At 46.2% G+C, this 72089-nt stretch overlaps 1 protein-coding gene across 1 annotated transcript; it reads right to left on the bottom strand.

Annotated features, from left to right (window-relative positions):
• Positions 1–15692: 15692 nt before the first annotated feature.
• PLPP3 (phospholipid phosphatase 3) lies at positions 15693–61432 on the bottom strand. The gene is made up of 6 exons (XM_080623268.1): positions 60764–61432; positions 36402–36559; positions 31111–31394; positions 30291–30348; positions 22384–22560; positions 15693–17396 (listed from the first exon to the last, which is right to left on the bottom strand). The coding sequence occupies exons 1-6, from the start codon at positions 60900–60902 to the stop codon at positions 17271–17273; spliced, it is 942 nt and encodes a 313-aa protein (XP_080479394.1). The 5' UTR covers positions 60903–61432; the 3' UTR covers positions 15693–17270.
• Between the last annotated feature and the right edge of the window lie 10657 nt (positions 61433–72089).

Below are 72089 nucleotides of genomic sequence, written 5' to 3'. Positions count from 1 at the left end.
AGATCCCGCGCGCTTTGTTATTTCAGTGTTCAAACCCAGATGAGGCCAAGTCACGTTCAGATTTTAGACATGGCAGTTGGGTCTGGGTCCTCGCTGTTCTGGACTGTATTTCTGGCTACCGGGTACCCTACAAAATATAAGGAGGTGGCCAAGGTGATGAGCAGGTTTTATCGCTGGAGTAAACTTTACCGGTGCTCTGAGCCTGGCGTCCCTGTGCAGCGCACTGATTTCTTTGCTGGATCTCCTTTGTCTAGAAACCTACAGATTAAAACAGTCAGAACAAATAACAGTGAGGAATAAGGCCTGTTATCCTATATATATGTATATTCTATATTACATATCATGCATGCAGTATTATGATAAACACTTGTCTTTTTGACGGTAATGAGACATGAAAAATAATCTAAAAGCCCCAATAGTTCCCCAACTTCTCTGCATCTCCTTCTGCTTCTTCCTCTTTTTCTACTCTTGCTCATGAAAACGTGCAAAACTGACAGGCTGAGACTCCAGTTTGGGGGTTGCCATCGTCTAAAAAACCATTTATTTCCCCCTTTCTCCAGGCTGCTTGTCACAAGCACTATTTCCCAGTGTCCCCCCACCTTTGCAACAGAAACTACCGCTTGCTGCTGTGGTTCTTGTGTGAGACCCTGCACTTCTGAGAGCAAACAAAAAAACACCAAAGTTGCTGTCTCTGGATCCGAGCTCTTCCCCATCAGCTCCCTGGCTCCGCAGAGAGCACTCCCATTTCAGCCCTCGCTGGAGCTCCTCGGGGTAAGATTGCAAGCGCCAGGGAAAGACACATGTTTCCCATTATACGCCTAAGTCTTCGCAGAGCCCTGGTGACAAGAGATCTTACAAAAGAGCACTGGGTGGAAAGGGGCCGCAGGTGGGGGAGGGACTCATTAGAGGGGCAGATTCACAGGAGGGAACCCCATTATTAATAAAATAGGGGGGGGGGGATAGAAAGAGAATAGAAAAGCTTGTAGTCGTTGATTTTAGCAGAAACAAACAGGAACCATTCACCTTAAGAAATGCTCTCCCAGCCTGGCCAAGTCTGGGAATATGTGGTTCATGGTGTGTATCAAAATGTATGCTGTATCATACGAAGCTGCTGCAAGAAAAAACCACTCATGCAACTCTTGTGTTTATGTAAATTACTTGATTTAACCCAAGAATAATTCCCACCACTGCTCTCACACACTGTTGTCCTTTTTCCTCACCCTGCTTGGAAGCATTCCCTTGTTTCCAGGGTTGTGTTACAATCCCATTTGTTTCTCACTGTAAAACCAGCTCATTACGTGGCTCTTCCCATCCCTGCTGTTACAATACAGTATGCAATTTTGCATTTGCTTATGACACACCATGATCCGAGCAATATAAATATCATGGCTGATCTGGTGTTAATCATCTTGGTCCTGTCTGACGGGAGGGCAATTGAAACTACACTATGGCTCTGCAGGTTATTCATAGCATCAGCTCACTAATTTTTACTGGAATACATTCGCATTTGAATGACATGTTTATTGGAACTTCTTTTGCAGTCAAAGAGAGTTATTGTGGGCATGGGCTAAATGCATTCAGCCATTATATTCTGCAAGCCGCAGTTAAATGCCAGACTAGGGTTGAACTGGGTTTGAACAGCCTATCTATAAAATCTCCCTCATGTGTCACCAAAAAAGACTGCCTAAAGAACCTACAGCCTACCAGCTTAATATATTAGCCTAATACATTAGCTCTTAGCTTAATATTAAAATAACAGTAATTGTCAGAGGTACAAATGTTGCGGCCAAGCAGAGAGCACTTGGAAAACGCAGCCCTGGAAGGGAGCGGATCGTCAGCCAAGAGAAATAAATTACCTTCAGCTCCCAGCACACCAGCTGTATCTAAATCAGATTAAACGTACGGTGTCCGCAGACTGGTTTTATCTCCTTGGAAGAGAAGGAGGGTTTGTGGTGCCACTCGATGGCAGGCGGCTATCGAAGGCGCTTCACTTTGCAGAATCCTCTGGGGATGGCAACCACCTGCCAGGCCAGAAACCAAGATCTCCTGGTCCTATCTCCCAAGGAAAACCATCTCTTCTTCCATTTTCTGTCTCCATATCACATTCTCACATTCTAAAGTGGTGGTTGCTTTGCATGACAATATGCCATCCTTCCGCTCTGGTACTGTCTCTCTGAGCAGCCGCTGATGCTCCTGAGGCACCCCGAAGGTCAACCATGGAGGATATCCATTTGGGAAGTGAATTCAATGCAAAGATCCTTTTCTTTGATAGTTTTTATAGCCCAAAACACGTGCTGTCATGGAGGACTGGTATTTAGATGGGCTCCATTGAAAAAGAGACTCCTGACACTTTCCCACCGTGATGGCTTTATTAGGCACATTAACACCTCCATGCCAGATCCTCCTTCACTGAGGGCAAACGGCCCCACTCGGGATGGGTTTAATTCCTCTCTCTGCCCTTGGGAGCTGTGTAAAACAGAAAACAACACACATTTCAGGTTCGCTGGGGACATGAAACTTGGCCAGTCTTGCACAAAACTCAGTGGAGACACAAATCTGTCCTGGGAGCTGCCAGCAAGCACAGCCCTGGCCCCCAAATAATCACTGTTACTCCTCGCAATAAAATGCTCTGTTGCTTCTGCAGGACACGAGGGATTTTAGCCTCCAGTTCAGGAGTCTGTGAGCCTGCAACCGTTTGCCTTGTAGTAGCCCAGCTATTTTGATTGGAAAAAGGGAAAAACCAAACCAGCACAAAGCAGGGAGATCAGCAGAGCTGATAATGTGGCTTTTGTTGTGAGCCTGCCCCTCCTCAAATGCAAAATGGAATGAATAGAAACCAACCTAAAGTAATCAGAGTCGCAAAGTGCACCTTTGGATTTAAAAGAACCTGGGAGCCAGTCTTCCTTTTGTCCCCCGTTTGCAAACTCAGTAAGGAATAGCCTGTTCTAATGAAGGAGGACAGGACAATAATAGCAATAAAAGCTTTCATGGAGTTGATTCAGACAGCTATTAAATGAAGTGTAGACTTGCAAAATGGTGGGAAATAACATCTCGAAGACTTCAGTTTCTTGCTGACACCAAACTGTGTATCAAAAACTGAAATAACTCCCACTGGGTTATTTTTGCTCAGACTTTCCACAACTACAGGCAAAAGCCCAAAGCATTGCTGAATGCAAAACACAAATGACTTTATGCATTATGAACAACTCCAAGTATTGAAAACTGCTCAGAAAGAACCAAGAGGAGGCTTTTTTTGTTTCTTTTTTTTCGCTGTGTTTGTTTAGTGGTTTTATTTCCAAGAAGGCAACATTTCTTATTAAAAAATGAATTTATATTTTTCCCAGACCTCAATTTTGGAATGAATCGGGAATCTGATTAAAAGTGATGTGAAAATGTACAATTGGATAATACAATATTAATGTCTGTCTTAAGAATATAAAGCGGAGGACATGTTTACAGGCTCATCTTTTTTGGTTCTGCTCTCTTGAACTCTCTTTTTGTTTTGCAAGTCTCTTGCTAGAGGCACTGACAGCGAAAAGGCTCCATGCAAGGTTTAAATATGGGCAGGAAACTTCCCACATAAGGACAGGCAGATGAAATTGCTGAAGCATCAAAACTTAGCCCTGCTTGCCAGGAAGTGGATGTGAGACCAACACCTTTCAAAGCTGTTAAAGATAGGAAGACAGCTCGTGTCTTGTCCCACAACTGGTCACAGTCCAGACGTTGAGGGATGTAAGCATTTTAAACCCTTTTTGGAGAAGCGGTTAGAGTCTTCTGGCATGCAAGATGGCTGGATCAGCCATGTGTTTGTGAGCAGCTTGGACCAGCTGCACCATGACCATCAGGAACGGGGAGATTTGGCCATGAACTCTGATACACATCTGGGGTTCCCACATCTCCATCAAAGGAACTTTGTTTCTAAATGCACTCACTTTCAGACCACAAAGTGCCTTATGATGTCAAGCAACCTTTCTTCAGGAGAGCTTTGTTAGAAAAAGCTTGTTCCCATGAAATGCTTCTTTTTGAAGAATACAAAGAAAAGAGAAATAAAGCAGGAGTAGTTCACCCAAAACTTCCCAGCTGTCTCCTCTGCATTAGGTTTTGGGCAACCTCATGCTAATCCGTTTAGAAGAGTAGGTAGGTAGCTATGGCTCCTCCTTTGAATAAGGTCCCATGGGGTTCCTAATTCCTGCCACCCCCCTCAGCTGACCCTTACTTTGGGACAAAAAAAGATGTTTACCTTCCCTGCACCTCATTTTCTCTGCTGGTAATAATGGGAAGTGATGATTGCTGCCTGCTTTGATGAAGTCTCCTGTGATCTACAAATGAAAAATGCAGTGCAAATGCAAGGAATATAATTATTATTATCACCAAAGAAGCTGCCTGGTGACCTCGGAGCTGGTTTATAGATTCGTAATTGCTTTAGATTGAAATGACGATGAGGCAGCATGTTGAAACACGCCATCACATTCTCAGTAAACCCAATCCGGTCTTGGGGGACAGTAAATATTGCAAGCGTGGTTAACCCGTGTTTCAGGACATGGCAATATCTTTGCCTTTGATAATCTTCTGAGCTCCAGCTGCCCCAGTGATGCTGGGATTTGGAAACTCCTAGTCAATACTCATTCTGGCATACAAGTCAGGTTAGTTTTCAGCCTGTGTTTCGCTACAACAAATTGTCTGCAGGCCTCAGGAATGAGAACCAAATACTATTTGACATATACAGAGAGTATTTAATTTCAGAAAGAGCCTTTGTGTATAGCAGAATCACACAGCAATGAGGAGCCCCTTCCAGCCTGAAGAACAGCTGCTATTTAATACTATATGATCCCTTTATGCTGCCTTTGAAAATAGAGGGTGAGGATTCAAATGCTGCATCCTGTTAAAATTACAGGAGAAGCCCCTATAGACTGAAAGCCATTTTCCAAATGGGAGTTTAGCTGTAATTACGGGTCAAACAACTCCTCTTAAGTAAAAAGTCCCCTTATTTAATGATGTGACACAGCATCGCTGTAGGGGCTTTGCTTTTCAGCAGTTTTTTCCTACCTCTCATTTATTAAACTAATCTGGCCAGAAGGACAAAACAACACAACCATAGGGAGGGCTATAAATCTTCGTGCTTTTGAGTAGAACTCAAGCCCTAAGTAAAGAGAGGTTGGGAAGCCACTTCCTCCATCAACAGGTTATTCCATAATTATCCTTTCCTGGGCTTTCTCCACCTTCCCCTGCAGCCTGTACCGAGAGTCAGAGCCAAGATCCCTGTACAGACTGGACACACCACCAGGTCCCCTGTTTCCCAGCGTTGTGCAATGCAGGCTCTGTTATCAGTGTCCTCAGGATCTTCCCACAGCTGAGACAAAAGGTCTGGGGTTATTTGCAGATGTCTATAATTTGCAGGGTCCTCCCTTAGTGTGATTTGCTCTTAAATATAGGACTGGCAACTCCTGTGCAGAGTTGTCCCTCTTATTGCTTGATGTTTCCTGTGTGCAGAGTGTGCTGTCAAAACAAATATTCCCCTATCCTTGTTTACCATGTTCAAGTCTTTGGCTTCTCATACATCAGGCCCAGCTTCCTCCCAGCTCCTTATAATCCTGATTGCCTGAATAGAACCTCAAAGGCTTTTAGCTGTTCTTTTCCCCCCAAGAAAATGAACCTGATCTCTAGGATGTGACATTCAGCTTCTTTTCAGGAAAACAGTGGTTAGAAATCCACTTAGCCAATTGGTAATATCAGGATCGTCTATCATTAGCTTCCACCCCATCCCCCTGTAGACAAACTGGCTCCTGGCTGGTTTCCTCCATGGATATTTCAAGACTATCGTAGTATTTATCTCTTTTTCCTTTGCTATTTGTGTGCTAGATCCTCAGGCTTGTGTTTCATCACTGTTTTCATTGCTCTTCCCATGTTTCAGCAATAGACACTACTTGCTCCCAAGGTTGTGGCTAAAGAAGCGGACCCATGTGCATGGCAGGACTGGGACTGTTGCGTCCTGTGACTGCTCCCAAGGTCCCATGTGAGGTGGGGCTGAGGTTTACATTCCACACCAGATCACAAGCTCTGTGATGGAAACTATTGAGCTTAGGCTGAGTTTTCTCTCCTTTAGGACCACAGGCTATTCTGGACTTGTGAGCTGCAAGGGGACAAACCTGATGATTTATCCACTAAGCCACATAGGCCCGTCAAACAGCTCCTTAATGTGAAACATGTGCTGCTGAGCCCCGGCAGTTAGTTCTCACTTTAACTTAGCCTCTGTTTGCTCAAATGCTGAGCGCATTTGGACAATAGAGGTTTTTTGGTAAGGAAAGCAACATTCCTGGAAATCCAGTTGCTGTAAGAATATGCTCTGTCTGGAGCACTTATTTTGACTCTGGCCTTAGTTATTTACAGAAGGCAAAGGATGTTTCACTAGACTTTTATCTAATTATGATGGACTTATGCAGATTAAGCATTATATGACTTACGCTACTTATGGCAAGCACTATGTCTTGGTAGCAGAGCATGGGAGTGTGCAGGGCTCATGCTCAGGACATGGGGCCCTTGCATAAAGGGTTATTTAGACCTTGTGCTCCTGGTTAGCACCAGCTCCTGTTAAAATCTGCAGGAACAGAGCATCTACATAACCTCACAGAGCAACACTGAGGTTCCCAGTCCTTTAGGTACTTGGCAGGTGCCACAGAACAAACTGCATTGGAAACCAGAGCTGGGTGACTTGTATCACTGGAGTAATTTTAATCCCCATACTTCATTATTGTTGGCATATTAACTCCCACTTCACCTCTCTCCATTGCTTTAGAGACAGGATATGGGTCGTTACAACAAATATCACCTTCTTCTGAGGTTTTAGCACAGGACGGCTGCATCAACTCTAGCACCCTCTAAGCCCTTAGGGAAGATTAGCTCCGGGTGTCTGCACAGCTTGGGGCAAGGAAGGAGACAGGTAAGCTCTGGTAAGGAGCCTGGCAGCTATGCCAAGAGGACCAGTTTTTCTGAGCTCAGGAGCAAGGCTCCAGGCAATATCTCACAGATTGGGAAGCAAATGCACTCGAATAGATGCTGCCTGGGTGAACACAAGCTTGGCTCACCATACTTCTCCATCTACCCAAGCTGGTGGGCTGGCCAAGAGCAAGCCTGGCCACTATGCTTGCCTAAGAATAATAAATCTCCTTTTGCTGTTTGTACTGTGTCTTGAAGTACTAAAGAAAATAAAAATATGCTCCTTGAATGCTCTGACATTGTAAGTGATGGAGTCAAGGACACTTCTTCTGTGCTTAGTGCCTACAACTATGTAGGGCTGCACTCTCGATGGGCAAATAGATTTGCACAAAAATGTTCAACATTTCCTAATGGGGCTTGTTTGGAATTTTCCATTCCAGAGGGGAAAAAAAAATAAAAAATTAAGAAGTTAATATTTTGATTTTCTGTCTCAATTCAGAAGGAAAATACACAGTAAAATATTGGAATTTCTCAAGGGAAACCCCAAACTCAAAACTGCCTTAAGAAAGCGAGGAATGGCTAGGAGAAACCCCAAACACTTTCGATAACTAGAAGTACCAGCAAATTAGCTTCCTTTGCATAAGGTTACCTACCTTGGCTGATAGTGTAGATAAGGGGAAATACCATACTAATGTCCCTTGAGGATACACTTCCCTTCTCTGTATCCTTGAGGATACACACTTGACACCCTCCCCAAATTCCTGGAGTACCTAAACCCAGCCATGAAAGGTTTTTCCATGGGCAGAGAAGAGTGACTGCTTCAGAACCAAACCCATCTCCATGCCCCAACCTCACCCCACTCCTGTACACATTGGCATCGTACAATTAGTTTACCTCTCTGTGTTCTTAAGCTATCTTCTGTTTCATAAACCCCTTGATTGCCCGGCTTTTATCTGCAAAAATGTATGTATTTTCCTTCATAACTAAACATAAAGCACAGCAGCTGATGTATCCTTGTGAACCACACCAAAAGGTCTCCCCTTCCCCATTGCAGCAGTGAGTGCAGGGTCAAGTGGAGCTCGATCCAAGCAATTTTTCCCCCTTTCTGTACTTAAGCAAAACTGGCTGCTCATAAATATAACCAAATTGGGAGAAAACGTCCTGAGGCAAAGTGAAAGCTCATTACAGGTCCTGCGCTGGAAATGTTTTTGTTAGGTCCCCATTAAAGCACAATGTGTATTTTGGGAGGCTGGCTACAGGCAGCCTGTTCTCTCCCGACCCCTCTGGCTCCTTGCAGAGGTGCCAGCCTGTCGAAGGCTGTACCGCTATGTGCTAATATCTTCTCCTGGAGAGGTCTGACGGGTAGTTCATCAGCTTAAGCACTAATCCATGCTGCCCAGTACTTAACTTGTATGGAGACCTGCTCTGCAAGAAAGCTACTTTCCATGCTCTTTCCTCTGAACAGTTAATCCACCTGCTCAGTGCCCAGCTTGGCCCACTTCCGTGGGGAACAGCTCCCTTCATTGCAAGATAAGACATGCATGGATTTATGCCTCCATTAAGCTTTCCTTCTTTATTCAGATCTTCCTGCTGGAGCTTAGACAGGCAGTTGCCTTCCTGTTTTCAGTGCCAGTTCAGACAAGGAGCAGGCACACAGTTATTTGAATATTCTGTCCTTAATAAATAGGACTGAAGATGTAATCCTCTGCAGAGCATCCCTTCTCTTACCTATTAGCATACTGTGGGTGGAAAGTCTTCTGCAGCCTTTTGTTCAGCTCACGTTCGCTAGTGTCTGTGCAGTTATTCGTTATCAACTGCTGTCTGCCTTCAGCAAGGTCAAATCTGCATTTGGCTTTGCTCTGGCTCTACTGGTATGTCAGCTGCAGTGCAAAAATTTAGCATAGTAACTTCTAGTTCCTTTGCAGCTCCTTTGGAAAGCTGGAATGATTATAGATAGTTGTGCTGTGTGAATTTTAAGGTACATGTCAATCCACAATGAAATCTTTCCAAGACTTCTTAACCCTCCAGCTTCACCCCAAGAAGTCATCTTCAAACCTCTAAGACTTTTGCCATACGTTCTCTAGCCCGTGGTGGCCCACTTCAAAGGCCTAACAGTATCATACCTGATTTATACCAGGTATCAGGCCACTTACCTCTCATCTCTAAGCTTGGAAATGCTGCCTACCCATCAACTTTCCTTGAAGAAATGCATCTTACACATCGTTACGGAAGTCATTAACGTTCATTTTGAAAAGAGGCCTCTTCTGCAGCTACAGACAACCCCTTGAGAGAGGGTTATCTGTTTTTCAGAAGTACCCTGAGGTCTAGCAGATAAGATGCCAGACTGAAGAAGGCATGACAGAGGGCGAATGCTATCAAGCTGCTATGCTCCCGGGGCCTGGAAGGTGCAGGGGTTAAGGCCTGATAAGGAATCTCTCCTCTTCGAGAGCATCAGATTAAATCTGACCTACAAGCAGAAGGTGCTCCTATCTAATTGCTTGTACAAAGCAAAATTGGTCCCCAGCTAGTCCCTTCCCCACTGATTTTGTGTTAACTTTCAGCTTTTATGTTCTTGTAAGGGAAGCAAAACCTGAGCAAAAAATGAGCAAGCTTTAAACTTAGAAGCATTATTTATGAGGAAACCCCATGGAAAGTTAACCAGGGGATTCAGCTATGGGAAAACAGCATTGATTTAATAAGAAAAAGCTTTTTTTGATAAATAAAAGTAAAGGGATATGGGGCATGGGAACACAGAAGCAGTAATGAAAAACAAGGGAAGCATTAACACAATATTTTTAACAGTGAGGCCAATGAGCCAATGGAATAGCTGGCCAAGGGATATGGCAAATCCAATATAATTTGGCACCTTTACATCAAGCCTGGATGTCTTTCTAAAGGACTTGTAGTACCTTAGCCACAGGCTATAAGGCTACATGTAAAAGCTGCTGGATTGTTTCTGAGTGAGGGATGGAGCATCCTACACCCTGCTGGACTTGGCATTGATTCGTTTGTTTATGGGCAGTGTTGGTGACTCTTAGAAATGGGTAAGTTGGAAGTGCCATGTCCCACACCACATCCATTCAAGGAGATGCTTGAGCTGGCTTTGCCAGAAAGAGCCACCTCTCCTGAATTAAGTCGTACATTTTCAGCTGCAATCAGCTCATTATTTCCAAGCAGAAGTTTCATAGACTTCTTCTAGTTTTTATTGTTTTCCCATGGAAAGAACAAAAAGCTTCAGTGGTCTTTTCCCCTCATCTAAGCCTTGGTAGCTATTCTTCCTTTAATTTAAGCAGGGCTTATATCAGTTGGAGTTATACTTGTGCTTACTTGACTTGAGGTGAACAGGACTAATCCTGCTTAAAACCGAACTAAGAATATCTACACAGTTTAATGAAATGGATTACAATTTTACTTCATATTAAACATTAACTTTTCTTGTTCAGACAAGCTCCGTGAGGCTGGAGCAATGGTATTAATTTGCCTTCAACAGCACTAAAATTTTGTTGAGAATAAGCAAATTATGCACTTGTGCAGCAGACAGGTCCTTTTGAAACAATGGTGCTCATGGGAGATCTGGCTCCCTTCCTCCTTTGGATAAAAAAGGGTTTATTTTATTTTAGATATTGTTATATTTTCTATATTTTATTTCTGAGTTCTGTATTAAACCAGCACAGTTCTTCCTGTTCCATTCCTCATGTTTCTCCGGGGGAAAAATCAGCCTAGCATGAATTAAACACTCCTTTAGTTAATTTATATCTCAGGCTGACCTTCGCTAGCATGCACTCACACCACACACCTGGAAACGGAGATGTCAAAGCATGGCTGGAAAGCCAAGTTTTCACACCAGTTTCTGTACAAACTAAGTGATGGCTTTGTTTCATATTGGTCATTTTTCGGATGGGAAAAAGAAGCCCCATTATTTCAAGCTTTGCTATAATTTGAATCCCTTCAAAGACTTCTGGAGCAGGCTGAATTCCCCATAGCTTCCATTTCTCCCATCTGTAGATGTGTGTGTACGCACATATTTTGGTGTTTTGGTGGTTCTTTTCCTCAGCTTTCTGCTGACACGTGGAAACACTAAAAGGTGTTTTTCTTAAAGAATAGCCCATTGTTCCTGCCGGTTATGAACCCTGAGCATGAACTGAGATCAAACCCTGTAGAGTTCATGCCTTCAAACACTGCAGATGCTGATGCCTTTGCCACCAGCAGTGAATAAGCTGGCAGCCTCACACTTCACGTGCCTCAAAACACAGGAGAGTCACCTGATGAGAGATAAACCAGCAAGAAACAAAGACCCGAGACGGTTATTTTCTGGATTAAAGACAAAAAGTAAATGCTACACAAGGCTGTGCCACTATGTATTAAAAGCAGCGTTGCCTGCGAGCTACAGCCGCGGTAGCAGTCGGCGGCTCTAGAGCAAGGCAGGAACCGGCAGAACAAGACTTTCTAAGGAAACCAGGTGAGCTTCCCGGTGACTTCGCTCCCTTCTAGCTACAGATAGGATGGGGCAGGGACTCATCACAACCAGTCTGATCACCACTACCCAAACACATACATAGGTGTAGTCTGTGCCCCGAGGAAATTGTAACGCAAGACAAGCTAACGCAGGCACTCCCGCGCCGGCTGGTGCCAGTGGGGGTGGCGTGCAAAGGTGATAATTGAAAGTTGTTGGGGTTTGGGGTTTGTTTGTGTGTTCCTTCACCACCCCCCACCCCCCTTCTCTGAGTCAACAGGAGGTTGTTTTCTACCTCCTGCTTCCTTCTGTGAAGGTGGCAGTTTCTGTTTAACTTTGATGGAGGCTGGTAAGACAAGCAGTTGGCCATTGGGGTTGTGCCAACTTGTGACCATCACTTGGCACCCAGAGAACAAGGATGGGAAAGTCTGGAGGAGACGGGCAGTAGCTCGTGTCTGTGGGCAGGTATATGGACCATGTTTACAGAAGCCAGGAGGCAAGTGATTCACTTCATTCATAAAACCTGAACCTCTGATCTGGTCTCTAGAAGTAAACACAAGGTAGGAATCACTTGCCTTTTGGGAGGAGAATGGTGGATGAATGCAGAGGGTGTGTCAAGAGAAAGGGGAGGAATGCAGCTGACATTGGGTGATGGTTCCAAGGATGGCTGTGCTGTATCCTAACCATGGACGTGGCTTTGACATCAGCCCTCTGGTGCTGCGGGACCTCAGCCCAAGATGTCCTCTGGCTCCAGGACTGAATGCTAGTTATCTTTACAGCCAGCTGGATGAAAACTTTGGACACCAAAAACAAGGCAGGCTTGGAGCATAAGAAAAACAGGTCTCTGCTTGCGGGAAGAATCTCCTCCCTCCCCCTCCCTTGATTGAGACCTTCATATCCAAAAATCATTGAGCAGAAGTACAACAGCTTCAGCCTCTGAAGGCTGCCAAGCATTCTTGCTGAGTGAAGCTATTTAGGTACACCGAAACACTGCCGAACCTGGGCCTTGCGTAAACCTTTCTTACCCTGGAACAAAAGACCTGCTCCCATGGCAGTCAGGTGCACACACGAATCCCTGCCTGTGAAAACACGCTGAACCGGTCTCTGTGCAAAAAAAGACAGGTTTGACCAGAACATCCCCTTGTACAGAAAGGATATGCCAGCCAGGCCCGAGCATCAAAGGCAGACGGGTGCTCCACAGCCTCCGATTAGCATCGCATGAGCAGAGCCCCGAGTTTGCAGCACTAAAGGCCACAACTAGCATCCAGCAACAGCAACACACTTTGTTTGCATCTGAGTTTGTCCATCCATCTCCTTCTCTGGGATAGCTGCAGAGAGCTGCAACGTGCACAGCAGCATGTAAACCTCCAGCCCCAAAGTCTCCCGGCCCTTCAGCATCTCTGCTGATGTACGTTTATGTGAAGAACCGAACATCACAGCCGTGCAAGGGGCAAGCTTCAGCTGCATACACAGGCAATGCTCAGGCACCGCCTACAGAAGTGGTTGCTTCGTATCCTGGTGCTCATACGGGTTTGGGTTTGGCTTCTTTTCCATTTCACCCGTTTCTCTTTCACTTCCTTCCTGCCCCGCAGGAAGCAATGGCAATAGGTACACTCCGTCACCATCCTCACGGCTTGTGGACCTCTGCTCCTTTGGCTTTCACTTCTCTATGAAGCCTCATTGAAATGATCATTTAATATCAGTGCTCATTCTTCCTGTAACACCAAAACATGTACTCTGTGCCTGGCTAACACAGAAAGACCTCTGTGGACCATGCCACCGTGTATTGCCTTCTTCCATCCATGCCTTGAGAAATAATCATTCCCCTTTATTTCCCAAGCAATCACCAGGGGTGAGCCCTGGCAAAGCTGCATCCCCCTGGGCACAGGCTGCCATGCGAAGCTGTCCTTACCCTCCCAGCATGAGCGTGTAGATGAGACTGGACAGCACTGGGGCGGTGGACGGGAAGCAGAGGAGGAAACGCCACTGCTCAGCCAGAAATAGGACTTGGCACTGGTGATACACAGCCCCGCACTGTAATGTTTCTTTACATTTATATTCTACAGATTTATCCATGGCCTTTTCTCCCTCCCCCCAACCTGACCCACACATCCTGAGTGAGGTCCCATGACTTGCCATCCCCACAGCCACTGGCTGTGCCCTGGCTCTTATCGCCTCCTGTACCATTTCCCCTCTGACACTTCTCCAAGCCCTCCTCTTTCACCCAGACATCTGTATTCCTGTTTTCTTCCAAGTAGCTGGGAGTTAAGGTGCAAGCAAACATTTTTCTCAACCCAGCACTTGCTGCATCAGAGCCAGCCTCGCACGTGAAAGGGTCCATGAGGATCCTCTCTTCATGAGGGTTTCCTCCTCCCACCATAGACCTGGGCAGTATATTTTGAAGATAATCATAGAATCATAGAACAGAATTATAGAATCAACTTGGTTGGAAAAGCCCTTTAAGCTCATCAAGTCCAACCATTCCCCCAGCACTGCCAAGGCCACCACTAACCCATGGCACTGATGGCCTCGTCTACACAGTTTGTGAACACTTCCAGGGATGGTGACTCTAGCACTGCCCTGGGCAGCCTTTGGGGAAGGAATTGTTCCTAACATCCAGTCTAAACCTCCCCTGATGCAACCTGAGGTCGTTTCCTCTTGTCCTATTACTTGTTCTTTGGGAGCAGCGACCAGCCACCTCCTGGTTCCATCCCCTTTCAGGCAGTTGTAGAGAGCAATAAGGTCTCCCGTGGGCCTTCTCCAGATTAAACAGCAGATTAAGAGTCTGTCCCCACAGCCATTGCCCTGAAGCTAAAGCCTCACCTCCATAACACACTCAACCCCTAAATGCTTCCAAATCACATGCAGCACCATGAAAAATCCTTTTGCATTTAGGACAGGTGCAGGTCTACAAAGTTCTTCCACGTGTAATGAAACATTGCTAGTAATTAGGATAATAATAGCAAGTGCGAGCTGAGTTCTGCTTCCTTCATTTCCACCAGCTATTTATTTGCAGTTTGATGTGGTATTCGCTTCCTGTCATGCATTCTTGCAAATTACTTCTGTGCCACCTTATCTCGCCGATGTGGTTCATCCAAGGAGTGGCCGAAACGCAGCCCTGACCATGTGTCACCACCGAGAAGCTGCTTTTCGTCTGTAGGAGGAAGAAAGAAATGACTTAAAAAATCAAGGCCGCCTCATAACTGTGTGCGGTGCACATGTGTGGATCTCAGCACATGTTGCTGTGGGCTTATTTCCCCTCTTTTCGCCCTTCCACCCACATCTTTGCAAACCAGCGAGCTGCAAGCTTGCTGTTCAGCTGCAAAGTGCCTGCTTTTCATGGAACATGTGTTTGTGCAGAGCATAGTTCGTAGTTCTGTTAGGCAGGGGCTGTCCAGGACTCCCGGCAGTTGGGCTGTGGCTCGTCAGATTCTATTTTATTTCAGTAATATTTCTTGAAAGCTTATAATATTGCTAATGAAAAAGGGATGCCCTCAATAAAAAGGGATTTGCTCAAAGATTGGGCATAGCCAAGAGCAGCCCAATGCAAAGCCACAAGTGTTCCCATCGCATCCTCTCCAGCAGGGAGGGGGTGGGACCTTTCTGTATGACCATCAAAAGTGGCATTGGGTATTTCATCTAGATGCCCTCATAGAATCCCAGGCTGGTTTAGGTTGGAAGGGACCTTAAAGCTCAGCCAGTCCCCAACCCCTGACATGGGCAGGGACACTTTGCACTAGAGCAGCTTGCTCCAAGCCCCTGTGTCCAACCTGGCCTTGAACACTGCCAGGGATGGGGCAGCCACAGCTTCTCTGGGCACCCTGTGCCAGCGCCTCAGCACCCTCACAGGGAAGAGCTTCTGCCTAAGAGCTCATCTCAGTCTCCCCTCTGGCAGGTTAAAGCCATTCCCTTGTCCTGTCCCTACAGGCCCTTGTCCCAAGCCCCTCTCCAGGTTTCCTGCAGCCCCTTTAGGCACTGGAGCTGCTCTAAGGTCTCCCCTTAAGGAGCCTTCTCTTCTCAAGGCTGAACAACCTCAGCTCTCTCAGCCTGTCAAGCATCATCAAATCCCAAAGGGTCACCCCCAATCATCCCACTGGGGAAGGGTCCTATTCCTTTAGCAGGGGAAGGTCAACTCAAAGGCAGAACACAACTCCCACTGGGATGTTTAGTTGTGTTATGAGCTTTTATTTAAAAAGCACATTTATACAGCAATAATTTCGCAGATACAAACTTCAATTTTGTATTCTACAAAAGTCTTTGAATATTCTTCTCTTTACAAAATGGAACATTACAAAAATACAGACAATTTAATATGAATTTTTTTATACAAATGTCTCTAATTGCAGTTATTTTCATTAAAATATTACTACCACAGAACTACAATATTTTAGTCGACTATAAAAAAATTAATTCAAACGCTTTTTTAAGCAGCAAAATGTAAATAACACAGGTCAGGACACAGTTTATAGTCATAGTGGATATATCTAAAATTGTTTCAGAAATAATATTTTACATAGTTAATTTTTAAGGTTTTATACATTATTTATATAATATTTATATATAAAAAAAAATCATAGCTTGCTATAGTTGAAATGATAGGACGGATTCTGTGAGAAGGATGTGCAAATGGCCATTCTGCATGCTTTGCGGGATCCCTTTGCAAACACACTTTGTGAAAGGGCTGCAAACCAAGAACCTGTGGCTTCTGGGCAAGAAAAATAAACTTCAAAGTTGGGAAAAAGGAGGAAAAGGAATCACGCTCCATATAGGCACGACAGATTCACCACCGGAGTCACCGAGCGCAACACAGGACCTGGTACCTGCCGTGGCGCGTGCCGGGGTGCCCAAGGAATGAGGAGGAGGAGGAGGAGGAGGAGGAAGGAGGGATGCACAAACCAACTGACACCCAGGCTGGGACGTGCCGCCCAGCAGCCCGTCCCGAAACTGCAGAATCAAAGTTACCCCAGGACTCAGCCCCGAGGTCGTAGTGCGAATGCGTCTCCGGCAGAGCCGCCACTACCCACTTGCCAGCTCCTGTGGGCACACAAAACCTGCTGGGATTTGAGGGAGGGATGACTGGGGATGCTCTTTTCATGAAGGGCCATTTGTGGGTGCTGCACATGCCTGGGGGCTCAGGCAGGATGAACCCTCATGAGTGAGTAGAGAGGAAGAAATGTGGCTTCTCTAGACAGAGTTATTCAGTCTCACTGCATGTCTCAGGACTGCTGGTTAAATGTAGTGTGAACAGAGACCCTTCGGAGATCTTGGACCGGGCAAGCTTCTTCTAAACTAAGTCACAGTATGGAATAGAGGAGGCAAAAATACACTAGTATCAAAAGAAGAGAAAAAAAGGCAACTCTTACAAACCAATCCCAGATCTTTACTCAGTGCTGTTTCTCGCATGTAGTGCTACACAATTTACTTGTGAGTTGTTTTTTTTCTCGCAGGCATTGGAAATCTTCATAGTAAAAAAATACCCCTAAGATGGCCAGCTTTCCAAAAATCCCTTAGCGTTCATTAGGCTATGAACAATTTGGCGTTCACTACAACATGAACACTCAAACCAATTGCACATCCAGAACTCCGGCACCTCTCTTTGTTCAGCTTTTGTGGTTTGTGTGTTTTTATTCCTTTCCCATTGTCGCTTTGACTCAGTTGACCACCAACCCCTTTCAATCCAAATGTCGCAAGTTGTAAAGACCACAGAGTAAGACTTTACTGGTCGGGCAAGAAAGTCTCTCCCTACATTCTACTGTCTGATGAGATTTGAGAGCAGCAGGTAGTTGCTGTCAGCAGTCATTTTTTTTTTTTGCAAAAAAAGAAAAAAAAAAGAAAAAGAAAAAAATTAAAATAAAATACAACACCCATCCAATTTCTCAAAGGTCTACACCATGTTGTGATGGTTATTCCGTTCAATGATGTCCACAGGTGAAAGGATCTCCTTCCGGATGGGTGGTGGAGGCAGGCAAGTCTTTGTCTTGGGCTTGAAGAGATCTGAGACGTAAAAGACCTATAGAGATAAAAGGAAAAGGCAAATTTAGCCACATTGGGGGATGTTTTCTTTATAAATTTGGTGTAGAGAAGATATTAATATCTTTAAGCTGCAAAAACAGCACTACTTGTGCTATTGAACGCCTGTCCATAACACTGATAGCAGTGAAATCCCAGCGCCTGCTACCACCATAATAAGAAAGAAGACTCAGACCTCACAAAACACAGCCTAAAACCATTACAGCACAATTTCATTTCTCATCGTATAATCACCAAGTGAAATGCCCAAACCTCTGGCTGAATGGGTTGAAAAGCCAGGAAACAGATACATGGCCCCACGCTCCAATAAAATAACAAAGGTCTCCAAAGGGCTGGCCTGACTCACTGGTGAGTGGCTGTAGGGATGGAGTTGTCATGAAACAATTCATTCAGTCAGAAATCAGGTAGGCAATTAAAAGCTTTCAAATCAAAGCTGTGTGAAAAGTTATCAGCAGTGAGTCAATGGTGAGTGATGCTCTCCTCGTGCCCCACCAAGGTACTGGTATAGAGCCAGGGTCTGATCCTGAGACTAAAACCTAAGGAGAGGAGAAACTATTCCTGACTAGTTCTTCCTAAATATCCCATGATGTAACCCCTCACCCGGATGTGAAAAAGTCAGTGCTTGGCAATTCAGGAGGTAGCAACACAATAAGAAACAAAATGCTGGGAGGAAACTTCCACATCCTCCCTTGGCAGCCACTGCACAAAGCTTATCAGTCCTCCAGAACCGGGACACTTTCTCCCCTGCCAAACTTCAGCCCAAGCACCAGAAGGGAAAATTCAGCCCAAGCACCAGAAGGGAAAAGAGTCAGACAGCATGGACCCTTTGGATGGAGCAAGAAGTGGTGAGGAGTCATCATTTCATTAGCTGGCACTAAAGCCCCAAACTTTGGTCCTGCTGCCTCTACCAGCCCTAATTTCCCAGCTCATCTCAGACATCCTTAAGCACCAATAATCTGGGCCAAGCTGTGGGTTTGCTGAGCCAAAGCCCCAGAAGGAGCAGCATGTGGTTGTAGGAATTAGCAGCACATTTGAGTTTTCTCCCACAATACTTGAATACAAGACAAATCAGGTTAAAAAAAGCAACAAACCAAGTCCGTGGTGCTCAAAAGGAATTATATCAGATGAGTGCACCCAGGCTGGATAACACAGCAAAGGAGGAGCAAAGGTTTTGCCCATCTGCATCTCCACATTTTCTAAATGCCCACAGCCCAACTCAGCAGGTCGAGTCATCCTTGGAAACAACTTTTGCAAGTCCCTATCAGCACAGGCAGATAAGGAGCTGAGCTGAACATAGCAAACCTGCTGTAAGTGGCAATTTACTCGTACAATTATAATCAGGGATGCAGGAAACTGAGCTGCTGTTGCTTGACTTTTGTTGCTTCATGGAAAAGCAGAGAAGGAGCTGACATATAAACCAGCTCTTTTTTTCCATGTATATGCCGGTGTCTGGCTGCCTAGTTGTATAACAAAGCCATTGAAGTTGTTTACAGAGCATCCAAGTGGCAGCACTGGTACCTTTGGTTAAGTAACAGGATTCAACTGATCCCACTAAAGATCACAAGCTGGAGTCTGACCTCTCGCTGCAGCACTGCAGTGTAAAAGCATCTTGGATTGCTCTGGCAATGATTTTCTTTTGGTTGTTAACAACTGTAAAACCCCTGCTCGGCTCACTCGGCGCATTTCTGATGCCATCTCACTCGCTTGTCCACCTCAGAGAGCTGGATTCAATCAAAAAGATGTCCAATTTTTGCCCCAAGATAGCCATGACAAATCAATTTATGGGAGAAGATTGCAGAGCGCAAGAAGCATATGGGGGTTACACCGAGTCTAGTCCTTAGTTTGGACAGGAATGAGTTATGGTGGAGTGTCATCCTGCGCAGTTTAGCTTTTACTGTGCTGCTCACTGCTTTTCAGGGTTTAATGCAGAGGTTGGGTAAGAGTTTTCATTTCTCTTTAAACTGTATTTCACTTTAACATGGCTGGAGGTTATATAAACACTTATAGGAATCATGAAACGTGATCTTTGGGGGTTAAACAGTGTGTTAAATCCTCCTAATGCTTGAACTGTTTAACACAAAAAAGGACTAATAAACGTGCAGTTTTTCACTTGGATTAGCTCCATTTCCTGTAGAAGGTGCTCTCCACCCATAAAGAAAACTTGACAGCAGAACACTGAGTGTGTATTGTACAAAGTAAGCCAATATCTTACATTGCCACTTAACAATTCCTATTCCGTTTCATTATATTGAAGAAATATTTAATCAAATACGAAGAGGTTAAAACAACTCATTTAAGCTAACCAGAGTAACACCAGGAGCGAGTCCTTCCACAATCTCCCCTCTTCTCTCTCACCAGACAAGACAAACTACAAACACAGAGCAGGCTGCCTACAACACGCATAAAGATTATTTCCATTTAATAAATCCTCATCATATTTCACCCTGGATCAGGGTCCAAATGTTTCATCAGCTGGAAGCGCTTGACACTAATGTCTTCAGCTTGTTATTTCAGGCACTGAAGGACAAATGTGTCTGCGGCAGCACAACCTGGATTTAAGCTCTGTCAGCCCTTGGAGATGAAACTTCCAGTTGGTTCCTACTGGAAATTGCACTTTGGAAACTATGGTATTTTAATGGCCCTTGACTATCAGAGTGGACACTTGAAGACTTTGCTGCAGGAAGGGGTGTCTGGGAGCTCACATGGTGAATTAGAGGTGATGAGTTTCCAGGTACCTCCCTCTGCTTCAGAGCATCCCATGCACAAGACCTGGATCCCAGAGGTGAGCAACAACCCCCAGGACATTGCAGCATAAAGCTGCTAAACTATACATTCAATGCAAACTCCAGGGAGTCTTGGGGTGACTCTTCTTCTTGTCCCTTGCTGCAACCTCCCAAAAGGAAAGAGTCTGTTGGTACCTCATACCAGCAAAGAGCTTACTGATGGTTCTTTGCAAGCTGATGAAATGGGACAAGGGTTGGGTTTAAACCCTGCTCTGAGTCCTAAGCTGCTGCCTGAGAAGTCCCCAGCTACCAAGCCATGCCTGCAAAGGGTTTGGATACAACAGCCAGCTGGGAAGAGAAGCATGGGTTGCCCCAGGCTTGCAAGCAAACCTGAGCCTGCCTGTGAAACTCAGGCAGCTGCTTCCTATGTCAGTTTACCTCGACACAGGAAAACAGCCTAACGCTGCCACAGCCTCCCCTTCCCAGCACAGCTCCCAGCTGCTGGAGGGCCGGGAGAGGACAGCCAGACCTGCTGCTTGTCCTGGCCAGGAAGCATCCGGACACCCATCTGGAGCATCCGGAGAGCTATTGTCTTTCTGAAACCGCTGCTGGGATCCAGGGATGGATTGCCTGATCCCTATTCCTCTTACATATTGCCATTATCCCACCTCTCAAGCAGAAAGGCATGTGGAGAGGCAAATATCCCCTTGTAAAACTGCCTGGTGATGTGCGTTTGGTCTCAACAAACCACATCATACAAATGGCAGCATTTGGACTGGGACAAGCTGCTTCATTGTTCCCCATGTGGCCCAGGGTCTTTTCTCCCAGGACTGCCAGCTGACTGCTGGGATAGGAAAATACTACCAGGGTCTGGAGAAGCACCCTGATAATATTGGAATGAAGGACATGACTGTAGCATGCATTAGAGCAGCAGCAGCATGCATCAGAGCACGGACGCTTCTCTAGTTCCTCCCTGTGAATTTGCCATCTCCACATGGGATAGCGGCATCAGGCTAAACCCAACAACTACTGCTCAGCGAGTTAATAATACTTCATGAAAACTTCCCAGCAATGACATTTTTGTTTTAGCTTTGGATTTCGTTTTGTCAATGAGTGGGAAGTACATAAATAAACCTATTTTTCTCCTTGCATACTATAACATTAGCAAACTCAATTCCTTGCTTCCAAGGCTGCTTTACTTTTACATCAGTTAATAAAAAAAAAGGGGAAAAAAAACCTCCAACCCCAACCAAATGAAGCAAGTGGTGTGCTGCTCAAATCCTGCTTTCAGGAATTTGGACAGACAAAGGAACAACCATAACCCCCAGCTCCTTTGTTTCTATGGGAGGCAGCCACCCGACCCAGTGCCCCCCTGCCCTGCCACCTTTAAGCATGTACATGTGTCACTTCGAGTTACAGGGCTGCGCAATCAGGCCGCTCTTTGGAAAGCAAATTGCATGAGAACAAGCCTGGCAGCTGAAGACACGCGGGCATGGCTTTTGTTCACCGTGTTCTCATGAGCCCTTTTGCTGTGTTAAAACCCCACCACTGAAAGAGGCAGCCTGTCTCCCCTTGCTGGGCAGACACCAGCTCCCACTCCCAGGGGATGGCTTTCGGCTAAATTGTGTAGGGAAGAGCCATAATCCCAACCACCCCAGACTTCCCGCTTGGTGGAAAGCCTTGCAAATGAGCCAGCACTCGTTACCAAGAGCAGCTGGAGGAGCAAACGCTGCTGGATGAAAGGGAAATACTCTCCCTTGTCTGAATGTCTTTTTATCACCCTGAGCTGTCTGGGTGAAGAGGCCTTTGCCCAGGAGCTCAAGGCTGATGGGGAAAAACCCTAAATGCGGTATTTTGTGCTGACTATGCAGTTTGTTTGAGGAGGGAGAAGAGAAATTGCTTCACCCTTCCAGCACAACAGTGGTGTTTCCTCATGGGGAGGGGAAGTGCTGGTGGGTGCACCCTCCTTTGCTAGGTCCCCATTGGAACACCCACCATCATGCTGGTAGGATGCTCTGCTCTTGAGCCATGTTCCACCTGCAGATGAGGCTTGCACACGCTGCCACATGAGGATAACACCAGACCAAGCTCCTGGAGTACACTGCCTCCTGCCACATCCTGGCCGTAACAGGGGGTTCCAAGAGCTGCTGGGTAGGGGAGATGCCTGCTATTCCCCTGGGACCCCCACCAACATCCCCCACCAGCATCGTCCCTGCTGTTCCATGCAGGGTTGGCCATACTCACCACGCAGTAAGCCACCAGGGCTCCCTGTGCAAAGCCTGCCAGCACGTCGGTGGGGTGATGCTTGTGGTCTGACACACGGGACAGGCCGGTGTAAAATGCCATCATGATGAGGGTGAACTGGAGGAGGGGACGGAGCAGGCGGGCTCCCTTCCACGTGAATCTGGCCTGCAGATAAAACTGTGGGGAAGAAAGGGAAAAAGAAAGGTTGAGTTATTTTGAGGGCAGCAAAGGAGAAGTCTTGCCCTAAATGTGCACACATGGCAGCAAGCACTCTGTGGGGCTGGTCACTAGGCACCTGCACCCCTGTGGCTCAAAGGAGGAAGGAGTTATCAAAGGAAGATGCTCTTTGCAAATGTGTGGCCCCCAACATGCAGAGAGGAGTGGAGCTGGAGGGGTTTTAACCCATGGAGGGGATGTAGACAGAGGCGGATGGGTACAACCCATCCTTAGCGAGCCCAGGTCAAGGGCTTGGGACTCCCTGCATTCCAGCTCACACCACAGCCCTGCTTCAGCCTCCGCATGACATCCCATTGGGCCAAGTAAGGAAATTCTTCCCTATGGCTATTTAGTGTGTAACAGAAGCAAGGTCTCAAATCTGAGATGAGCAGAACCCACAGCATCTCTCAGGCGAAAAACAGGAGTCAGTGCAGCAAGCCACACCGCCAGAGCTAGCCCCAAGGATCCTCAGATGCAGCCACAACCTGTGACAACTGCAAAATACAATCCTCTAACATTGCCATCATGTTTCCCAGCCTGAGCCCTGGGGTTTGCATGGATGTAGGGAGCAGCCACTGCGTCACATGGCATGGGAAGTCATTCCTATCCAGCGAGGGGAAAGCAAGTTCCTGGCTCGACCCAGAAAGACGAAGCTGACATGACCTCAGCTGGACATTGTCCCTTTGCCGTGACTATCTCAGGCCCCTTTCCGTTTCAACCAGTGGGCACGGCCAGTTCCTGTGGGAACCGGGAAGCTGGGTGGGAAGAGAGGACAGGAAAACGGCAACCCACTGCCCACAGATGAGCGGGGAGGAAGGCTGCGGAAAGGGAGGGGACACTACATCAGCCTTCATGCTTGCAGAGCAGAGAGGCATTCAATAGCTCCAGGAGTGTAAAAGCACCTGGAAAACACTGCTTGGCTCCTGCCACTCAGACCTACTGCCCGTGGGCTCATCCGCAGCATGTATGTTCTGCCTGCTCCTAAATGAAGCACTGGAAGTCAGACCCAGTATGCTTTATGGGACTCTGCAACATCAGAGGGACGGAAAGGGGTTTAATACTCATTTACAATCCCTTTTACACAGCCAGAGCAGTTTACACTGCGTTGATATAAAAGGGAATGAAGCTCTTGTTGGGTTCCCACAAATAACTTAATGACTCCATTTACCTATAAAAGCAGAATTAATTGGAAAGCTGATAAGGGGGAAGCATCATTTTGGCCAATTTAGTATGTTTGGCTGTTGCCTAAATATTATATTTACCCCTCTATGGAAAGAACACAAGCTGGGCTCTCGAGAGGAATTGAAACATCATGTCATTTCAATAGAGCAGCTGCTCCAAATTATCCAAATTGTTAGCCAATTAACATAGAAGAGAACAGTACCAAAACAGCTCAGTGCTGGCTAATGCACATTATGATTCTGGGAAATATATCTGCAAACCAGCCAGAGTCTGGGAACTGAGCCACGTCACCACAGTGCACACCTCACACCATGCAAACTTGTGTACATGATGCTATGGGATGAGTTACAGCTGTCTAGGTCCCACAGCAAACCCATGCTGATGCAGCCCAGTGAATGGACCACTGGTCTGGTTGTTTAGTTTGTGATAAAACCCAGCCAGCAATGAGGAGGTGCTTTCCCTTCAGGTAAAATGCTGCCATCACTGAGCTGGAAAGCTAGAGCTGTCAAATAGCACAACCCCATTCTGCACAGGCACTCGCAGTGATTTAACAGCAGATACTTCATCCTGCAAGCAAATATCTCTATGGCTCATCAGCAAGGAACGGTATATTCAATTTGCAATGCTTAGGCTGGCTGAATTTTCACTGCCATGGTATTTGTGCACCCAGTGATCTGCCACTGAGAATGAACTGTGCAGGGAAGTATACTCGTGGGAAGTATTCAGGGAAGGTGGTGATAGAGGGTGCTGGGAGCTCCAATGTCTTTAAATACAATTCCTCAGTCTAGAGACAATGTACCTTGAAAAAAAACTATTTGTGAAGAGCATTTTTAAGTACACAAAAGATAGAGATATAAGCTTCCATTGCCATGGCTTAGATCTAGGACTATTTTCTTGTTCAAGAGTCTCAGCCCAGCCCAGGTGACAGTGCAAAACTCAGGTTCCAGTAGGCTGTTGCAGAGCAAAATTATCTCCAAGTACTAGATCTTATAAGACTATTATGCTCAGTTCTACCACAACAACTTGAACCCTAATGTCTAATATTATGACGGAAGTAAGACATCAGGATTAGACATTTTCCAACCCAGTTGAATCACAGAATCAACTTGGCTGGAAAAGACCTTTAAGATCGTCAAGTCCAGCCATTACCCCAGCACTGTGAAGTCCACCACGTGTCACTGAGGACCTCATCTACACAGTTTGTGAACACTTCCAGGGATGGTGATTCCACCACTGCCCTGGGCAGCCTGTTCCAGTGCCTGAGCACCCTTTCAGTGAAGACTTTTCTCCTAATGGAAGTCTTGAGGCTCTGTCACATCAACCTCCTTAAGAAAGAACTTCACTGCTGGATAATGTGACATTTGTCTGTTTTGCATAGCCTTGACATCCCCTCCAATCATTCCATCCCACAAGCTTGGCCTAAATAGTTCCTCTGCAGGTGAGGATGCAAAGTATCAATTAAAAACTAGCAATAAAAAGCAAACACCAGCTTTGCAGACACTGCTGGAGCTGAAGTGATTGAAAACCAACCATGTCTGTATATACTGACCCATTCCTGCCAAAGCACAGCACCAAAGTGTGCCTAATGTACACACTTTAGCCCTAAAAAAGGAGTGCAAAGGCAGCCTGGCACCATATGTGCTGTGATGGGGAGCACCCAAGTGCCCAGCACCCAATTCACACCCATACCTGTATATCCTGGAGGAGCAAAACAAACGGGAATAGATGCACCTCAGCCATCACACTGTCAGTGTAAGGATCTCGGCTGAGCTCCTTTCACTGCTCCAATCAATGTCTTGGGAAAATTGCTGTTTAGTTCCTCATTCATAAGGAAAAGAGGATAACAGCACTTTTCATATTCTAAACACCAGGGTGCTGTGCCATAAGTGCTTTAGAGGCAAGCCTTAGGGTGCTCTGAACTTTGCCTCTTTCATACTGAGGGCAGAGAAACCTAGGTAATAAGAGAAGATCAGAAAGTAAAATGAGAGCTCAGGTGCTAAAAAGATCAGAATTTCCCTAAAAGGGGAATTAGTGCTCTTAAGAAGAAATGGGAAGCTCCCGGTAATTTATCCAAAAAACCTGCTTTTGGTTTTTCTGAAACCTGGGAGCAGATGTGAATTGCTGCCTGCTAAGGACTGACAGATTTGGTTGGGAATGTGGGGCTGGATGGAGCCCTTCCTGGGAGGGGATGGAGAAGCAAAGGCCACAACCAGGGTTCTTTCCACCACAAACCATCACAGGGCAGCAAAACTCAACAGGAGTATCAACAAGAGCAAGGGTGGATGAAATGAAATGGGATCAGACAGAGCAGGAGTTATTTGGAGCTGCCATCCACAGTCTCCTGGCAGAGGTCGAGTTACCACAGAGCAGATGGCTTGAGGGATGTCACATTGCTCTTCTTCTGCCAGGGGACTTCCACAGTGGTGGTGGGGACAGCCCATGACCGCACGCAACCCCTGAGTAAACCCTTTGAGTAGGAGCTGGCAGGGGACATGGGCTAAAAGCATCACCTCCAGCCTCCCAGGGCTTTCTGCCACCCAGAAATCCCATCCTCTTCATGCTCTCCCCGCCGCAAGGCTGAGCTCCACCAACCACGTCCCTTAGTCACACCTTCTGGGAAACAGCTGATCTTGTTTCTGACTGTCCGACCTGGTGTTACCTCCATCTCCAGCCCCATCTGCAAACAAAGGGGTACCCAGAGTGGTACGGAGCCAAAACCTCCCAGACCCAAACTCACCCTCATGCAGCACAGTGCCCTGGCTGGGCAGAGTCAGCTGGGCAGAAGAACTAAGCTTTCAGCACCAAGCTGGCCAGAAGTCAAGGACAGGGAAAGGGCAAAGACCTCCCAGCACTGAAGGCACATGCTGGTTGCCTCTTCCTTGCCCTTGCTGATCCTCTAACCTCATTAGGAACATCCCCATCAGCTCAGCAACGCAGTTCACACCTCGGCCCTGGCCTCTGATGCAATTCCAGTTTATTCACTTACTTAGGTCACCGCTAAACTTGACTCCAAGTCCACAACCACAACGGAGTTTCCTTCACATGGACACGTCATCACTCAGCAGCACCAGACCTTCACCCTTCAGCAAGAAGCCCCAGTGAGAAGCCTCACACTTACCCTGATATAAATACATATAAACTGTGTTTGTGTATGTAAAATTAGAGACGGAAGGATAATTTTACATATAAATTAGTAGAGCACACTTAAACCTATTCTGAAGTCTTCAGTCGCACCCACCAACACACATTAAATACACAAACGTCCCTGGTTTACTCTCATTTTGTCCAGAATCAGCCAACATTGCTGAAGAATATTTACCTTTTCTGATATTAGTTTAGCTTTCCTGCATCCTCTCTGTGGTTGGCTGGGATTTCAGGCAACCTCATGTTGCAAGAAAAATCAGCATTATGGTCTTGCATGCTCGAGGGGAGCAGAAAGCATCCATTGCTCTCCACAAAGACTCCCAACATCCATTAAAACTAAACCGAGAGGTGCAAGTCAGGTCCAGAGGGCTGCATGAAATAAGCTGTTACATACCACCTCTTTCCTCAGCCTGCTATAAATACGTATTACGGGCTTGCTCAGCCAAGGAGTAACAAAGCAAGGAAAATTAAGACAAAGAGGATTACCCAACTGTAATTTCCCCTTTTAAATGCTTTATACAAAGGCCTGATGTTAATTGAGCATTCTTGGTGACAAGAAGGCTGCAAGAAACTTAGCCATGAAGTCTCAGCATTTAGAACTAAATCCCAGGGGATTTTACTGTGTTGCAAGCGCCTTTCCCCAGGACTTTTCCCCCAAAGCCCTCTGGGGCTTGGCCTTTAGCCACCTTTTCCTACTGGGAAAAGCCAAATTGCTTTTCCTTGATGGATACTGCAAGGCACTGCTGCTGTGCCAGGCAACGGGGAAGCCATGGTCACCCATCCACTGGCCACTAAATCCCTAGGCAAATCCAGCCTCATGGTGCAAGTGAAGCCCCATGGGATGTGTGGGAATCAGGTATCTTTTAATAGATCAACCTCAGCTTTCTGGCACCCGTCTCCATCAGGTGAGGCAAACTTGAAAACATTATAATTCAGAATGGGCTCCAAGAGTGAAGCCAGGGAACGCCAGGAAAGACGGGAAGTGACTTATCCTTGAAGTATGAAGTATTGTTCAATAGGGAATGCACTCAGGACGTGGCTGATCAGCTCAGTCTTTGCAGCACATGCTCAGCCCCACAGATACCCCCCAATTCTGCAAAGACTGACTAAATCCATCTCCTACAGGAGCTGGCAACTGTGGATGCCACACTTCTTACCAGGCTTTCCAAAGCCTGCTGGTTCTTTGAGCTGAGCAAGACAGCAGGGTTTATTCTGCACAAATCCCTTTGGGCTATCATAACCCTCTTTCATTTTTGCATTGATTTTGGATATTATAGGCCTGTCCAACATAACATTTTCTGCCTCCCTTCTTCTATGAGATTACTTTCTTTAGGCTCTGGCAGTGGCCATGGAGCTGAAGTGATGGAGAGCAGGGTGCTGCTAGACAAGTGAGAAGCACAGAATCATTTAGGTTGGAAAAAGCTCTCAAGATCATTATTTCCTTGCCCTGGTACACACCACATCATGCTGGTTTGTCTCAAGTTCCCTTTTTCCACCTTCAATTTATGACTGAACACTTGGTACAATTTTCCCCTGATTTTTTAAGGCACAAGGCAACTGAACAGCTGGTCAGACAGAGCCTGCCACCAAACTTATCCCTGTTTTGGGACAAGGAAAGAAATCAAACCATTCTTAAGGGTTTGGGTGTCAAAACCCCTCCATGGTGCAGGATAAGTGGAGCAGCCGGTTGTACCAGACCGAGAGGGACAGGGGCAGAGGCTGCTGAGCACTGTTAGTGCTCCCATATGGGGACAGGGAAGGGGAGCCAAGAGAGACCAGAGGCAGTTTTCTGCTCTGAAGTGTTATGCAGGAGCTAAATGCCGCTTCTGAAGCAAAGTTATAAACAGAATCAGGCAGCAGACATTGGTGCAAAGCAGTGCTGGAAAATGAGCCATGAAGGTGGAAATGCAGGGTGAACGCTTGCCTAGCTGGGCACAGCACCCTGGGTTTGTCCTCTAACCTGACGGAGCCTGCAGATCATGCCATGTGCAAAAGGAAAAGCATCAAGTTTGGCTTCCTAAAAGGCCTGGGAGCAGCACCTACTAAAAGAAACAACCCTGGAAGGACAACCTAAATCTTGCTGAATGGAGAGAAACCACTACTGACTTAAGGACTGGCAGTGCTCACTGTTTCCAGATGCCAAGGCTGAAAGCACCTCTGGGCTGACTTATCTGAATCCGATCTCCTCAGAAATAAATAAATACCAGCGTGAGGGATGCTTTTCCAAACTCAGCTTGGAAAGTTTTGCAATGGCAGCAGCAGAGGGCTGAGCCTCCTGCAAAGAGCCACCAGGGTGGCTCTGCATCGTAATGGCTGGGAGGAAAGAGCCAGAATATTTACTGGAGAAATTCAGATGTTTTCCAAGAATTATATAAAATAAGAAGGAAAACAAGGAAAGAACACACCATCCCCAACAGCCTGGAGAGCTTAGTCACTAAACTGCCCACAGGGAGGGGGGATCCAGGGCTGAAAAGGCAGGAGGGAGTAGTGGTCACTTATCTTTTCAGAGGGTGAAGGGATGGGGGGTAAGCACTGCTCAGAGATAAAACCTCATGTTTAATGTTTTTATCAGTGCCATGCTGTTTCTTTGCTTTCTGATCTGAGCTTACAGGAGATGGGATGGGGCACAAATCTTGAATGGAATCCAAACCTTTTCTCCTCCTTTTAAAAAAAAACCCTAAATAATTCATATATATATATGACCATATACATATATAGATATACACAAACACACACACACACACACACACACACACAAAAACCCAAGCAGAGATCACTCTTTAGACCCTCCAAACGCTGTGTGTGGGTCCAGCCCCTTGCAGTTTGCCTCCTGCAGCCCCGGCAGGAAGCACCTTGGCAGCCGCCCCAGCCCCGGCACAGGAAGGGTAGAGCCATTTCTCACTGACAAAGAAAAACAAGTCCCAGCCCTCGGGTCCAGATCCAGGCAGGCCGAGGCTCCTCCACCTGCTCCGCTGGCACATTTGGGAACCAGCCTTCGCTCCCCAATGGCACATCTTTCCCCCCGTCATTGCAACATGCTGGCTCACCCAACACCTTCCCCAGTGGAAACCACAACGTGGGGTGAGCAAAATTGCACAGGTCGTCCACAGATTTAATAGGATCCGGATTTAATTGCAGCCTTGGCTACATCCCAAAGCTGCACACCACAGGAGTCTTCATCCCAAATCACACCACAGGGGCTGAGAGTGGATCTTTCCACCACTGACTTGTTCAGGCTCTGTTTTTCCACCAACTCTTTCTCTCTGATGCTCATCGTGCTGTTATTGCTATGAAATGCAGGTGAGTGCCTTGGGAAAGGGGGACAGGGACAAATCTCAACCTCAAGCAAGGCTGAGGTTACTTACCACCAAATACAGCATGGTGTAGAGGGAGAAGGACGCGTGCCCGGAGAAGAAGGATTTCCTGCAAAACAAAGCAGGTGCTAAGAACCAGCCACTATAATCTTCACTATCAGAATTTGATACGTAATATGGTGACTTATCTGCTGCTACCAAGAGGGTGCCAAAGCAGAATGACCCCCACCCCGAAACCTTTCAGGTTATAAAACCTCCGTTATCCGCCCTGCTCGCTCATGAGGCAGAAAGGGAACGGATGGACAGGATGCTCGCATTGTTCGTCCCTTCCTGGTCTACTCGTGGGACAGTAGTTATTTCCAGGATAACCCGATAACTCATCGTCTCGCCTCAAATAACCAGGAAACCCTAAAGAATTAAGAAGTGAGCAACTTCTGTTGCTTAATTGTAGCGTGCAAAGTGTGGGCCTGGAAATGTCAAAAATGAGCATCTCATGGATTTGATAGAGAGCTCAAAGGGGATGTCCTGGCAGCCCTGCCTGTGTGGAGCCTCCATGGAAGAGAAGCCCTCTGCTCTGCCGCATGGGACAGCTCAAGCTGCTCACCGTGAGCTCAGCTCTGATGGCGCATTCCCACATTGAGCAACTGCTCAGGGAAACAATAGTGTAGGAGTAAAGAGAAAGGAAAAGAAATACTGTTCAGCTGAGTCCCACAGTTCCCAAGGGAAAGTGCCTGTCGCTGGTAAATTACAGCCTTCACAGAAAGCAGCATTTGAATCATCTATTGCTGGCAGAGAAACCCCCCTGAGATACTCAACATCAGACACCGACTTGGTAGCAGCAACCCGTCTCTTTGACGCGGTGGGCTCTCACCTGGCTTCCTGGACCTTGCTGTTGTTTCCCCTGCAGGTGTAGTTCTGGATGTAAACTCCCTTAGCACAGTTGATGGTGGAGAAATCCAAATCGCAAACTTCCAGGAAATGCGGCCGCAAGCGCCCGACGGACACTTTGGCAATGTCTGTGAAGGACTGGCTGATGGCACAGCCGAAAACGAAGCATCCCACCTGCTTGTAGAGTGCTGCCACGTAGGGGTTCTGGATGAAGGACCTTGATTTCTCCTTCAGGTAGTGGATGCGGTAGAGCTCTCCCGTTATAATCTGTGCGAGAAATGCAACAGAGAGGTTAGAGAACAGGAAAAATGCTGGGCAAAACCAGTGATGGGTGGTAAATGCAGGGCTAGCATCTTGAACCAGGAATGTGCTTCAATTAGTGAGGAAGGAAAGAGACCAGCATCTCTTCATCCTCCTTATGTTCCACTTCGAGCATTATAGTGCTCTAAGTGTTGAATTTCTCAATAAACAAGAAAGAAAAAAAGCTAATTTTCATTTAGCATGTTGGCATATCTTTAGAGAAGTGAAACAGTATCCAGATCTATACCAGCATAATGGAAAAAGTAATAATTCAACGTAAATCAGATAAAGAATCAGCGTGTGTTAGGGAAGGAGAGGCCAGATCACTACCCTCTTATCAAACTGATTGTAGAGGAAAACAAATGAACAGTCTCCTTATCTTCCTCTCTGAAAACCACAAACAGAACAGGGAAAGACTCAGAAAGCCCCAAATTTCTCAAATTCTGGCCCAAAAGTTGCCATCACCAGGCCCAATTCAAGCTGCTCAAATCTCTGTAAACGCCAGCTATTTCTAGGCATTCTTGCCATTGCAGGGCAGCAAATTACATTTTTCTTGGGTCAGGGGTGCTGGGGTTTGACAATATCACCATAAATCACTGTCAGGGAGCAGAGGACCTGGCTTCTCATAATTCCAACTCTAAAAAGGCAGGTTAATGAATATCAGGCTGTGAAATGAAGTCCAAATGTCTCACTTCTCCCAAAGAGGCAAAGGCTTAAATTGTTCTCCGTCACGTTACACACCTAAGTTTTGAGCTCCAGATTTACAGCTTTAGGATTTTATTCATTACTTTAAATGTTTTTATACCCGAGTAATAAATTGAGGCTTTTTTTTCCTCTCCTTTATTTTTCAGCCACTGCTTGCTCCCACCCCTCTCTAGTCACGAGGGCTATGATATGTAAAATTAACTGTCAGGAAAAATGCCTTCATGTTAATCCCTTTCTGGAGCAGCCAGCAATATTCCTCCTGGCGTGGCAGCCTGCCAGAGGCATGCAGGAGACAAGGCTCCCCTGCCTACCTATTTTAAAAGCTTGGCACAACCTTTGGAAAGTAATAAACTGGAAAACGTATAGCAATTAGACTGAGAGGAGATGAAGCTGTATCATTGTTTGAACTTAACTCGTACCCTGGCTTGAAAAAACAAAGGTTGACCTAAGGCAGCTGAAATCACAGCTAAGCAGGCTTTATCAAAGAGAGATACAACTATAATAATAAGAAAATAAGAAAAAGGCCAAGCTACAGCTTTCTGCTACCATGTACAGGAATATTTTGGGTGGCTGCACCATCATTTGGTGTTTACATGTCACTGCTCTTTACGTCATTCAGTCCTAGAAATCTGGTGGTGAACAAGAGCTGTCTGGGGAGCTGCAGTGAACCAGCTCCAGTGTCATTTTAATCATAGGATGGTTTGGGTCAGAAGGGACCTTAAAGCTCATCCAGGTCCAAGCCCCTTTCATGGCCAGGGACACCTTCCACTAGAGCAGCTTGCTCCAAGCCCCGTCCAGGCTGGCCTTGAACACTTCCAGGGACATCCATAGTTTCTCTGGGCAACCCATTCTATTATCTCACTATCCTCATACTAAAGAATTTCTTCCTTATATCTAATCTAAATCTACCCTCATTCAGGTTAAAGCCATTCCCCTTGTCCTGTCACTACATGCCCTTGTGAAAATTTCTTCTCCAGCTTGTTGGCCCACTTTGGTACTGAAAGCTGCTCTAAGGTCTCCCTGCTCCCTTCTCCAAGCTGAACAAACCTCACAGACTCCAAAGACCATTGTTTTCTCTTCATTTTGGACCACTTTCCAGCACAAGCTGGCAGCCGGAAATCTACAGCCATGAGAACTGCAGAGGGAGATTATCCTTGGATGGACATGGAGGTTCCTGCACAAGGACGCAGCCGCTGCCTGCAGCCTCTCAAAAGTCTAAATTCACAAGCAGGGAAGCTACGAGCCTCAAAACATGGCTTTTGCAGAGGGAAGATGAGACGAATTAAGGATGACACCCGATACTAGCACATGTGCTGTTACTCCAAACTCACAAACAGGTCCACGTAAAACCCGAGGCTCTTGGCCTGGGCAAGGCGTGTGACCATTTCAAACAGGGACCAACAAAAGTCTGGGGATTAATATTTTTCTCTCACCGTTGGTGGTCTGGGTAATTGCACACATGTAGCAGATTGTAAATCGGAGACTTCATACCCTTGCTAACGCGCTGCTGGGCAGCCATGAACCCTCCCCGCTTAGTTAAAGCCATGGCTCAACCTTAATGAGAAGCTAAAAAATTGGGTAAACTTGTGTTTTTGGCAAGGCTGTCCCAGATAAAGCAAGACAGTGAATAACTAATGCAGTACAGATGTGCATGAGCTGAACAGACATCCCAAAGAGAAAACAGGTTTTACAGATATTAAGCTCTTCTTATGCCTTGCACTGCTGCTGAGCCATCCACGTGGGATATATGCCATACCTACGTAATGGGCACAACTCCTGGGGCACTGCCACACTTGTTTAAGAAGAAACCAGTATCAACCTTTGCTCTCTGTGAAGGCCTTTGGCAGACTTTTGGTTGTCATGCCCATTTTGTCATTATTATAAGGTATCACCAGCAATCCAATTAACCTGTAATTACTTTTAGAGCTTTTCTCATCACTTATGTCTCTGGTGTCATGTTCTCTGCGTCTAATCACATTGAAGCGTATCACCTTTAACTGTAAAACAACCAGATAATCTGGCTTTGTAACTTAGATTATGTAGGAAATGAGTTTTCTTAGGTGTGTTTCATAGGCTTCCAAAGTCTATCAGGTGTGGGCACACAGGGCCTAGAGCAGTGCTATCCATACGAGGCTCAGGAAGAGGAAAACATCACCTTCCCCCAGCCATCCCAAGGACCGTCAACATGCTCCTGTGCTGATCAAATTAACCATCTTCCAGCAAGAAGAGCGGTCAGGAGAGATGCAACAGTGCACAGCCAAGGGGCAAGAGCCTCTCCACGGTCATCTGCGTGGAAATTTGCCTGAAGCCAGTAAATATGCAGATATTAAAACCAAACGCATACCCTCTCACATCCTGACTGAAGCAAAGGTCTTTGCCTCTGCCGTTTACTTAACGAGCACTCTGGGTGTCCTCAAGCCATTTAAAACGTGACCTAGACCTTTTACCCCGGGCTAGACTACCCATGACGCCACGTAAAGCAAGGGCGTGAAATACTGGCTGCACCATCCAAAACGCCAGCTCCCTGGAAGTCCTCACAACCACGGTCCTGCCTTCCGAAAGCAAACGCTGTGAGCGAAAGGAGCAGAGTCAGTGCCTTGTGGATTTGGAAGGAATTCCTATTATGCTACAGTAATTCTGGTATCTGGGTTACATCTGAAAAAAGAGGTCAGGCTGACTTGAATTTTCCATGCACGCTGCCATAGCAAAGAAATCTGTTGCTTCAATTCCTCGTTAGCCATTTGTATCACTCAACAGCAAATAACCCAGCTCTTGAATTTACCTTATTAAGTTACATTTGTTGTGGGCACAGTGAAACCAGGGCAGAAACATCTAATTCTTTGGGGATTTTCTTTCTCTTTTAATTGACCTGCTATTTCATGGTAGAAAGTTGATGGATCACATAGGCAGCTGATCATGTTTCCACTTTCTGTTCCAACTCCTGTATTTGCCACTGCCTCATTACTGATCAGAAGCACACTCGGCATGGAGCCGGCGTGCAGATAGCTCAGGCAGTAATGTGAAAATGAGAGGCTCTCTCATTTTGTTTTTATGGCTTTTCCACACTCGGGGGTAATTCACCTGCAGGGGAAAATTCTGCTGTGTTTATGGAATTGGGGGTCTGCCACCTTTTGGGCTTGTTTTGAGGAAGGAGAAAGCATAGGAACAAGGGAGTTTTGAGGACCTACTTTGCTAAGTGAGTATATGTGGTCAGGAAATGATGGAGAGATTAGGAAATGATGGAGATATTCACAGCATGAAGCAGCAAGGCTGAGGATGGGGTATTACCAAAGCAGGCACTATGCCATGCTGAAATACCTATTGCCCGTGACATTGCTCCTACAGGGAAAGATGACAGCTAGGAGAGGAACAAGCACTCCTGAGCTCTCCATCTCCACCGCTCCCATCGGAAGAACCCGGAGGAAGGCAACATCCCTGGGAAAGCACCTTAGAGGTGCTGACACCAGGTGAGAAGCAAAATGTAGGTACTTTTCATAGGGGAATTTCATCTTCAGCTGCAAGCGTTTAGCTAACAACCAAGAGATAGCTCTTGCCTTCTGCCCCAGCACCAGACACATGTTGGCACAGGGAGGCTCAGCTCCATGGGCTGAATTTTGGCTGACATATAAAGCTCTCACCGTGCAATTGTTTCCTAGCACAGCTCTAGGAAAGCTGGCAGAAAAGAGAAATGAGGAGGCATTAGGAAGGTGGCGCATTAACTACTTTTTATAGTGAGAAGTGTGGGAATATGCTCCCCTTGGAAGGTTTTAATTGTCTTTTTAAAACGGTTGTAATATACAATCTCTTAAAAATCTAATACTAAGCTGTGAAACTTTTCCAGGCACCAGTTAGCTGAAAAGATGGATCCTTTTTTTTTAACCTTATAAAATAGGCAAATACCAAGAGTTATTTGAATAGGGACAAACCATGCCAAGTCCTCACTGACACTCAAGTCTTTTTGTTTCTACTCTGAACTCCTACTGCAGGGTGAAAAAGCTCACAGACTTGCCCAAACAGCTTTGGGCCTGTTTATAGGCTTCAAGAATAATCTCATTCCTCTTATTACAAGCTCTCATTTGCAACTGTTTATTGCTCCATGCTTACACGGAAGCCAAGCAATCGCAGAGATGTGTACCTTGGTAGGCAGGGTGGACACACCAGCAAGACTGTGTTAAACCCCATGCCAGTGGTGCCATTGGCTAAAGAGGTGACAAAAGCCATCAGAGATGCTCAAGTGACAGGAGAGGAGGTTTCAGAAGTGGTACTCACAGCAAGGATGGTGATGAGGATGCCCGCAGCACACAGCACTGCATCGTTGATAGTCTCCATTGACTTCAGCGGGTACCTGATGCTGTCATCATCGCAGTAGAAGCCCCGCTGGTAGGGCTGGATTGTGCTTGTTTCAATGATGAGGAAAGGCAACCCAGCTGGAAAGAAGGGGAGACAACAACCAAACTCATCAGCAACAGAGCCAAACACAAGCAGCTTGCCAAAAAAAGGACCCAACTAGAAAACCCCTTGCAAGCCACGCAGCACTGTTCCTGATGGTTTTCCTTCCATATTGTTATCTTTCCAAAGGGAATAGCATTGAGATTTGTTTTTCCAAGTCTCTCTTGCGGGGAAAAAGCATCTCCTCTGTTATGGTTATCAGATGTCTGCACTGCCTGGTTTCAGTTAAGCCTTGTGCATTGCAAATATTAACTTACAGGAACGGACCCCTAAAGCAATCCCTCTGCAAAAAGCCATGAAAATGAATCTGGCACTTTCCTCTGGGGAGGGGCTGATGCTCTGCTGAGCGCCCCATGGCAGGGCAGCCCCAGAGCTGTGCAAACAAACCCTGGACGATCAAGTATCAGCACAGCTTCCCCTACCTGGTCAGCCCAGCAACCCTCCATCCCATTACATTTGTGCCTTTGAAGCCTTCCTTGGCTCCCTCCTCTGTATTTACAGGGTATATGTGTGCTTGTACCTACTAATGCCACGAGACTACATGCTTTGAGCACCTGTGGGACACCCACCCTTGACCCATCCATGCAAGGGGAAGCTGAGCACACACCCAATCAGCCCATCCAGAATAGATGCTGAACTCCCACCAAAGCCTGTTCACCTTCGATCACATTAAACCCACATAAAAACTGTTTTTAAACAGGTCGTGAACCCTCTGTGCAGGAGACTTGCATCTGCCTGGCTCAGCTGGACCTTTACACCAGGCCTGGAGCAGATATGCCCCAAAACATGGTGTGATAGGTTAGGACACACAGTATGGAGGGGACACCTCAAAACTGCTGTATGTCTGTATTCTTTTGAGCTTCTTAGAGAACTACAGTTTTGCCTTAAACCTAGGAGAGCCCTGGGGTATTTTACAGCCAGGATGATACCTTGGGATGGGCATCCTCCTTTCCTTTGCCTCAGTTTCCCCATTCATCTGTGCTATTAAGCCCATCACTAAGGGGAGCAGCATATCCTCACCAAAACAAGCCCCAGATTCTCCAAAACCCACGTTGAAAGTAAATCACAAACCACAAGGCACAGGAAACCCTCCTCCCACTTGCAGAGCGAAACCCAAGTAAGGGGAAAACAAAGGCACAGTGGTTTGAGCTCCTCCTTGGGCCAAGACAACAGGTCTCACACCCGGATCCTACAGAAAGCAGTAGGGAATATTTGTCGACCACTAACTTGCTTAAGTATCTGTGGGTTTGTTTACACAGAAGTCTAAGACATCAGAGGGATTTTCCCTTCTAAAACTAATAAAAAATGAGTTAAAAATGAAATGCTGTTGGGCTTAACTTAAGTTTGTCCCTGGTACCTTTGTAGTGATCATGATCTCCTAGATGTTATCAGCGAGGGTACCATCCAGCTTGTTAAAAAGTGTCATCAAAACAATGTTCCTCATCTCCAGGTGAACCACCTTCTGTATTTCACTTTGTGCAATCCATTTTGGCTCCTTTTCCTATCTGTTAATAGGTTTGCCTAATCCAGGATTATTCAGGGGTTTTCTTGGTCTTAAAAGAGAAAGTCTACCTCATCTGTGACCAGGAACAACCTCACACAGACCTGAAGCCCCCCAGGTATGCAAGAGCAGCCAGGGCCACTGCTCAGGACCCCTTTCAGATCCTCTCTAAAAACTCTGGCAACGGGTTCATTGCAAGTGCTGGGCCCTGCAGTGCTTGGCAAGGCGGGATGGTTTCCACCACATGTGTGAACCAGCAAGGAAAGGTTTCAGAACCGCCTTCCCAGCTCAGATTTGGTAAATAAAAATCGGACATCTCGTGTGAATCCAGTTGATCTTCATTCCACTATTTAACCGTTCTGATGCCCAGCCAGCTTGGCCCCAGAAAGTGCCTCCGATGCCAGCAATCCAATATTAATAGGCCACTTAAAAAATCCTTAGGTTTCCCAATGAAAAATTGCAGGAGAAGAGCTAAAGTCACTCAATGTGATCCAATTTCACATGCACTTGAAGCAGCGGCGTAACAGTTGAACTCGGGGAGTAGACATGCCACGGTTACGTGGCTTATTGTTATTTCTCCAGTTCCTCTTGTTAATAGCTTTCATATGACAGGTCTGTAAAACACATGTTCCCACAGACAATAAAATACATCTGAAAGCTAAAACTGGCTTAAAGGAAAAAAAAAAGACAATAGTGTTCCTATACATTATGTGAACCCAGAAATAATAAAGATTTGTTTTCCCTTCATTCATTGAACAGCACGGGGTAGTACTTCCACATTTCAATTATAAGTACACTTGCCACAGCTATAATAAGAGCATAACTGACCTATATGGTACACAATTTCTTGAAGCACACATAGGCATAGTTTAGAGAAATCCAATGGTTTTTGTTTTCCCTCCCACAAACTTGTGGTTCAGTGGGATATCGCCAATCAAGTCTTGATGTTTTTCCAGCAAAACAGTAACCTCAGATTCCCTTTTTTCCCCCCCTTTTTCTCTTTTTTTTCTTAAACATTAGAAACATAAACATACTCTCCATAACTGAACGGATATTACTCGGAAGACATAAGACACCTTTGATTTCAAGGGCTGGGCAAGAGGCTGCTATTTCAGCCATAATTACCCAAGGAAGAAAAGACCCCAGCCCACAGTAAATTGTGCTTAAGATGGCTCTTCTTTCACAAGGATATTTCTTGGAGGATGGGTTGTCTAAGTCTCTTGGTCACCACCCACATTTTTGTTGGCAAGGGGGTTCCAGTCTGTAGTGATGCCAAAAGGCAGCCAGAGAATGAGTTTTGCAGAAAAACACTACAGAGGGAAGTCTGGAAGAAGACAGAAAATTGAATGTGGAGAGAGATGCCTTTAGGATCACTCAGCAAAACACCACAGAGACATTATTCGCACTAGGAGAGATGCCAGAGGCAAAGTTATCCAGAAGCGGGGCTACAACCCACACACCCTTGGAAATGGAAGACAAGCAGCGTACCACGAAGATCATAGAATCACAGAATAGTTCGGGTTGGAAAGGACCTTAAGATCATCCAGTTCCAACCCCCCTGCCATGGGCAGGGACACCACACACTAAACCATGTCACCTCTTCTGCCCCATTTAACTCTGATTTGGTGCTTTAATAAGAAATTCAGATTATGTATTCTGCAGTGATTTTTATCTACAAATTGAACATCTGGACCCAAAAAAGATGCTGAAATTTCAACCTCTACCATTTTCCATCCCTTCCCACAGTAGAAAACTACTAAGAACACAAGAGGTACATTTCAGTAAACAGTAACAAAAGGCGAGTTGCATTGAAAAGAGTTATAGACATGCACAGTAGGCAAAAAATTACAATGGTTTTGGGGATGGTCGCTCTTCCCCAGAAAAGGTCCTATATGGCTGTTCTCTCTGTGGCTATGGTTCACCTACATGTACAGACCTATTGCAAAAATCTCCAGTAACAATGTAGAAGGGCCTCACATCCTCCTTAATACTGGTATCTCCATGCTGAGAAATTCCACAGCAGCCTGTGGACCATACCCTACGGCATGGAGGCAATGCCAGTGCATCCGTATAAGACTGTGCAATGAGAGAAGTAGTTATCCCCATCCCACAGACGGAGGAAACAAAAGCACAGAACAACAAAGGGATTTGCTCATTCCAATGCAAAAAAGGTAATTGGAGCTGAGATTACCTTCTGAATCGTAACATCCTTCACAAGATGAAGGAAAGGTTTTTGTCCTTATATAAAGGGTTTTTCTTTTGCCTTAACAGAGAACAAGGAAATCCCAACCACAAGCTTTTATCTAACTATGCTGTAGGAGATCAAACAGGGCTCCAAACCATGCACATAATAGAAATCTCTTGGGGACTGATCCTGCCCCATCCAAATGGGCTCAGCCTTGCTCCGAGCAGCACAGAGCAGGTGTGGACACTAAAGAATTGTGTGAAGCACCACAGGATGCCATAGGGCTGGACATTGAAAAATGATGTTGCTTTTGTTGGGAGGAAGTCCAAGTGACTTGCTGACCTCTAACTGCTGGTGTCCTACATTAAGGTATTTCAGTGCAGGGTTTAAATGTATTTGTCTTCCCATTCAATAAAGCCAATCAAGTTTGGAAATCTAGCACCAACTTAAAAATATTCCTTCCTTTGGTCAGCACCTTTATTAAGAGGCAATTAATAGGCAATAACCCTGGGAAGGCTGGCAGCATGAAAGCCAAAACCCCACCACCAAACCTAAACAAAAAGCCTTGCAAAACCCCTGCGTACTCTCTGACCAGCTTGAAATGTGCATAAAAATCAAAGGCAGAAGAAAAAAGGGCTCTGTGCTGGGTACAGCACTTTGAATCTCAGTCTTTGAAAAGTTAATGCTTGTGCAGATTTAATGGGGGAAAAAAGGAAAATGAAGACGGGATAAGCTTTCGTTGGCCACCCATCAGAAAAGTGGAGGGAGCAGGAGGGGAAGAGGCATTTCTGTAGTGACCCACCCATGCAGCTCATCTTCCCAGCCCAACCTTCACCTTTGCACTGAATTAAACACCATTAGGGGCTTTTTCTCTTTTTTTTTTATGTTTAGTTTTGATGGAGGTTGGGTTTTTTTTACCTCCGCACTAAATCTTTCTTCTTTCAGCCCTGCAGGTCAGCAGGATGTTGCTGGCTATCTCAACAAAGCAATGGTAATTTCTCACAAGCACTCTGTAATGTGTTTGGCTGCCCATGTCCAGGCCCTGGGTGTGTTTTTAAGGTTTCAGTAGATTAGACATCCAGCTTAATAAGTGAAAAAGATCATTAAATAGTTTGGCAGGGCTGAGCTGAGGATTTAATTGCTCATTCAAGACACGCTCCGTAAATATTTGGGTACCTTCAAGAGATGGGCTTTCTATTTGAAGTCTTTAGTGGCTGATCTTAGGTACATATAAACCTAATTCGGTTTACAATCACAGAATCATAGAATGGTTTGGGTTGGAAAGGACCTTAAGATCATCTAGCTCCAACTACTATTTGTACATATTTTAGAATGCAGAAAAGCTAGATTAGCCTATGGGAGGCTTTCATTAGGGCTTTAGAAGTTGGCTTCCCCATATTATAGAGAAGAATTACAGCACTGCAGACCAGTCCTGGAAGTGAACAGCTCTCAAAGCCAGTTGACATTACATATATATATATATATATATATATGTACACACACACAGATACAATTGAATAGCTCAAAGAACAGAAGTATTTCCCCATTTCCATCATAGAAGGCCAACCACAACAGGGCCTGATCCTGCACTAGCATCAACAAAACGGGTGGCTGAAGGAGTTTGGTCAACCAAAAAATAATCTCAAGGTGCCTGACCCACAGCCCAGTGGTAGCCGAAAGAAGGATCCCTCTGCAGCCTGGATTGGGCCATTCTGTTGGGATTCTTAAAGGTCTTGAAAGCATCAGCTATGTGCCTCCTTCCCAGTGTTTTTTACTGAATCTGGATACTTGAAGCCTATGTATTCACAGGGGACAACTAGGCTAACATCGTAAAATAAGAGCTGATGGTACTCTGTATTTATTACTTTCACAATCTTAATTGTTCTTCACCTTGGTTCCAGCAGTCCAGAAGACTGCTTTGTGCATCTGCCTGTATTTTGGAAACACATCTAATATCTCTGTTTGCAAAACAGATTCCCATTCAACTCTATTACAGTTCCACTATTCTCAGCTACACAAGACCCATGAGGATAGAAGATTCTCCAAACACACAAACAAACCCCAGACTTTACTGTAGAACAGGTACCTGCTTTAAACTACTAAAGAACCTATAAACGAGGATTGGCATATAGTGCATTTCGCTGTTTTGACCTGTTTGGAAAAGCCCTAGAACACAATGGGTTGATTTCCACAAAAAACCCTCAAGATACAGTTCATTTTCTCCTTGTTGTGGATTCTCCCACATAACTCAAACTAACCTATACACCTCAATCTGTCTGGTGTCCTTACTCTCGAGAAGGTGGTATTTCAGTCCACTTTAGTAGTTATATTTCAGCTGAACCATAGGAACATCAACATAAACCTCACCACCCTTAGGTCCACCAGCTGCTAGCGGGCTCCAGGTTCATTTTGACCTGGATGATATTTTCTGTGTTCTTACTTTTGGAGGGTTTATTTGTTTATTTTTTTTTACGAAGAACTGGTTATTCCGGAACACTGAGTAAAATGCCTTCTCCTGCTGCTAGCACAATAGCAAACAAGAAGAAAGCCAAGAATAGTCATTTTCTATATGCACAACACTATAACACTGATGACCCCAAGCTGAAGAGGTATTTGAGAGGTGCCTCTAAAAGGAGCCAGCAGTGATGGCAGGAATGGCAGGTATCTGCTGCCCAAACCCATCATCCAGAAGCATACCCATCCTTTGCAGTAAATACAGCCCTGTGCAACCTAAAGCATTCTTATTGACCCAACCATCCTGGGGGAATATCATTATAGGAAGGCTCTTGGTCACAGATACTTTAAACCAAATGTCAAATTATTCTCACGTACTGAAAATTCCTCTGGATTCAAAACCCCAGCAGAAACACTTCCTCATGTGGTAGAGCACGATGTGCCAGCTCCACGCTGCAAGAGCTCCAGATGAACAGAAGCGCTGCCATTGGCTTTGCTGGGTAAAATACTGCTTTTAGAGAGTACCTCTCACCTGTTTCCAGAGGTAAACACCACGTACAAAGGAAGAAAGAGGAGAAGGGAATTCTAAGAAGTTGGTTAAGTTGTTCCTCCTGGGAGTTTGGCATGAGTAGATGTATTAAAAGAGCTTTATATTAAAGCGCACATATACTTTTAATACCTAAAAAATGCATTAATAAGAACAAAAGGTCTTATCCAAGCCACAATACCTAGATGCACACGAAATTCTGCCTTTGTGGGGTAAGACAGATCAAAACCAGACTGGCTGACCAGCAGAAGTTGGAGAAGGTGAACATAAAAGACATTATCAACAGCAATCCAGAGCCAACACAAGGGAAACAAAGCCATGATTTCACATTGTCTACAGCAAGGAATAAAACGCAGTACACTGTGAAAACCCCAAAGTGTCAGCATCTTACGAGCCACCTCTACACATCTTTTGAGGCACCTCTATAGATCCAAGCGCTTTGGAAGGTCTCACAGATATGAAAAGTCTGACCTAGGATGACCCAGCTTGAATAAAGGGAAGGGGGGGAAAATAAGACTGAAAATGTTCCTGTGAACTCTGCAATACTGAAGGCAAAAAGATCGTGTGAAAAATACACTGTGGCAACTATTATGTTTCCAATTACAAACGGAGCGGACACGGATTACACTGCCGGTCAGCAGGGTTTGGAATAAGCCCTGCTTCACCACAACTCCTCAAGCTCTGCCTTCGAGGAAGGGCTCGGACCACTGCCCAGCCCCAGGAACACTCGTGCTGTGGGAAAGGGGCACGATACCCTGTTTCCTTGGGGAAAATCTAGGAGCTTCCTTCCAAACTGATGTAAGGGTGAGCAGAGCTGGTGCTCCTCTTCATCCACGTCATCCCACTGGCATAGGCTAGCTATGTGAACCCTGATAATTCCCCCTTATAACAACTCTGCTCCACTCCAGCAACTTCTATTCAAAAGGAAAGTTTCATGGGCCGCAGATATTGCTTTAATATATAACATATCAAGAAGAGATTCCATATCTTGGCTTTCTGCCCCTGAACACCACCACATATAACCCCTGCCTCCTTCTCTTTCCATAGCCACACCAGACCCTAAGAAGAACGACTGGAAATACATAAACATGCAGCCAACCTGATACAGTCGACAAAATTACCTTGATTATTGTTCAAATCAACCAAGGTGCAAAGCTTTGGGAGCAAAAATAAAGCCAGTTAACCTGGCCAACATCAGGCCTCCTCAGAAACATTCAGCTTCCCAAGCTTCCCAAGCTTCCTTTCCCCCTTCCCAGAGCATCCCAGCCAGGCACTGCAGCTGTAATTAAGCACGTTTTGGGGTGCAACTGCTCCTATGCAAGAGGTGGCAGAGCCCATGTCTGCAGCACTGAAGGCAGCCGTGAGTAGCTTTCTGACCCAGTTCTGTCAATGTACCTATTGTAAACGCAAAATCCTCCTTCAGATTTGAAGTAGCAGCCACCTGCACAAATAAGGCTGGGTTATAACTCTGTAACCGAATACAAGCACTGGAAGCTTAAAAAGTTTGTAGTCCAAAAGGCACTCCTGACCTCTTCCTTAAAAGTTCACTAATCACTTTTAATTCATAATTTATTTCCTCTTAATATACTTGCTTTATATAATACCCCCCTTCTCTACACCCCTCCCTCTCCTCCTTTCTTTTTTCTGGAAGTTCCCCAGGAGAAAATGGTATTACACAACTCCCTTGATTAACTGGAAATGAAACTTTTCCCCCTCGGTAGTTGAGATTTGGTAGAGTTTCCAGGATATAATGCATCGTACACAGTGCTGAAAGGCAAAAAAATGTGTGCATAGGTGGAAATGATCCAAAGGCCCTACAAGCGATGGGGGTTTCATCTCAGCAGTCCCTAAAGCAAGAGCTTGAGGGAATAGGCTTTGCCTATTCACTCATGGGTTAAAAAGATGTAATATTATCTCTTTTATCCCTGCTTAAGATCACCTAGTTCCAAACCCCCTACCACAGGCAGGGACACCTTCCACTAGAGCAGGTTGCTCCAAGCCCTGTCCAACCTGGCCTTGAACACTGCCATGGATGAGCCAGTCACAAGTTCTTTGGGCAACCTGTGCCAGTGTGCCATCACTCTCATAGTAAAGAATTTCTTCCTTTATATCCAACCTAAGCTTCCTATGATTAAGTCTGAATCTGTGATTTTTGAGGACAGCAAGGTTCCATGCTGCACACCATCTCAGACTTCCAGGTGCTTTTAGTCCCCCTAAAAAACTGCATATTCTGCAAGCCCAGGTGATGCAGCAGTGTCACAGCATCACCTAAAATATCACCACCCTCTTCTTCAAGCACAGGGCCACTATTGGCACAAGGACCAGCCACATTGGGCATGCCCACCTTGTCACACCCAGTGTCACAACAGCCCCTTTCCCACATACAGCCCAAACCTGCATTTTGCAGCCAGGTGACATCCCATAGCCCCATTTCCTTAGGACATGGTATAAATCAGGCTGCATCCAAATGGCACAGGCAATGGTCAAGTCTCTATTCATACTGATGCAAGGGACACAACATGTACTGTGCTTTTTACACCCCAAAATGGAGAACTCCCAGCTTCCCTTTCCAGCTCCTCTGTAACAACGCTGTGCCCTGCTGTCAAGGAACATGTGAATAAATGGAAGAAAAAAGGTTAAAGCAGCCCAAGGGAATAGCAGTCCCCTTTTCTTTATTGCAGTTAATTTTGACAAAGGATCTTCTGTCCCCATAGCACCCCCCCATCTTTTTTTGGAAGGGCTTTGTGCCAAGTTGCATTATCCCTCTTCACCATGGTACTGCCATGAAGCCCGCCTGGTATGTTTGCCTAAAAATCACAGGTTTTCATGGAAATTGTTTTTATCTCAACAACAACTCCCTTTGTCACCTCAGACATGAAAAGAGGAAGAGAAGAGCTCAGGCTCAAATCCCAGCCCAGCAACAAAGCATCCGTGGAAAAGCTCCACAACCTTCCAGATCCAACAGCATGAAAACCTCCAAACCCCTTTTACTACTTCCCTCCTAACACCGGTGCATCCACAGACCCATGTGACGCACTGCAACCCACTTTGCACAACCTCCATCTTAAAACCCTTTGAGGCTTGGGAAAAAGCCCATACCATCAGTGGGGTTGTTTTGAAGGATTTTTAAATGGGAATAGTTTCTTTTCTTGCAGCCCATCATGGCAACCAGAGCCTGCTGGCTCCTGTCAGCGAGGCAGGAGCTCAGCAGCTCATAGGGGGGTGTCCTCTATTTCCAGCCTATTTACTGCTCTGTTGAGAAAGGCGCCTATAGATGCTCTAGTTCTCAGATGGGAGTTTGGAGAGGGACTCAGTTATTCAACAAACCAACCCTTTCTAAACGCTGTCAAAGGAGTGATTTGATGCCTTTCAGTGCTTACTATACAAAACGCTGAAAGACCAGCGAACTTCAAAAGCCGCAGAAGCGGAGCTGGAGTTTGGCAGGAGTTCATTAGCTGCCTGTGTCCTTCTGTGTGTGGCTTGTAATTACATGCAGACTCGATGCCAAATCCTCATCTACCGAGGGGTACCAATTAACGTGCTGCTGGATGATTCACAGGTAGCTAATGTCAAGATTTATACAACCGGCCTGCCAAGTATCCCATGCTTGATTATTATACATTTTTTAAGCTGGAGAGGCTTTTATTCCTCTTCTCAAGTCATTGTACAAGGAAGGTTTTGGCAGCAGAATTGGGATTGTCCAGCCTGTTCCCAGGCCACACACCAGTGGTACTGATCCTGCTGTCACTATGCACCAGCATCTACAAGGAAGCACGCATTCCCTTGTGCACAGGGCAAGGGCTTTGCAAGTTCTACTGTATTTTCCCTTTGTATAAAGCAGACTTCTCTGCTCCGAGCAGAAAAACTCTAAAATTGAGGTACAATTTGCACACCGTACTTGCTTTTCTGCTACTTGCACTCTCTTACTCCTATAGGTAGTAAAACAGTAACAGCAAGAGCTAAACAGCAGCTGGAGAAGGTGAGGAAGCAGGTACCCAAAAAGGATAATCCACCTTTGGGAGAAATAGTGTACACAAAGCTACATCTCCTGAAGGAAAATATAGCAGTTATTAGATCCTCAGACAAAAAAAATAAACCCAACTCTTCTTCTCTTACTTGAAGTCTGTATCCCTTTGCAGCCAGCTGGCTCCCAATGCAGCCCTTGGCAATTTAAACCTTGGGAAGTTAAACACAACGGCATGGAAGCGAGCCTTTTGTCTTCCTGCTTTTTCATTCTTCTCTTCTGTTTGATCCCCAAACCGATTTCTTAAGCTACAGGGAAACCATGGGCCCAGTGGAGCATCTTGGCACTGACTTGGAGCAGACCTCCAAGCACACTGGTTTGCCCCCACTGCTGGTTTTCCCATGGAGAACAGGAGACCTAGTCCCCGTTTCCTTCTTCTGTTTGACTTTCTACCTTCCAAAACCAAGGTGAACCCACTGAACTTCACCCCACAGCATCTCGGTGGCCTCCTGTCCCCAGACACACCATGCAATGAATGGCACATGAGATGGGCATGAGTTCAGATTTACTTGATAATCCTGGGCAGAAACAAGACTGTAAACAGAGGCAGCAAGAGGAAAATTACAGTAATGGTCAGCCTTGATGTAACACTGCTCCCAAAACTACCAGCCAGACAACTACGCACTCAATCATGGGTTTGGATGCTCTATGGAGATACATATAACAACCAGAGACCCTCATTAGCAGTAATTTGATGGCTTTTGCTCCTCCTTTGCCTTTGCCACACAGTTTTGACGTCAATTTTTTTGACACCCATGTCTCCCACTCTCCCCCCTCTAGATACCCCCACCATTTGAATACATTTTCCTTTCTCCATAGGAAAAACAGTTTCTCCATCACTCTTTGCTCCCATACCATTGCAAAACGCCTTCTGCCCTGGGGGGAAAACTCAACGCCAGAAGGACTGCAAGCACAACCCAATGCTCCCACCACTTTATCCTCCTAATAAACCTATCACTGCATTTGACACAACACAGGGCTTGTCCAGCCATGAAAGCTTTCTTGCTTATCAGGAGAATTTTTTAATCAACTAGAAGGGAAAACATGGCCTGACATTTTATTGCTTCCTTGCGCTTTGCTGTCAGATGTCTCGGTTTCGTCCAATTTGTACTCTTGCTAATCTCTTTAACCAGGAATCAGTGGAAACCTCAAGTCTTTCATGCCCAGCAGCTTCCCCTGGGTAATTTGGAGGCAGGGCAGCCAGAGGAGTGGAGAGGCAGTGTTGGGGGTAGCTCATAGTAGAGTGGGAGAAGAAGGCACCAGGCACCAAGCTCTCAGACTCAGTGCAGGTTCTGGGACACAGTTTTGTCCTGGCCACAATTACAAAACAACAAACAACGTCTGTGGGGAAGGGTCATAAGAAGTTCAGCTTTCCTCTATTAAAACCATCTGGTGCCTATAAAAAACCCCAACTGGTTGGCTGGGATGGTTGGTAGCACCTCCTCCCTGCTTGGCTCTTCCAGGCATTTCTTGGAGGTGCCACCACAGGGGACAGAGCTGCTGTGAGGGGCCTGGTGGACCCAAACCTCACTTTGCATCCCTCCTGTTGTGAAGAAGGTCCCCCACCACCCATCTTGTTTCGCTTCTCCTTATCCAAACCAGACCCGTCTTTATGGGTGCTTGTCACCTCAGCAACACAGGCTCCTACCATAGTACCCCCTGTGAGAGGGCTGTGCCTTCTGAACAAAATAAAACATCCCTGCGAGGCCAGTGTGGGACCCAGCAAAGGGTTTCTCCATGTTGGAGACACCGATGGGTCCTGCTCCAGCACCAACAGCAAGAGGCATCGCCAAACCTGCAGGGGATGGGAACCTCTACTAAAAGAAAACCAAAACAAAACAGCCTAAACCTCCTCTTTGTTTCCAAAAGGAATAAAAGGAGGGGAGGGGGGGTAAGAGAGAGAAAAGAGAGGAGCTTTTCCAGCCAGTTCCCCAGCCTGTAACACAAAACCACGCTGTGCTGGGAAACCTTACACCACGCAGCATCCAGCTCATGTACTCCTGCTCCGCTCACCGCCTCCCGGATGCTTCCACAAGCCCAAACTGCCCTTGAGAGAAGCCAAGCCTCAGCCTCTGCTGAAAAGCCTCTTTGTTTGGATTCCCTTTCCAAATCAGCGTATCCTGAGATTGAACTCCCTTCCACCCCTCTGCAGGGCTTTTTAATGTTCAGATGCCTTTGGCAGCAGCCAGATTTGCCAGCAGGTTTGTGGTCCTGTAATAGCGTTCAAAACCTCGGTGCTGGGGCACGTACGGTGCTAGGAACTTTCTTCACTTAAAGAAGAGAGGGGAGGAAGAAAAAGTATCGCAGAATTACTTCAAGTGATCCTTTAATCGTGAATCGGGAACAGAGGAGCTAAGTGCTCCTTAATTAAACAATAGCTTTAATCAGCCTTCAATAGTCTACATTAAGGCACAGCAGTAAGCTGTAGGGGCACTACTTTTCCTCTCTTAAACTGGAATCATTGGAAGGAAACTAGACAAGTCATCAGAGAAATCCAGGCAGAGAGTCTGGTCCATACATGCATCACCTAGGGGGTTCGACTCCAACTGCTGCCGTGAGCTTTCCATGCAACCTCAACCACCATCACTCATTGTACCCAGAAACTAAATGCATCTCCCTGCACTGCCCCCTCTGTCTGCAAGCTCAGGGGCACAAGCCCATCATCATACATCCATACAGCCTCTGGCGTGCAATGTGGTGCTCCCATCTCCATTGGGGTTTGCAAGCATCCCAAAATCCTGCAATCCCACAAAGAGCAGGACATATGGCACTCCCATGGCAGTACTTCTGGTCTAGAAAGCCCCAGTTTAGACCCACAAGTAGTACTAAGGGAGTAATTCAATTACCACTTAGAGCAAAACACAGTACCTCTTGTAGCAAGGGACTGTAATGGGAACATCAGCTCGGCACCTTGCTCCAAACACCAAAGGGAAAATCAATCCTCTTCTCCAAAACCAGCCTCAGGCCTAGGACTTGAAGCAGTTTCACTGGGGAAAAATTGCTTTTCACTTGCATTTAGATTTTAATCAGCCTCAGCATTACATCCTTCTCTGTGAAAGCAAAACGCTGAGCACTTAAGCAGGTGGATTTTCAGACTGTGGACCCAATCCTGCATTCATAAAGCAATACCCACTTTTGCAGACAACTTCAGCAAGAGCAAATGCAAAGTCCCTGTTGCAACATCCACAATCCAGATGCATCCCAAACTATCCCGCTTGTCTGGCTATTTTAAACACACTGCATCCCTACACCCTGCAGCAGCTCTTGGAGCTGTAGGCACTGAATATCTTTGTGCCCATGCACATGGTGATGTATGAAAACAGGCTCTCTCTAAAACACGATTTGACTTTTCCATGGGTTTTGCGTCTGACAAAGGTTCATACCAGCTCATTCAGAAAAATAAATGCCACAAAACTTCTCCTTTAAGGAGAAAAAAACCCCAACAAAGCAAAAAACCACCCAACCCTCACAGCCCAATGCTTTAGAAACGCTTCCACATGCTAATCAGCCTCCTATTCAGTTCCAGATTGAATAGGCCTCCAACAATGACAAAGAAATACGCTGAACCTATTCCACATTTCATCCCCTTCACTCAAAATGTTGCTGTTACCTTGGTTTTCAGCCGCTTTGTGGGAGCTGCAGCAGAATGACAGATGCATGCTAAAGCTGCAGGGATGGTCAAGAAATGAGGAGTGCCAGACTTAGAATATATAGAGCCAAGATTATGGGGGAAAATATGGAATTCTGTGATGATTTAAGTCACTGATGCTGCAAACTTTGATAAAAATAAATATGAAGAAACCCATGACATAAAAACCAAGGCCTCTACTGAAAACAGCTTCTTGTGGTCAGGCAGCAAAGCGAGGTTTTACTTAGCTTGGCAAGTATGAGTAGGCTAAAGCCCTTTGCTTTGAGAATTAGCCATTTGTGTGATATATTATCAATGAGCAGCTGGATTAATGCATCTTTCCCCACATATCCTTAACCAGAAAAACTTCAGCTCTTGGTTTGGGAACTGATGAGCCAGTGCCTGCTACAATGGGTGAGCTGAGGTTGTTTCCCTCTTCTGCAGAACACGGAAGCATGGGAATGGAGCCACCCTGGGAAGCTTTCACAGGAATCAAGGTGGGAAGCTCCGGGACAGATGCACACATGTCCTAGGGACATGGTTTGGCCCAAGCCCTGGATGCCTCAGGCTTCTCCTCCATACATCGAGGATCTGATTTCAAAAGCCGCCTTGAGGCTGGTGATGGCCTGGCAGAGGCACTGAAGTTTGCAGCTTCACTGAAGTTGTTCAGAATTAGAGGTATCTCAGCAGCTCTGAAAGCCTCATTGGGAATGTAGGTGCATCTGTATGGGAAATGCCACCTTCAAAGTGCGCCCTCAGCTTCACCGGGCTCCGTATCCCTGCCCACACATGGAGGTGATGCCCCTGCAGCCTCCTTGTCTCCTTAGATTAGGAATTCCCAGAGGCACAAACCTCCCCTGTGACGTGCCCAAGCAGGACCAGGGGCAACACGGCTTAAATCCTGGCCCAGTACTCTGGGGCTTTGGCTGGGCTGCAACCAGGGAGAAGGGAGAGGTGAGAAGCAGCTCCCCAAAAAGCAAGGGCCATCTGATCAGTGATCAAAGAACAGCTTCAGAAACCTGCTAACACCAAACTGATTCACAGCTATCAACTTCAAAGGAGTTTTGCTGCCTGCCATCAGCTTACCATCCCTCCAAAATTACTCTGCGAGCATCACTCAGAACATAAATGCACCCAGTGTTCAATAACCAGACCTGCTTATCAGCGCCTTGCCACACTCTTTTCAACTCTCCCTTGGGAAACGAACACTTTAAAGGCTGGTGGCCTTTGCAGAAAAGCCTTGGAAGCCCTCAAAATGCTCGAGGTGCAGGACTGGTTGCCACATCCACTGTGCTGCTACAAAGACCGGAGCAAAGACCTTACTGTCAACACTGGTGGGAACGTTAACTAGGGCTGGGGTGCTCACTCCAGCAGCCTCAACCTGAGCCTTTCAGCCAGGCTTAAAGAAAGGCCCATCACACCACCCCAAAACACAGGTCATAAGTAACGTGCTGAGCCTCAAGGTGACAGGAAGCCCAGAGCCCATTTGGCACACTGGCTTTCAAATTCAGCAGCTGGACATCTTGAAGTATGCGATGATGTCTCAGCTTTGCATAAGCACGTGCTGAATTAGCAGCAATGCAATCAGTATCTGCGTGCAGCGGCTGTCTCCAGTACGTGCTTGATCAGACACAGAGGAACCGCTATAAAAGCTTCCAAAATGACCGTTATTCTCACTGATTTACAGTAAAACCTGGTGAAAGCTAATTGCAGGATGCCATGCAGCTTCTCACCTCCTTTGCACAGCGGCGGGCTACAACTCTGGCACTGCTGGGAGAAGCAAGCTCTCAGAGGGAGCATCATTTGTTTCAAGAGGGATGGCTGCCCAAAACCACTAACCAGCAACTTTCACTTTTTCTGTTTAAACCCACAAAAGGAAGAACCACACTGTTCCCAGCTCCTCCAACCAGGAAGGGTGAAGCAGCTCCAAGAGGAACAGCCTGCTGTCTGCAAGCTCCCAAAGCTGTGAAGGACATATCCTCCATATCCCAGCTACCTTTGGTGTTCAGGGCAAGGTCTGGGTCAGCCCAGCAATGGCATTCCAGCCTCAATTTGCTGTGTCTTTCAGGCACCACAGAATAAGCCCACTGGTATGTTTTATGAGACTGATTGGAGGCATCTCCCAAGCTTTTCTTTGCTATGGTCAACACAGCTTTCATGACATCCTGTACAAGGGATGAAAAATTATGGGAAAGTACTAAAGGATTATGCACACTTTCCATTGATTCAGTGTCACCACCATTGCAGACCAACTGCAGCTTCATTTGGGCTTTGGCTAGCTGCCCCAGCCCAGCCCTTTGGCTCCTAACTGAGAGAGCCATGTGCTCAGATAAGACAAGCTCATATATGGATGCAAGCTACAAGCAATGCTGGAACAAGAACACACAGCACAAAGAGCACAGGGCATCAGAAGCTCTGGAGTTAAGTTACATGTTCTGCTTATAACGTTTACTGGATGAGCAGAGTCGGTTTTCAACCCTCTGTCCTCAAAACATCCAATGCATGTGAAAAACAAGCCCACTTACGTGACCAACTTGAAAGGACAGAGGTTACAGGAATTTCTGACACTTGGAAATCCACCAGGACAAACCTATTTTTCAAACTCATAAATACATTGTCTTGGTAATAAACTGAAGTTTTCCAACGGTTTCATCAAAAACTACATGACAACAAGTCAAATTTCTCTTCTTTGGTAATGTTCTGCCTCCTCAGGTCTAACTTGAGGAGCAGCTTCTGCGGATCTTGATCCCACCGTTACAACTAAGCCATCGCGTGCAGCTAAAAGGCAAGAAGGGATTCTCAAGTATGACTTCCCAACAGCTGCTCCAACACATCCCTGTGTACAGCTATCTGATCCATGCCAAGGAACTTTCCATCTGCAAAAATTATGGAGCAGGTAGTGCTTCTCCAAAGTAGATGTCACGGGAGACAGCCAAACGGGCATAGATGGAGTGGCTTTGAATGTGATACGAACGCCCTGCAGAGAAATGGGCCGTGCTGATCCATGAGGAGATATGACAGACAAGGCAGCCTCTTCCCAACTTCTACTGGTACCTCTCCCCCACCCAGCTGAGGTATCTGCGAAGCCATATTGAAGGCTGGGCACAGGCAGGACCCCCACGCACACTGCAGTGCACTCTGCAGCACTGTGTTAGCAAAGGGGGAGCACAGAGCGCTGCTACAACTACCTGAAAGGAGGAGGGTGCCCGGAGGTGGCTGGCCTCTTTTCTTAAGTAACAAGGGATGGGACAAGAGGAAACAGCCTCAAGCTGCACCAGAGAAGGTTTAGATTGGATATTAGGAACAATTCCTTCCCCAAAGGGAGCACAGGCATTGGAACAGGCTGCCCAGGGCAGTGCTGGAGTCACCGTCCCTGCAAGTGTCCACACACCATGTAGACGAGGCCTCAGTGCCATGGGTTACTGGTGGCCTTGGCAGTGCTGGGGTAACAGTTGGACTTGATGATTTTAAAGGTCTTTTCCAACCTTGTTGATGCTATGATTCTATGATTTAGCCTGTGCTACACCAACGGTCCCATGGCTCTGCCAGACCAGCCAGTGAAAAAATATAATAATCATTAAGTATATTCATAAAACTGACTTCAGGCTTTCTAATTACAGAATAAATGCTGGTTTACTTTAATTCACCTCCCCCCTTTTTTTTTTTTTTTTAGGCTTTATTCACTTGATTTTCATTTCCCAAGACTTTTTTTTTTTTCCTTTTCAAATATGAAACCTGACCTATCAAAACAACCCCAACACAACTGCAGAAGCCAGGGCTCTGAGACAGAACAAAAAGAGAGAAGGAAATAATAAATGACAGCACTCATACTACAACCCCAGCTGGCATCCCGCTGTCCAGGAGAGAAAGATGTATCTGAGGAGGGTGTTTTTCCCTGTTTCCTACCCCAGCCCCAGGAAACAGCTCCCCAGGGATCCACTAGGCCAGGGGAAGCCGCCGTTCTCAGTGCTGGCTGCGTGGATGCTGGGATAGGAGGGTTTGGAGGCTCCTGCCTTTCCCCACGCTGCCTTCAACAGGCATGCCCTTGTTTGAGGCGCAGGCAGACCGGGCAACCACAACGGTCCCTTCTGGATTACCATGGATGAAGCGGGAGCATTGTATGAATGAAACAGGGAGGATGGAGTCTGCACTGCCAGAGCAAGCTATGGAGCAGAGCTGGGGCTTCCCCTGCACCCCCTTTTTAAAGTCATTTCAGACAGAGATAGAGGCATGCAAACACCTTTCCTACCTTAGATACAGGCACTAAAGAAGAGCCCTGGTTTGCAAGCTGGGTTTCCCAGCTGTGGTATGCAAACCATCCTTGGGCCGTATATGGAGGCACAGGCATCTGAAGGATACGCTGTCAGCCTGTACCTAGACAAACAAAGTCAGACCAAAGCAGCCTAAGAAAGGCATGCATATTAAATTGAGATTTAAAGGGTATAAAAATAATCTGTTTGATCTGGGAGCGATGTTTATATTATTTTCTGTGCTCACTACAAACAGACAATTAAAAGCAAAATGTCATCTACTCTAATTGTGATTCTCATCTCTCGTCTGTCTCAGCAGCAGGTACATAGGATTCAAAGCACTTCTGGCCATGAAGCAGTTGCACTTAATTCTGCTTTCCTGAAGACACATCTTCAGGCTGGCCAAATTCCACCAACTCGGGAAAGCCAACAGATTTATACCCCTGAGGACTCAGTCTGCCATGGGTACAGCATTTCCTTGTTCTGCAATTAACACCTCTAGTATAATTGTCATTAATAACCTGCTCTTGATAGGTTTTTCTGTTTTCATAAAGCAAACACACACAGAAAAAGTGTATTTTAAACACCCCCAAAATATTTCTCTCTCTCCTTCCAGCCATCTTTGGCTCCTTTGGTCTTTCAAGGGAGGAGTAAAACTAAGGATTGGTATCATGCTTAGATGTTGACTGTTGCTTTAACAAGGAGCTTTTCAAGGCTCAGAAAACCTCCTTTACTCCCAAGTTACAGTGGGGTCCAAGATGCCACCTCTGCAAACCTGCCTTTGCCAAAGCACTTCCACACCCGTCATCCCCAAGGCAGGTCCCTCCTGCCTCATAGGGAGCTCACTGCCTCTGCGAGATCCTACAGGTATTAAGCGATACATAAACATGAACAACCAAACCCCATCTAGGGATGGATGCTCAAAACAAGATGACGACTCTCCACCCACACAGCTTCTTGTGTGTGGTATGGACTCAGTCCTTCCCAACAGAGAGAAGACACAGTATGGGGAAGACAACACCAAGGCACTGGGATTGCCTGGCTGGTTTAGTACAGTCAGACCTTGTTGTCTCTTGATGAGAATAATAAATGGTTGGGTCAGCAGTTTCTTCAGGAGCACATAGAAAGATGTTACTTACATGACAAGTGAGCCCTGCACGGCAGGGTAGTCTGAAAAGTAAAATAAAACACAACCCCAACCCAAAGCAAAATTGCTTAGCTCATCAAAGTCAATGTTACAGCATCTAAATCACTCTAACCTCACCCCTCATCTTTAATTCCTCCCACTCCTTACACTTAAATGACAATCCCAGGCCTGTTTGTGTCGATTTTCATGGTACAGTGACAGGATCTCAAACCCCTTTTGCTTCTGAAAGGCGAATGATGACACAGTTCTCTACACAGAAGAGGAAAGTTAGGAGTAATCTAAACTGTTAGCCCAAATCATAAGATTATACCCCCACTTACATAAACATGGCAAGGTCCTGCTAGCGTAAATATTTACTTTCAAAGTTCATTTTAGCATCAAGCTCGCTACAGAAGAGGAGATGCCAAATTTGTGAGAAAGCTGAAGAGATACTAAAGTTGTAAGAGGCCTATCCATCTGTTGCTTCAAAACCTTCCAAAGGCAGTAAAACTTGTACACATTAACTGGGATTGACAGAAGAGAGAAAATTAAATTAGAGACAGCAAATAACATGGGCAGTAAATTATATGCAGTTTACATCTCACCAGCCTGAAACATATGCTCCCATAAACCCCATTTCCACGAGCCTAGGAAGCAGGTATGCCAGATGAGATCCCTGTATTTTATAGAACAAGCAGAGCTTTTTTGGAAGCTGTCCTACCTGCACAAGCTGCACAAATATGAGCTACCGAAGACCCTCATCTGCCCTATCAGCCTTGCTGTCACAGTCTGCCCCTCTTTCAAGTTTAAACCCTCGACTTGGTGCTCGTCAGCAGAGCACAGGTGGCTGCTCAGTTTGCAGAACATGGGGATTCCCTGCCAAGGGAAAAAAAGCAGGTCTAAGAGAAGAAAATTTAACCCTGGATGCTACATCTGTAAGACCAGGCTCCAAAGCATCCCACCTCAAGGGTCAGAGCAGAAGGCTTTTCCTCACTGGCCTATGTCTCCTGCAGAAAGGTGGTGGCTGGCTGCAGCAGCTCCATGTAGTGCTGCATCTGGACAGCAGAATCCCACAGCACCAGGGAAAGCTTCGCTGTGGGACTTGCCCCAGCCAGTCCCCCCCAGTAACAACTCTACGCACTGGGTAGGAAGTGCAAGAAACTCCTGGCAAAGGGATAGGGCTGCAAGATGATCAGATGAAAGTAAAGCAAGGTCCTCCCATCAAACCTCTTATTTTGATGCTCAGGCAGTTCTCCCCATCTCTCCAACATGAAGACACCAACTGCCTTAGCAGGGACAAATTCGGGCTCTCCAGCTGAGCTCCTCAATCACATTTTCAGATGTGTCGCAGTGAGCAGCCAGACAGGGACAGGGCAGCAGGGACTCTTCCACACCACCAAGCTTGCCTGCAGCCCTAACAATTTCAGGAAGCATCTTCTAATGCTCTAAACAGCATCCTCCTGAGAGGAGGAAGCAGATGGAGAAAGTTATTTTCCCCCCTCGGATGACCTGCTTTAGTAAATGCACACTCAGTTCTTTTCTGCCTCTATTTCCGAGTTAAGCACCAACATGAAATAGCTGGGAAGTTCACAGTGTTGGCGATGAAACCTCTTGTTCATGCAAGAAAGCAGAGATTTGTCAGTGCCAAGTGCACTCATTATGGGAGTGGGTTATTGGAAAATATTCAGCTCCCTGCCAACCCAGCCCAAGTTTGAAATGCAGGAGAAACGTGGGGTCTTGTTCAGTGCATCAACCTATTCCACCAGCAATGTATTTCTGCCAATGGCTTGACAACTTTGCTTATGATTCCCGAGGAAGATACAGATCTTCCTCTTATGCATTTACTATCAAGATAACCATTGTACTTAATAAAGAAAGACAAAAGTGGCTCTAACAACTCACACCGAATTAAAGCTGAAGGAAGCTCTCGATAGCTCCGCTTTACTTATTCTAACTCCCCTAGATGTTTATGATAATTGTCTTCTGGGTAATTTGTTTAAATCTGAATGTAAACAAAGAAGTGTTTGTACACATCTACCACCTCACAGAAAGCTGACGTGTGTCACTTCTGAATGACATTTTACCCATAGTTTATTCTTTTCATTCCCCCCCCCCCCCCCCAAATAGAAAACTGATTCAGGTCAGATTCAACAGCAGTACCTGCAGGAGAAGCCAACATAGCATCACCTCTGCAAACCAAATGATTGATCTGAATATTTCCTAAAGTGTTCCTCAAATGAGAAAAAGCCTTCTATTTCCCTGTTACTCTGGATGTCTTTGGGCAGCTGCTCAAGAGGTGTAACTCAGTTTAACTGCACTGGAGGCCATTGGCCATGTGCCTATACGCACCAGCAGAAGACCTCTGTTGAGCAACTCCACCTTAACACAAGTCATCGTACCCAATTCTGCTCCTCATTATCTTACACAGGACTCTGGGCTTTTTTACTGAACATGTAAATACCCATCGATTTCGTGTCCAACTTTCTCTTACAGGCTTCAGCTACAGCACCTTTTTCCTCCCTACAAAGTAATGTATTTTACAATGTCAGAAAAGAAGAAAATAGGAATCAAGTACTTGGAAACTATAAACTCTTCAGTCTCCCCCAGCAAAAGGTAGGGAGAAAAGCAAACCAAGCCTCCCGTGAGTGGGGCAGCTGGAGTTCACAGCAACTCATGCCCAGTCACCCACCAACAGGTCAGATACTACTGGTCTGGGTGTATTTGAAAAGCCCATCCCCAAAACACACATCATGGGCTATCCATCATATAATCACCTCCCTTACCACGTCCCACCCATACTCTTCACCTGCCAGTGATCAGCCAGATCTAAACTTTCCTTCAGCTGTTGAATTCATGCTCTTACATTTAAATGCTTCTCGCACTAAAAAAACCCCTAACAAACCCCCAAACAAAACTAAAACCCTACAAGTAAACCAACTCTGGTGTTTACTTTCTGATTTCCACCTGTAGTAATGTGAAACAAAGCAACAACTCGCAGTTTTTGCTGTCTCATATTATTCCCAGCTAACAATACCTTCTAGTGATGCTTGATAAGTTCTGTTTACCTAAACTATCACAAGTAGAATAACACATGTCAACTAACTGCTTTTTCATTTAGGACCCTTCAGTCTAAAGAAGAGGAAGGAAAAACCCTTTACCCATTCAAATAATACTCATGACAGAAATGCCTGAAGTTAAGAAAACTTGTGCAAATACAAGTTTAAAAGTTCTAACTCCTAAGAGTTGTTTTACTAGGAATCCAACCTTCTGTTTAAATAAGTGAGGTAACTCAAGCACGTTATGTTTCTACTTATATTAGTTTCATATATGGGATATCAAGTATTCTTATTCTTTCCAGATACAAGATAAAGCTTTCTGCACTGGCCTCTATTCTTGTGGGAATGTAAAGAGAAAACCATGCCTCCCTTCTTAATGTATTAGTGCCTAGTAATATACACCAGATGATCAATAAACTACATAAAAATTAAATCAAACTGACAGCCTTTAGAAAAAAAATGGGCTCTAAGCAGAAACAATTGTTTTAAAGACTGTGGTGTCTGGAGTATTAAACTCACGTGCTGCTGTGTTATTAATCTCTTTGTTGGAAGCCAGTTGATTTCCCCTGCCTGTGTCTGTCAATTAAATATTCAGCATTGCAGCCACAATTGAACGGTTGATGTTTTGGCATGCAAAGTCTTTTTGAGACAGCCTGTTGACAGTTTCCTTACATGTCATACCATTCCCAAACGCCGAGCGGGCCAGCAAACCCAGACCTCTGCCAGGGACTACGGGATGCCCGAGAACACTTCAAAGCAAGGGTTTAAAACGAGTTGCCAGCACCAGGCACGCGAGAGAGGTAGACCTGACAGCCGAGCAATACAAAGTAACTAAAGCAGCAAGAGTTTCTCCTTCCCCCCCACCCCCCCATTTTTAACGAAAACACCCAAGCTGCGCGCTTTGCCGTGGAGCACTACCTCCACCTGGAGCTGGCCCTGCACCGGGGGTGCGGGCCCGGCTTGGGGGCTCCACCGGGGACCTGGAGCAAGGGGACATCCCCGAGCCCACAGTGCCCCCTGCGCTGCGCTGTCGCCCAGACTGAGCCCCGCCACCCGCCGGGTCAAGACATGGGGGAGAAGCAGTAAATATAACAATAATAATCAGTAAATTGGGGCGAGAGAGTGCTTGGGGGTGCTAGGGGTGCCCTGCTCTCCCCCCCTGCCGCCATCCCCGCTGTGACCCCGATAGGACGCGGTCCCCACCGCCCGGCCCCAGCGCTCCCCGGCCCAGCCCCGTCGCTCCCCGGCTCGGCTCGGCCGGCGGCCCCGCTCCGCTTTTGTTTGGGAAGCGGCACGGCCGAGCTCTGCCCGCCCTCCCGCCGCGAAACCTTCCCAAAGTGGGAAACCGAAGGGCTATAGGGGGGGATAATGGAGGGGAGCGGAGGGGCGCTGAGCCCCCGCGACTGCTCACCCATGACGAGGCAGAGAAAGTCGAGGCAGATGAGCAGGGCTTTCTTGCTGCTGCTCTTGGCCGGGTTGTTGTTCAGCGCCGGGCTGCCCCCATTCTTGCTCTCCGGCGGGATCGCCTTATCGTACTTGTAGCTCTGCATTATCGGGGGCGAACGCCCGAGCGGTGCCGTGCCGAGCCGGGCCGCGCCGCTCCGAGCCGGGCCGGGCTCACACGCGGTGCGCCGGGGAGGTGCTGCCGGAGCCGCTCCCGGCCTCTCCGGTGGGGCACGGGAGGCGAAAAGCAGGCGGGTCTTCCCTCAGAAAAACAATTAGAAGTAGCAAAACAAAACCAAAACAAGCACAAAACCACCGGCGAAGGAGGGAAGGGGGAGCGAGGGAGAAGTTTGCGGGTGTCCCAAGGCGGTGGAAAAGTCCTGGAGGAAAAGCCGGGGGGCGGGATGAAAAAAAAAGGAAATATATATGTATCAAGATCTCAGTACGCGGAGGGGAAAAGGTGCGGAGCGAGGAGCGCAGTGGTGCTGACTCCCAAGGCAGGTGGGTTCTGCGCTGCTCCGCGCTTTAGCTCCGCGCTGCGCTGGGGGCTCCCGCCGCGCCCGCCCCGGCCGCTCTGGGAGCCACCGGCTTGTTTCTGCACTTTTATTTCGCGAGGTCCTTTCCACCCCTTAGGAGAAAAAAAAAAGAAAGGGGGGGGGGGGGTGTGTAAAAAAGAACCCGTCACTTCGCCTCGGATGGGATATCCAAGTAAGCACAGCCCCTTTCCTGCAGCTGACATTTTACATAGATAATGAACTCCACATTTTTTTCCTGAGGGAAGTTAAAAAAAAAAAAAAAAAAAAGGAAAAAAAAAAAAGTCAGGAACTAAAGTTTGGGTTTTTTTTTTTTTTTTTTCCTCGCAGACCAGAAGGAGGGAGCCTCTAGCGTTCACAAGGCAAAGAGAGGAGTGAGTGCAAGGGGGGAGGAGGAAAACAACCAGCCCGTTCCAAGGCTGCAGGGAGGACTCGGGAAGGTGCTAACGGTGCGAGGGGCAGAAAACGAGTGATAAATAACGTGAAACGTTTTTCTGCTGGTTTTCCTTCTTGCCCTCCAGCTCTGTGCCACGTGCTGAGACTATTCCCGGGGTTGCAGTGCTCACAGACCCCAATGGGGTGATTTCGGTAGGGCCGCATCCTGCCCTGCTTGGTCAGGGGTGAAGGATGGGGTTGGTCATTAGTGGTACCCCCACCAAGCTGTAGCAGCTTTGCCCTCCCACACCAACACCAGCTTCAGCAAATGAACATAACGAGAGTGTTTGGAGTTTGGTGAGTGATTAGTATGTTGGTTATTCACCCTTTTGGTCTAATTAAAAGTCAGCAAGGAAGCGAATAATAGGTTTCCCAGGAAGTCTGGCTGGTGGGATGGTGATGCTAGCAGCTCAGCCTGGTGGAAAGAGTGTGTGCTACCCAAGGAAACTGCTTGGGACAGTATCTAACCACTTTTCTTCTCTTCCTTTTTTTCTTGGTCTTGTATTTGACCTCAGCCTTCCGTCTGTGTGCTGGCAAACCACCACCAGGCCAAATCCTGTGCCACAGCATATATCCTGCCACATCCCTTGTGTTTCCCTGCCTGCAGAGGCAGGCAGGCAGGCAGGACCCCCTCATCAAGGACACACTTCCCTGCTGCTTTTTGCACAGACTATAACCCAAGCACTAAAGATTGCACCTCAGCAAGGGCAGGTTTTCCAGGAATCTGTTTAGACACAGACCTGGGCATATTTGGGCCAGCCTGGGAGGAAGAAAGCAAAGTGGCTTGTTTTCATATTTTACTTTTATATGTGTGGTGTAAGGGCAAAACAGACCTTGGACTTTCCTCCAGTTCTGTCATTACACCTCAGTGATGCGCTCAGGTGTCATCTTCCCCCTTACTTTTGAGCAGATGGCTCTTTTTTGCCTGGTATCACCCCATGGCGCTGAGCACAAAGCCATCAGTTGGGGCTCAGATTGGTGCTCTGTGGTGATGGTCACGCACCCGGGGGTCCTGTCCTTCTTGTGGAGGACACATGTCAAGGTTTCTCCCTCTTTCCCCTGACTGCAGCAGAGGTGCAGGTGCCTAATTTAGGCTCCTCGGATGCCTGAAGCGAGCGGAAAGAATCTTCACGTGGGAATTCTCCCCCAGCCGGGGGGCCAGCCCTGCGCCAGCTGCGGGCACGCCGCCCGGTACCCAGCTCCATGCTCTGCTGCGGGGCCTGGCATCCACCTTCCCTGCACCCTCCAGAGCCCAGCCCTTGCGAGAGGAGCCCCTGGCTTTCATCAGTTGGCCTCAGTCTCCCCTCAGCCCCAAATCTGCTGATTGAAAACAATCCCCACTGAAATTCCCTGGGGTAAATTCAATTTTGTGTTTAACATGAGAAAATAAAATGAAAAATAAAGGACTTGCCATTGCGACAGCAAATAAAGAAATAAGAACCTTCATGTGCTTAAAGGGAAATTGAAATTATAGTTATATTTGCATTTACAAGACCCCCTCAGGCTACTAATGTTTGCATTTTCATAACAAAAAGATTGTACTGTTAATTGGTGCAAGCCAGGGCACACAACTAAGTCAGAATCTTGGACAATTTCTTAAGGGAGCAGCCACCACAATTACTCAGTTCACACTTGACAATGGGTAAGTCAGCAGCACCAAAAAGCAGCTTCTGTGCCTTTGTCAATAATAGGCAAGAGATTCATTGGTAACAGTTAATTGTTTATTCATAAATGTAATTATTGAATACACCATGCCACAGCTATCCTTTTGGGGCTCAGCTTTCAGTCAGACTTCAGATACCGGCTATGGACTGAGGTTTCTCTTTATATAAGTTAACTGAACCAACTGAGTCTATGTTACTAGTGAATTTTGCTCTGCATTTCTGAATACTGATCTCACAATATTTTCACCATCTCAGCTGCACCAAGACCTCTGGTGAACAAGGAATGCAGCACTGATATATTCTATGGAAGCTTATCATATAGGAAGAACACTTGCTGTTGCCCACATTAAAACATTAACTGGGACATCGCTGAACCCAACAATATTAAAGTAGGAATTGTGTTTTATTCATTCAATCTTGTAATTTTAAGAAAATAAGCTCTTTAAGAATACTTCTGAAATGGGGAAAGGGCAGGAACTGGATGCATCTTTAGGACATCACTACATGGAAACCTGCTCATACATGGCAATAACTTAAAACTGAGAGAAGCTGTTCCTTATTCAACATGACCAGTCGTCATGATCCAGGCCAAAGAGTATTACTTCTGTCAAAAAAAGCCCCCAAACCAATAAACAAGCCACCAGTAAAAAAAAAGTTCCTGTTTTTACTTTCTTTTTTATTGTCCATAGAAGAGTGTCCAAGGACAGTAATATCTGGTTTCAGGAAGTAGGAGCCCATCGAGAACTATGTGTTTCCAACTGGTACACAGGGTTGGTTTGGGGAAGAGAGAAGGGATGAGAGGCAGCTCCAATTTCTGCTCTGAGGCTCATAGAAGTAACTTATCTCACATGTTATTTAATGTAAAATAACTATTTGTTGGAGTAGGGTGTAGATCTGTAGCCTGCCTTTACACTCCTGCTTACCCCATCTCACTCCCAGCTTTAATCAGTCCCTATGATGCACTTCATTAGCCCAGCATTTCCACTGGGGCAGCAATGTCCCAGCAAGCAGCACTGCCCTTTGCCAGCATGGACCCCATGCTCCTGGGGCTGGTTCCTGGTCAGGCAAGATGCAGCCCTGGTGCTCCAGACTGCTCTACTTGCAAATGCTGAGAATCACAGAATGGTTTGGGTTGGAAGGGACCTTAAAGCTCATCCAGTTCCAATGCCCTGCCACGGGCAGGGACACCTTCCACTAGAGCAGGTTGCTCCAAATCACTTCCAACCTGGCCTTGAACACTGCCAGTGTCTTACCACCCTCATAGTGAAGAACCTACCCTGCTTTTCCTGACGTGCTGCAAACACCAATGACACTGTAGAAGTTTGATGTCTAAAGCATGCATGGTTGGATGCTCATTTTGATGCACAGGCCAGCACCAAGCCACCATTGCCACCTCAGATGTACACATATATGGGACCCCCCTTTGCTTTTCCATCACAGAGAGGATTTGGCAGTAGCTCCTCTGGAGAAGGAACCGGCAGCAGGGAAGGACCAGGCCCTGCCTATTGTATTTTTTAGAGCTGTTAATGACCATGTCTATAGCAATCCTAAAATAAGAAAGTGAGCTGTGTTCAGTCCGTTGATTGTTATCCGTGTGTTATCTGAGATTGTTCCCCACCGAATGGAGAAACTGGAGCAAAGTTACGTGCTGTGCATCAGGTGGCCTAAACTGGAGTCACGAGGCCAGAATACCAGTAAAATTCTGGGAAGTCCAAAGCTGAACCACCACTACCCTGTTCAAGACTATTTTTAGCACCATCAGCTGCTACTGGTGGAGAAAGCACCATGAGAGGGGCTGTGAGTCATAGGGAGGGAGCTGGGGGCATTGCCAAGCCCACCCAAAAGCAGGAGGTTAAGGGCAGGAGAGCTGCCATGTCCCCTACCTGCTATCACACACTGTATGCGGGGTCTTCCAACCTGTGCGATCGCTGCTGCCCTATTAAGAAATGTTTGCTAAGGCTGGACTTAGACCTGTCATTGCAGAGAAGCAAATAAAAGTGAAATCCAAAGGGGGCCCACTTCTGCCCTGTTCAATGCCACTGGGAAGAATCAAGCCTCATGTATCTTCAGGTCATTAAAAAAAATCAGCTGACAAAATGTCATCCTGATACAGCATTTGCTGCTGTTCAGGAAATTGGGTATCCAGATTGATGCAGGCCACAAGGGTCGTCCCTCAAGCACGTGCCTTGGTGACCCATGAGTTAGGAAGTTTTGTGGTCACGGACCCGTTCCTGGCATCCCGAAGCACACTGGGTCAGATGCATTTGATTTGCCAACAACCTTCCAGTCCAGTCTGTTTTGAAACCTACATCTGTACTACTGCCAAGTTTCACAATCCTGGTGTTTCTCCTTAATTTAATTTAGTTCCCCTAAATCTTGCCGGCTCCCGACATGATTAGAGGATTCCACTTTGTATTATTACAAAGAAGGGAGGGAAAAAAGATTCAAATGACTTGATTACAACAAAAAGCTTGAAAATGTGACCTCCAAATCTCAGCTGAAAGACCAAACCACACAAGCTGGAGAAAAAGGAGGCCTTTTCATCTAATTTGAAGGCCAAATCCCACAGTTCGAAGGAGCCTGATTTGTGATTTAGGGGCACTGGGGACTGGGAACACCTTGTGCGTAGTCCTACTTGCGCCTCTTGGTTTCAGCCTGCAATCTCTGTCCCCAAAAAAGAGAATAACAGCACCATCTACTGCCCTTCCTTAGCATTTGCTTGCAAAAACCAAACCCTTCCAGCAGGTCCTGGCTCCGGTTTGCCGCTGCCTGGTGATGCAGCCGAGTATTGATGGAGAAATCAGAGCAAACTGGGACTGCAGAAATAAATAGCAAGGTCTTAATTAAAAGAGGTGCGTGTTAATTATTAGAAATTCCAGTCACCTTTTCCCCAACTGGTGGCATTAAAAGGATTTCAATTGAGCAGTATTTTCATACAGTTCCCTCAAATCCTTTCATGTGTTTATTAGCAGAACCTTAAAGGGCTGTCTGTATAGTTCCCAATTTCTACCAGGCAGGCATTTTCACCATCAACAACAGTTAATGAAAGAGGTGGTACATCGCTGCTCCTTTCAAACCTGGTAAAACCTAGGTCTGTGCTCCGTGCTGGCGAGTTCCCAGAAGTTTGTTTGAAAGTCAAGAATGTGCCATGGTTTAATTACGCTTCTAGGTCAGGATCTAAATGAAAGCCCCGTTATAAACAGCAGTCTCGGAGGAAAGGTCCACACTCCAGTTTTTAGCCCCCAGTTGATTACCGGTTAACTCAGGGTAGTTAACACATTTGTAATGTCTGGTCTGGACACTTCCCAGATGTTTGTTGCAGGATACAAACATTTGTGGTTTATAATGTAAACAGGTAGACCTACATTTTTCAGCCTGGATTGATTTCTGGTTGCAAACTATCTCAATAACTTGGTTGAAAACGTTCAGCATCCAAATGAAAAGTGAAAGAAAACAGAATATTAATCTTTTTCTGTGTCTAGACCAAACATTTTATGGGCCACCCGATAGCTTTTGGCATCACCTTCAAAGTGTCAAGGCCCTGACGATGAACACGGGCGCTGACGGGGCAGGTGTGTGGCTGGCCACCGGCACCAAGGGGCAGCGGGGAAGGTGATGCTGAGACAAGGAGCAGCCTTGAAGGCAGCGTGCATGCGCTTGCATCTTCTGAACATGAGCCAAGATGCTGCTCTGATGGGCTGGTACCTGAGGGACCTGGACACGTAAGTGGGGATGCAGGGAGAGGCTTTCCAAACACATCTTAATTAAAATATATATGGAGCAACAGTGGGGCTCATCAAGAGATGAAGCAGTGCAAGAAAAAAGTGAAGCACATGGCCCCAAGTGTGGGGGTCCCTCTGTTAATTGTGTCTTGCTCAACTATACGGCATGAAAATGGAGATGCACCAGGGAAGAAGAGTTCCAGCATCCCTCTCGCTGCCACCTCACATGAGCTGTGAGGGTCAGGCCGTGTATTTGTATACAATGCACAAGTCCCTGGGCTTATCTGCTCCCAAGTCTCTATCTTGATAATTCATTGTCAGCGATCCTGAAGTATCTAAATGTGTTTGCAAGAGCCAAGCTGGACCCTCCCCAAATATTTGCTTCAGCACACAAATTGGGTTTGCTGTAATGCCAGCCACACATGCTTTGATCCTGCCTTGCCATGCAATATCCAGGGGAACATAAAGGGGATACACAAGCTGGTTTTGCCATTGTGGAACACTCTTCCATATGCACAAAAACTGCAAGGGAAAGGGGAGAAAAGAGGTTCTCTTTAGGGATAACGCTGCAGTACTGTGGCCTGAGCAAGGTTAAGCTACCCAGGAGCAGGAGAGGGCTGCAGGACCTCATCGTCCCCATGGGCTGTGAGTTCTGAGCCTTCAATGGGCACAGCACACACACAGAAATCTCAACAACAGCCTTCAAAGCCTGCTCTTTGCTCCCATTTATCTTATCTAGCACTCCACTGAAGTATGAATTTACATAATACATACCTAATATATTAATGTTCCTATTCATCGAGAGGGTCTCAACACTGTTTTCTTTGGAAGTCTTACCAAAAATGATCAAGCTTTTGACAACAGAGGATGGTTTTATAGCTCTGAAAAGGATTTTCTCCCCCGTTTGTATTCTGAATACTTTCACATAGGCTGTTTGATACTGTGATAAGAGCCAGGCCCAAGAACTCAAGAGAGGCAGGATCCACAGAGTTTGGGTTAGCAGCACGTTACAAAACTACAGCACTCAAATTACTGACTCCGTATGAACCATTTGGTTCACACCCTCTCTCTAGCTGCAATATTTTCCCAAATTATCTTGCAATATAGCCTTTTAATGGCCAGGAGGGGTCAAGCCAGGCCTACTCCTATTTGTCACACACATTTCCAGTTAGCTGCCTTTTCCCCCCGCCCCTTAAGTGCACAACCCTCCCTTCCTGCTTCACTTTTCTGTGCCAGTTTAATTTTGCTTGGGACATTGGATTTCAAAAGGCTGAAGAAATATCTATAAAGAAAGGCACTAAAACAAATGATGTTCAGGTTATGATATTGACCTTAATACAGCTCAAACGACTTCATAAATGCACATAAGCTGCCTTGCAGACTACAGCATCAAACTACTAGAAAGCTGCTATTTTCCCTGTAAAGCCACACAGATATACTGCAATATATATATAGCTTATCTTTTGCTTTATTTTGAAAGAGCTAAAGAAATATTTGCCTTGGTATGAATGTTTGGACATAAATTCTACTTCTAGCCAAAAGCAGATAAAGAAAAATGAGAAGTACATTACCCATTTTAATTTAAATAGGGATAATGATCAGATCTTGGAACAAACCATTGGATGAGTGGTTGATCTTTCCACCTTCCATTGTGCCTTTATAGAAGACATGCGGTAGCTGAACACAAAGTATTGGGCTCAGTGTAAAACAGGATGAAGTTAGGTGGCTTGAGCTATGCAGAGACTCAGACTACAGTATTAATGGCCTCTTTCTGATCTTCAGAATCTGCAAATTTGCTCTGAACCAAGGATTATGAAATAGCAAAGAGTAAATCCCTTTAAAATTGCCAGTAAATGTCAGGAAATGCACTTTAAACACACAAAAACACAGGTTCACTGGCAGTTGTTGCACAACAGATCACAAATAACTCGTGTGCTCAGTCATGGGCCGCTTTATCTCCTTTATCCAGCACTGCCAACACCAAACATGAAATGTCAAAATCCTTCTGTTTCCAAACCCTGAGACTGTTTTGAAATACTGAGATTCAAAAATAAAAGAAAAAGACTCCCCAAAGAGATGCATTTTGAGTTCTCATTTTATCTGTCCTCAGCTGCCCGCCTTTCTCCAGCCATACACCTACATCTACAGCCCTCTTGCTTTTAGCAAGGCCTCCTACCACCAGCTCCTCAGAAAGTGGAGCAAAAGACCCCCAAAATCACCTTACAGTGGGTAAGAAACCCAACACCAAAAGCCCAAATCACACAAGTCTGAGAAAGCACTGTTTCAATTTGGTTTTGTTTTCATCTTCTTTACAGAGTATGTCACAATGTGCATTAAGGAGCCCAGCCCTGATTTTAGTCTTTCCTACTGGATTTTGATGAAAAGCTCCTGATAATAGTCCTCAAAGAGAAAACATGATCTTTTCCTATTCCTTGACCCATTCTTGGTCATGGTTTCCACACTCAGACATCACCTTGCTGTCACAAGTTGAGAAGCTGTTGCTTTCTGTATTACTCTCCCCACCTGAAGGCAAGAGGTAGAACAGACTAAAACAGAAGAGCAAATGAGCACAGTACTTGAACTCACGTGAAATATAATTCCATAAAAGGGGAATCTTGCTTCCTAAAATAGCTTGGCACTGGGCTGTAATAAGAGACCCTTTTGCTGATGATGGCAGCCAAGGACAATGAGCACAACATGACCACCTACCCCTACAAGAACTCAGCGTGGACGCTGCAGAGGTCTCTCTGCTGCGACTGCTTCATGCAATTGAATTGAAAAGAAAGCAATAAACAGCACCTTGCTTCAAAAGTTTCACAGTCCATAGAAATTAAACGTGGCTGGTCCAAAAGGCTATTATTACTGTGCCTTCTTGTGTAGATATGATCGCAAGAAAAACACACATCTAGGTCTAATAATAACAAATAATAAAGTTATTCATACAGCCCACTGCTTACACGATGGCAATTTCCCCATAATTGCAGGTAGAAGGAATAAGCATACAAACAGCAGTCTGTAGTAACTCTGGGCTACCCAGGGCTTGGGTGGAAGCTATTTCTTGTAGGTACCTATACTTTCGGGAAGAGAACTAATCCAAATTCCAACTGAACCTTGATAAAACTCTCCTACATCCCTGCCTGGAGCTGTATTCGCACCAGAATAAAACACACACAGAAAAATCAGGAGCATAAGTATGTTTTAGATTGAAACGAGTGGTGGTGACACCCAGCCCCTTTTGGTGCCAGACCTCCAGACAGTGAAGCAACAGCGAAACCCCAACAGCTCCTTTGCAGTCACGCGAATCTCAAGACAAATTTACACCCAGGAGTGAATGCCTGTGATCAAGCAAATGGAGAAATCAAGCTCCTGCTCCCATCCTTTCCCCCTCACAGAGCTGTGGGGGAGGCGAGGCGGGGTGCTGCAGATGTTTGCTCTCTGATAAGGTCAAGGCAGCTCCTGCTGCCGCCGTCTGCCTGGCGCTGCCTGCACAGGCAGGGCAGGGGGGTTCTGTGTGTACCCCATGCAGTGCCAGATGGGATCCTGCGTCCCTGAGACCCCTTTGCTCATCTACAGAGAGAGGGAAAAGGCTCAGAAGAGATGGCCATAAAATCACCTCCAGCATGTGCGAGGATCTATAACTTTGCATCTTCCTAAGCAGGGACAGGGCACGTGGAAGTAATGCTGGTAATTGCACAGCGCTCATTAAGTTGTTAAACTCAAGGTCATCTGCAGCATGCAACAAGGCAGGGAGGGAGCGTCCTGTCCCTCCCATGGCTCCTGTACCCCCAGGCAACCACCCACAGCCACTTACTCATTTTGGCATCCTGTCTGGCTCCTCACACCTTTGCGTGCTTGTCCGCACCGTACACATCAGTGCCTCGGAGCCCCAGCTTGGGTGGCGATCCAGGGTTGATCCATGGGGCCAAGCACAGCTGCCTGTCCTGAGGAGCTTGTTCATGGCTGCTGCTTATTTAAGAGATGATAAGAGCAAGTATTTTGATACCCAAGCTGGGGGTCTAATCCTGCCTGGAGCTGGAATCGAATGCTCCATCTCAGGATGGCAGACATTGGACAGGGATCAATGCTGAACTCTCCCCCTCCTCATCCCACACCAGCAGAAAGATACCTCGGAGCGAGATGTATTCCAACAGGATGGCAGCAGGAGCTGGAAGAAATCCACCTGCTTGGCCCTTTTGTTTTTGTCACCCATCCAGGTGTATCCATTCCTCATTTTTTGATCCAGCTACAATTACAATTTCAGAGCCCAGGACTGCGTTCGGGAGCCCAAATTCCCCCCTTGGATGCCATCTAGTGCTCAGTGCTGAGAGCAGAGGAGCCTCGCAGGTACTGGGAGAGAGATCATTTCTGCTCTTCTTCCAGGCAGGGGCTGCAGCCACCCTTCTAGCTTTAAGCTCCTGGGAAATAAAGTCTGGTGTGGGCCAAGATCTCACTGAGAATCAACTGTCATTTAGGTTGATAAGGCTTATTCCCACCATTTCTTTCTCTACCTGTTTGTGTGTCTCTGTAACATTGTGTAATTCCAAGGATAAGCAGCCACACGGCAACACAGACTCAGGAGGTGCGACTCCTTTAGGGGAGAACATCTGCTGGAGCCATCTAAAATCTGTTTCCAATCAGTGGAAATAAAATGTTTCCCCAAAGTGCCAGTCTATCAGATTTATAAGAGAGGGCTGCCATAGGGTGGGAAGGCCTATTTCTCTTCATTTGACTGTAAAGTAAACCAGAACGGCTCATACGAATACAGCCATTTCCATAGGCAGCATAGATCGCATGCAGCGCTGTCCTCCTGCTTTTGAGGCAAAGCTTGGGTAGATTTTCATGAACCAACATGGTGGATTCAAACATAAGATCTTTCTTCATGGATTACATGAGGTGCACAGCAGGTAGTAGAGGGAAAACAGGTAGAAAATAGCCTGGCA

The sequence above is a fragment of the Psittacula echo genome (assembly GCF_963264785.1).
Source record: "Psittacula echo genome assembly, chromosome: 7".
Classification (NCBI taxonomy): Eukaryota; Metazoa; Chordata; class Aves; order Psittaciformes; family Psittacidae; genus Psittacula; species Psittacula echo.
Note: the sequence above shows the minus strand (reverse complement) of the source record. Positions and strands in the feature narration are given on the sequence as shown.

Bases quoted from the DNA above. Each gene is read 5' to 3' on its own strand.
- PLPP3 (XM_080623268.1), bottom strand. From the start codon at position 60,902: ATGCAGAGCTACAAGTACGATAAGGCGATCCCGCCGGAGAGCAAGAAT. The intron at 22,561-30,290 runs GTAAGTAACCTC...TCTTCCCCACAG, and splicing joins ACACCATGCTGTATTTGGTG to TTTTATCTGCAGGCCAGATT. The intron at 17,397-22,383 runs GTGAGTATGGCC...TTATCTCTATAG, and splicing joins CCCTGGTGGCTTACTGCGTG to GTCTTTTACGTCTCAGATCT.